Below are 72,089 nucleotides of genomic sequence, written 5' to 3'. Positions count from 1 at the left end.
GAGAGGGGGAGGATAACATAACCAATCTTAACCCCTCAAGTGGAGGAGGAACATATCCAATCTCAACCTCATAAAGTGAGGGAAGCAATCATAGTTTGTCATGCCAACTGTGGTGTTAAAAAAATTTTAAAACAATTTCCATTCAAATAAACGAACATTTCAAATCATCACAAATCATCATATATGGTTGGCAATACATCAATTTCACAAACACTTCTAAATCACATACATCCGGCCACCCTCGTGCTACAATAGAATAAATGGCCAAACATTCGCCTTTTCATCACAATAATAAATTCTTTTCAACATTAAAAATATTCTCAAAATAATATAAATAATTCTCAAGGACAAAGGAAATTCATATTTGAGGTTGAAGAAAATCTATTCTTTTCATTTGCAAATTTAAAATACAAGAAAATCAGAGTTGTGCACAAACCGTATCTTAGTATCCTTTCTTTAACCTATTTCTCCTTTTACTTCAAACTTCTTTTCTCCACTGAAACACATAATTTCAAAAGATTCAATACTGATTCTAACTTCCACCAACAACTAACCAAATAAATTCCTAAAATAACTACTTATTCTAACTATTTTATATTACAGGGCAGAATTTGAACATGTCCTCAGAACTCAATTTCAGTCTAGTTCCAGTTATAATTTATCAAATTGGTCTTCAGGAAAGTTGTTCCTCTATGTCTTAGCTTTAATTATCATTTCAAATCACTCAATTTGGAGGTATAGGTCATTAGTTATAGCCAAAATACCAGGTACTATTCCTGGGTGCCTTATCTTGAGATTTCCAGGTTTCCAGATTTCCACTTCAGATTTGCACTCAATATTCAAGTACTTTAATCCCAGAATTTGTACTAGGTCTTTAAAGAAAAGTTTTAGGCCTTTGTCTTAAGTTTCCAAATCATTTTGTCACACCTCAATTGGAGATGTACAAAGGAAGATATGCCTTGTTTACTACACGGAGGTCACAAGGCTGAATTACTGAATTGCAGGAATTTCAGTTTTGCAATTTTAACTTACTCAAAAATTTCAAACATTTTGTCCTAAGAATTTGAAGGCTTGGAAGCATGGATTTAAGGGTATTAGAGCATTGAATTTTAAAATTATTTCTAGGGTTACATTGAACATTTCAAATGAGTTATGTACCTAACCAATTTCTAATGCCCATAAGCATACCAAAACACATTTTAGCATGCTTTAAAGGTTCATTTGCCATTAAGAATTAAAGTTTAAAATTTGATTTCATTAAACCCTAACTAAAAGAGGGATTATTGATTTCTAACCTCCAAGGCGTAGAATCAATCAATCTTACTCCCTTAGGGTGCTCCTAGGACTCCAAATATTGTCCCTCTAGCTTGTCCACCACAAGCTTACCAATGGCAACCCAAATGTGTCTTTAAAGCCTTACCAACCACTTGACCTTTGGGGTTTATACTTTAATGAGGGTATGTGAATGTATATGGGACTAGAAACTTTTTCTAGTAATTTTAATTCAAAGGAAATCAAGGTTTTCCTTTTGAATTAATGAAGAACACAAGAAGAGGGAGATATGGCCATTATTGCCATCCAAGAAGGTGAGAAGAGGAAGATGATTGTTTTCTTCTTCTTTCTTCATTTATATACATAAGACAAATTTACTTAAATGCTTGCCACATGTTAATCCTACTTTTAGAAGACTTAATCACATTAAGCAACTTGTCAAAGCTAGGTTTAATCTTCATTTATTCATCTTTTATGAATGGAAGACAAGTGGCAAGCTTGTAAAGTGCCATGTGTCACCATCTCATGGTGCTATGTGTCACCATGTGAAAAGTCCAATTTGCCCTTATGTATATCCTTGAGTTCTCAACCCAAAATTATTATTTCTCTCCCAAATTAATTTATATCAAATATAAATTAATTAATTAATTAATTTTCATTAATTAATCTCACAATTAAATTCATATTTAAACCTTTTAAATATAAATTTATTTTATATTGTACATCCAATAACCTAGGTATGGTTTCAAGTCATGTTAGGGACTTTACAATTTAATGCAAACCAAACCTATTTAATTAATTAATTAAACTCTTTAATTAATCAATTAAATCATTGAATACTTGGTGAATTCTTGTGTAGATGTGTGACTTACTAGGCTCATTACTAATTGACAATGAGAAATGATGTTAACTTTTAATATCATTAGAACTATTTCTTACCGCAAATGATTTCTCTAAATTATCTTAGGCATTGAAGGAGTAAAAGCATGGATTAAAGGGCATTAGGAGCTTGAATTTCAAAAATCAATCTAGGGTTACATGCCACATGCTTGATGAGTTATGTGTCTAATCAATTTCTAATGCCCAATTGCATACCAAAACACATTTTAGCATGCTTTAAACTTTCATTTGTCATCATAGATTGTGAATTAACATTTAATTCAATTAAACCCTAACTAAAAGAGGGGTTTTTGAATACTAACCTCATGATGCACAATTGATGCAATTCGTCTTGCTTTTGATGCCTCTAGGACTCCAATTGTAGTCCCTCTAGCTTGTCCACCACAAGCACACCAAGAAGCAACTATGGGAGCCCCAAATTGACTTCCCAAGCCTATTCAACCACTTGAAAATGGGGTTTAGTGATTTAGTAAAGGTTAATGGGTGTTTAGGACACTAGAAACATTTTCTAGCAATTTTAATTCAAAAAAGATCAAGGATTTCTTCTTGAATTAAAATGAACAAATGAAGAGAGGAGGAGAACACCAAGTTGCCATCCACTTTGAAGAAGAAGAAGAGAAATAATTCTCTTTCTTCCTTTTCTCCTTTTATAGTAAAGTCAAACTTCACTAACTCCTTGCCACATGTCACCACAAGATCCCATCTTGCTTTTGGTTGATTTAATCCTTTGGAGCCAAGTGTCAAGCTCCATTTAAATGATGAAAAGTGGTCTTCCATCATAGGAAGACAAGTGGCAAGATCATATGGTGCTATGTGTCAACATCTCATGGTGCCACATGTCACCATATGATTTAATCTTATTTTTATATTTTAATTTGAGTTCTCAACTCAAAATAATAATTTCTCTTCTTCAAATTAATTTATATCAAATATAAATTAATTGATTAATTAATCTCCATTAATTAATTTCGTACAATTAAATTCATATTTAAACAATTAAATATAAATTTAATTTATGCTATACATCCAATAACCTAGATTTGGTTTCAAGTCATGCTAAAGACCTTGCAATCTTATTACAAACAAACATATTTAATTAATCAATTAAACTCTTTAATTAATCAATTAAATCATATTTTACTTGGTGATTAACTTGTGTAAATGTATGACTTACTAGGCTCATTACTTATTGGCAATGAGAAATAATATTATCCCATAATATCATTAGAACTCTTTCTTACCTTAAATGATTTCTCTAAATCATTTCAGGCATATTATAGACCATGTTTGACACCTAGCATAGCATGCCATGGCCACCCAATCAGTAATAAGGAATATCTTAAATGAACATTTAATCATATGTTGCCATGCACTAGAATCTCTCCGTTACAGAATCCCAATTCCAGTTGGAGTCATGGTTAATGTCAAACTCTATTTGCTATGAATATTATGTTCTCCTTTAATTCCAATTCTTGATTAATTAGATTTTCTTGCCATGAACTCTTTTCTGACTAAATCTATCTATACTAGCCAGGAACTTAAATCATCAAGAATAATTAAATGAATATAGGATTTTTTCCCTATTTACTTAGGGTAACGGATTCCATCTTGATCAACACCTATCTCCATATATAACTAGTAGGAGCCAACACATGCCCATATACCCATACATAGTACAAGTATGAAAGCAGTATCAAACTCAAACCACCTATATACAAGATAATTATATTATCTCAGATCTAAAGATTATATGCACGGCTATGATTTATGACAATGTATTGACAAGAGTAAACTCTATGTGCTTGTCATAAGTGTCACTGGTTCGGCCTACTTATCATGTATAAGTGCCCATCATGTTTGTTATGTGGCATGAGACTCACCACTCCATCTTATTTATATCTCATATAAATACCATGGAAACAAACATGATTACAATCTTTCTAGATAAGTCATGTCCTTTGTGAAGTATCCTCGATTGTGAACCAATTTATGATACTTTATACTAGAAATACTGTCACTCATATTCTTAACAACTTAAAAATAGAATTTCTAACAAAATATCAATGGACCTTTTCAATTACACATAAATAAATTATGTAAACAGAAAAGTGAAATTGCCTTTTTATTAATAAAATATGTACAAGATACATACAAAATAATATGCTCTAGGGCATACTACTAACAGGCATCTTATAGACCATGGTTGACACCTAGCATAGCATGCCATGGCCACTCAATCAGTAATAAGGAATACCTTAAATGAACCTTTAATAATATGTCACCATGTACTAAGATCTCTCCGTTACAAAATCCCAATTCTAGCTAGAGTCATGGTTAATATCAAACTCCATATGCAAGGAATATTATGTTTTATTTTAATTCTAATTCTTGATTAATCAGACTTTCTTGTCAGAAACTCTTTTCCGATAAAGTCTATCTATCCTGGCTAGGAACTTGAATCATTAAGAACAATTAAATGAACGTAGGATCTTATCCCTATTTACTTAGGGTAACGAATCCCATCTTGATCAACACCTATCCCTATATATAACTAGTAAGAGCTAACACATGCCCATATACCCGCACACAGTATGAGTATGAAAGAAGTATCAAACTCAAACCACCTATATACAAGATAACTGTGTTATCTCAGGTCTAAAGATTATAGGCACTGATATGATATATGACAAAGCATTGACAAGAGTAAACTCCACGTGCTTGTCACAAGTGTCACTGGTTTAGCCTACTTATCATATATAAGTGCCTATCATGTCTGTTATGTGGCATGAGACTCACCACTACAACTTATTTATATCTCATTTTAATACTTTGAGAACAAGCATGATTATAATCTTTTTGGATAAGTCATGTCCTTTTGTGAAGTATCCTCGATTGTGAACCAATTTATGATCATTTATACTAGAAATACTGTCACTCATATTCTGAATAACTTAAGAATAGAATTTCTAACAAAATATCAATGGACCTTTTCAATTACACATAAATAGATTATGTAAATAGAAAAGTGTAATTGCCTTTTATTAATAAAAATATGTACAAGATACATACAAAATGATATGCTCTGGGGCATACTACTAACAATCTCCCACTATCACTAGAGCTATTCATTACAGTATCTTAGACCCATCTTCTCAATATATCAGTCTAACTGAGTTTGTGACATAGCCTTCATGAATGGATCAGGAGGATTTTCAGCTGATGCTATTTTCTGCATGGCTACATCGCCTCGCCCAACTATCTTTTTAATAATGTGGTAGCGCCTTTCTATGTGTTTGGATTTCTAGTGAGACCGGGGTTCCTTAGCCTGAATGACCACTCCATTGTTATCACAATAAAGAGAAACTGCTGATTCAATGGAAGGAACTAATGCAAGTTCTATCACGACTTCTTTATCCAAACAGCCTCTTTTGCAACATCTGATGCAGTAATATACTCGGCCTCTATAGTGGAGTCAGCAGTTTCACTCAGTTTGGAACTCTTCCAACTAACTGTTCCTCCATTACAAATGAATACAAGACCAGAAATAGACTTTCTATCATCGATATCTGATTGAAAATTAGAATTAATATAACCATCCAATTGTAGGTCGCCTCCTCCATAAATCAAGAATAAATCCTTAGTTCTTCTCAAGTACTTAAGAATATTCTTGACAGCTATCTAGTGTTTCAAACCTGGATTGGATTGAAATCTGCTAGTCAAACTAACAGCATATGCTATATCTAGCCTAGTACATAACATTGCATACATTAAACTTTCAATAGCCGAAGCATATGGAATCCTGGCCATTTTGTCTCTTTCTTCAGGTGTCTTTAGAAACATCTCCTTAGAAAGATGGATACCATGTCTTACTGGCAACAATCCTCTCTTAGAATCAAGCATGTTAAACCTTTTTAACACTTTTTCCAAGTATAGACTTTAGGATAAACCAATTATTCTTTTTGCTCTATCTCTATAGATGCAAATTCCAAGAATATAGGTTGTTTCCCCTAAGTCTTTCATAGAGAATGTATTTGATAACCACACATTGACAGTTGTTAACATACCTATGTCATTGCCTATTAATAATATGTCATCTACATATAAGACAAGGAAAGTGACAGCACTCCACTAATCTTCTTATAAACACATGGCTCATCTACATTTTTTTATAAAATCAAATGATTTAATGGATTCATCAAAACAAATATTCCAACTCCTCGAAGCTTATTTTAACCCATAAATAGATCATTTCAGCTTGCACACTTTGGAATGATTTTGGGATTCAAAACCCCTAAGTTGTTCCATGAAAATGTTTTCTTCAATATTTCCATTGAGAAAAGCCATTTTAACATCCATCTGCCAAATTTCATAATCATAGTATGCAGCTATTTCTAACAAAATTCTAATGTATTTAAGCATAGCAACAAGCGAGAAAGTCTCCTCATAGTTGATTCCTTGCCTTTGGCGAAACCCTTTCACAACCAACCTTGCTTTATAAGTCTCTACCTTTCCATCAGAATCGATTTTCTTCTTGAAAACCCATTTATTACCCATAAGTATAAGACCTTCAAGTGGGTCAATAAGATCTCAAACTTGGTTCTTATACAAGGAATCCATTTCAAATTTCATAGCTTTAATCCATTTAGAAGAATCTATATCTGATATAGCTTCTTCATAGGTTAAAGGATCATCTCCATGATGTGTTTCTTCATGAGCAAACAACTCTTGTTCATCTTTATGAAGAAAACCATATCTCTCTGGTGGGTGAAATATTCTGGTTGATCTGTGAGGAATTATTGTAGATGTTTCATTAATAGGCATAGGTTGATTAGATGGATCTATATCCATCTGATTTGTTAGTTGGTCAGAATTGTCTAATTCTAACTCTATTTGCCTTCCTTTGCCACCTTCTTGAATAAACTGTTGTTCAAGAAATATGGCATCTCTGCTTACCACAACCTTTTGTGATGTAGGCAAATAAAAATAATATCCAAAACTTTCTTTTGGATATCCAATAAATCGACCTTTTTCTAATTTGGTTTCCAATTTATCAGTCTTCAGCTTTTTAATGCAAGCTGGACAATCCCAAATCTTAACATGCTTAAGACTTGGTTTTCTTTCATGCCATATCTCATAAGGTGTGGAAGAGACCGACTTTGTAACGCCCTCACTTTGCGTAGTCCGTACATTCAACTACTCCGGTGACCTAATGTCAGTCCGAATAAGTCAGGATGTCTGGAACTATACTTCAGTGATAATAAATAGGCATAAAATGATGAAATAAATAAAAAGAAAATACAAGAAAAATTAAGGAAAAAAAAAGAGACGAAATGAAAGTAAGTTAAACGAGCCGGCACCGTAGCAATGGGTGACCACACCGGGAAGTTACGGCGAAGATCGTTAACTAGCCCTAGACTGCAGGAAACCCTGGGAAATATTTTTAAGACTTAAATAAACATCTATTGAGATATAATTGACTTAGAAAATGTCAAAGAAAATTTAATTAATTAGTACAAAGAAAAACAAATATTAAAAAAATCGGCGAGTCAAGGAATTAATCGGTAGTACAAAAAATCTGAAATACAATCTGAAGAGGGGCATTTTAGTCAATTAATACCTAGAGTTGACTTTTAACCTAAATCTTCATGAAAAATTAGTAATATCATAAAAATAGAAAATTTGACATAAAATGTAAATAGTGAGGAATTTGGGGCATAATTACAATTAAGAAAAAATTTTGATTATTAAACATTTAATCCACCATAGTGGAGCACTATGGATTTGTAAATTGATTAAGTGGACAGCATATCCCACTTCAGCCACTTCTTCTTCTTTATTTCATCTTCAAGCAGAATCTAATCCTCCCAAAAACTCCATGGATGGCCAAAGCTTCAAGCTCTCATCCACCAACATCAAGCCATGAAATCTTCAAGGTCCTTTTATTAAACTTTATCCTCATACCTTGGGCAGCATATTAGGAGCAAAAAGAAGGAGTTTTTTCAATGTTTGAGCAAGCTCCAAAAAGAGGTAAGGGTCCAATTCACTTCCTTTCTTAAGTAAAGTTTATGTTTAGCTTGAGATGAGTTGATTGGTGATGAAAATTGATGGAATTGTTGAGTTATTGGACTGCCCAATTTTAGGTAGCCATGGGAGCCTATATTACTTGAGTATTCTGCCTAATTTACTTTGCTAGAATTTTTTTGAATAAATATAGAGTGCCAAGAATAAATATTGAGGTATTGGGAGGAGGAGGATTGCCAAATTGGGAGTGTAAATTCTCTTATGCAGGTTGTGATTGTTGGCAGTGTATAAATTAGGTTATAAGTGTAAAGTTGTGACTCTAATTAGTATGAGGCCAATTAGAGGTGAAATTAGACATAAAATAGGCCAACTTTTATGTAGAAGTGTTGCCCAAATTCTGCCTAGAAGTGACCTAAAAAGATTGACCAAATTCGGATTGGTGACTTTGCAAACCTGAAAATTGACCATTTGAATAGCAGTCAGTATTTTGGCCATAACTCACTCAAAACAGGTCCAAATGACCTGAAATTTATACCATGGAAAGCTTAGACATAGAGCTACAACTCTTATGAAGACACCAAAGCCCAAAAATTACCAAAACCAAGTCAAAATTCTTGCACAAGTTGGGTTACAAAAACTAGCCGAATTGACTTTGACCTAAAAATGACCTAAACTTTGCAATATAAGTGCAACTTGACTAGCATTAGTAAAATGACCATAACTTGGTCCATAGAACTCCAAATGACATGAAATCAGTCCCAAAATTTCAATAAGACATAGATCTACAATATTGGTAATTTGACCAAAACCCAAAAATCAAGAGAACTAGGTCAATTAACTTGATTAATTTGGCACATAAAATCTGGAATTGGCACATTTGACCATAAAATCCAGAAAATTCAAATAAGCATATCTCCCACAAGAAGTGTCCAATTTAAATGAGCCATACCAATCTGGAAAGCTAAGAAAGAAAGCTAAAACATTGTTTTAGACAACTTTCTCAAATTATAAATATATAAGGTTAGAATTTAAGGTCAAAGCCATTGACCTAATTGAGTACCATGCCAATATAGGACCTTTGAGTCCAAGTTAACAATTTGTCTATGAAGAATTCTATAAGACATGAAAAATGGTAAGCAAAGTTTTTGGTTGTCCCTAAGACATATGGCAACAATACTTATGAAGAATGCTAGACCTCAATATGATTACAAACAATCCAAATAAATTAGTAAAATCATAACCGAAAATGCCTAAAAAGGAAACTAAAATTTAGATTTGACCTAGTTATGGTTAATTGACCATAACTAGAGCTATACAACTCCAAATGGAGTGATTCAAAAAGAAAATTAAAGAAGATACAATGAGAAACAATTTAATGAAGAGACATCTGTTAAATTTACACTGTAGCTTCATCCAATAGACAGTAAACATTAGCCATAAAATCTGAATAATTACAGTAAAATGCAATAAGCTTTGAAATGAAATTAGCAACATATATCAACATGCAAGGAATGAAAAATGGAACATATTAGTGACATTAAAACTAATTCACCAAGTGTGTATTAAAGGTCAACATTATAGGTTGACTAATGAAAGGAATAGTATCAATAAAATTTAATTATTGAACCTTATTACTAGAAACAATTTAAATGAGTACTGAAACACTTTAAATTGTGTGTTTCAGTTAGAAAAGACATTGGGAAAGGAAAAGACCCACTGAGTCAAGGCCAAGAGGTGACTCATCAGAGGTTTGTGCACAACTAGTTTTTAATTGATTTTGTTCTGAAAATTTCATATGACTAAATGACGTATTTTCCTTTTGTATTATTTTTATCAAGTAGTGGATTTAATTCAATGATTATTGAAATTATTATAGTACGTATAAATTAAGCTTTGTGAAATGGTATTTCAACAAGTATTAAGCAGTGTTGTGGATTGAATAAGTTATGTTTTGGAAAATTATAATAGAATATGTTTTGAATTGTGATGAGCATAAAAATTATTGGATATTGGAATTGACATTGAATTGAATTGTGTTGTGATTTATGCTCACAAAAAGGACAAAAGGATTCACGATATTGTTTTATATCTCACTATAGATGTGACACCCCTTACCTGTCTATAATATAGCCGAGTAAGATATGTCACACAGTGTACCGGAACACCCTATTTTATTTCAATTATTTTTTTTCCTTATTTATTTTTTTCATAGTTATGAAGTATAATTCGTGAAATATCATTCATTTAAGTCATTTATTGAAATCATAAATTTATTTGAGGTTCCACAAATTTTATAGAAAATCCGGCAGAGTACCGGCTAAAAATGGAGAAAACTGTTCTTCGAAACCTGTGAAAAACACTTCCAAAATTTTCAATCAATCCCAAACTCCATTTCATCAACAAAATCTCAATATTTTTCAATAACATTTCCATTTCTTAATCATTCATCTCATATGATATTCATGTAAAAGTCATAAATAAATATTCACTTTTTCATTCATAAACACAATTTCCACTATTTACATTAATACCAAAATACATTACATAAGTTTCAATTACATATGAGAAAATAAAAAGTAATTACAAAATACCCAAAATGAAACCTAGTGTCCTACCAATGCACTGATGTCGGTGAGGTGACATGGACACTATACAGAGCTACAAATGATCTCACCCAGTCTGTGGTCTACTGGGCTCTCTATCGGTCTCTCCAGAACCTACGCGTGGCAAAAGCAACGCGTTAAGCAATAATGCTTAGTGATGCCAATAATAGAATAAAAAGAAATAACAGAAAATAAATATGCAGTGCATATTTTAATGTCTTATGCAGATAATTTTTCGATCATTATTGGTAATCTTATTTATTTTGTACTTGTTATACTCATAATTTCATTAAATTTATCCACTTCTATTTTTAATTGCCCAAGTAACCTATACTGGATGACTAGACTGGATAAACAGGTAAACTAGCACTGGGTATCAAGTACCTCAGGCCGTCACACCATTGGTCACATATGTATCTCCCGGTGTACAACAGAATAGCTAATGAGCTGTAATAAATATTAGGCACAATGCCAAGTATCATCACAATGTCAAAATGGCTAAAAGCCATAAAATCACAAAATGGCATAATGCCATGCACAATACTGCTAACTGAACCCTATTGGCATGCCAACCTATCCAAACCAATCTTGCTAGGTGTATTAGGGCATGTTACACTTTTAAATTTCACAATTCTTAAAATTGAAGTTTAAGTGTTACTATTCATTTCATTAGTCAACTAAAATATTGACTTTTGCATAGACAATAGGTACATTGGTTCTAATACTCTCAACATACCACATTTTGCATTCTAAAACTGTTGGTATTGGTTGCCAATACCATTTCTAAGCTTAGTGTTAATTATTCAAAATTTTTAGATTTCAAGCCTCATATTTACTATTCCATTGATCATCTATACAGTAAGAATTTGATAAATTGTCTTCATGAAAGTTGTTTCTTATTTTGTCTAGTTACATTTCTTTTTTTGAATCACTCCATTTGGAGTTTTGTAGCTCAAGTTATGGCTTAAATACCATCACTGGCCGAATTGGATAGAATCCAAAATTCTGGGCAAAACTGGTTCTGCCAGATTTGGTAACCTAAGTTTGGTTGGCAATTTGGCTAGGTTATGGTCAGAATTTGGATTTGTGTTCTTATGAAAGTTGTAGGTATATGTCTCGTATTTATGCTGGTAAAATTTTAGATCAATTGGACCTTTCTACACTTAGTTATGACCAAATGAATAAATACTGTTCATTTGGTCATTTTGCCCAGGCAGAATGCAAGTCACCCAGATTAGGGCAATTTTTAGGCCAACTTGGTTTAGTTTTTTAGGTAGGGTTCTTCACCAAAGTGGTGCCATTATGTGTCTAGTTTCATGTCCAATTGGCCTTACACCAATTGAACCTCTACAACTCCATTTATAACTGCCCAAACCTGCTGGACTCATGCTCAGTCCTGCAGGTCAGCCAAGGTAGTTCACCCATACATAAATGCCAAGCCTCAACTCACTTCATTTCCTCATCACACACATTCAAATGGTCACTAATTGACCAACCATTACAAGGTTAATGAACTATCACATGAGCAAACCCTAATGTTGTTCAAGTGTCCACATTTTCAAGGTTCATTCATGCATCACACTTGCATTTCACTTACTCTTAAATGTTCAATCACTCATCTCATGCTATGGGCAGCTCATAAACACTTTACTTCAAGTAAATTCATCAAACCTAGCCATCCCTAGGCTGCCCAAATTGTAAGGATGAATATACATAAGTTTTATTTTATTTTTCTTACACTTTTCCACTTATCTCATGCCAATAAACATGAATTAAGTAAAAGAGATAGGAGATTGGACTCTAACCTCTTTGAGCAGAATTTCTAGGTAACAAAACTTTAATCCTTTCTCTTCTTTTTACTATAAATAGCTTCTCCAAGATGTGGGAATGATTTTTAGTGAAGTGAGTTTAGGGTTTTGTGGAGAGGAAGCTTAGGAAAATCAAGCTTTAAAAGAGAAAATGGAGAGAAAGCTTCTTGGCTATGGTGGACAGGAAATGAGGAAGAAGAGTGCAGTTTTTTCATTTCAATTTTCTGCCCATTTGACTCATTTTAAGTGGTTTATGGACATGTGTCACGGTGTGATTGGGTGAGAGTGCTTAGTGATATAAGCATGAGGTCAAAATTACAATTTTAATTCATTTTCTTTTCTTTTCTTTGTTACTCATTTTCAATTCAATTTTTAGCAATATTTATTCACATTTTATGTCATAATAATTATTTACTTAACTGGACAAGTCGGCAAAAATCACCTCTGAAGGTGACCAAAATGCCTTCCGTTTGGCTTAATAGACTAAAATTGTCTGTACCGATTGAAAAATTTTTCTAAGCATTTTCTTGGTATTCTAATACCATAGAATCCTCAATGACTCTTCTCTGGGGTCCCAAAAATTATTTTATGAATTTTCCCCCGGGTCTAGGGCTCTTAGTTGCAAGAACCGCAACTTCCCACTGGGTTACCTGTCGCTAGGGCACTGGCTTATTTAACTTGGTTGTATTTTATTTCTAAAATTTTTCCTAAATTTTTCTTATTAATATTTGAGTTAATTATGGTTTCTCACTTTAGTTTAAATATTTTTCCGGACGTTCTAGCTGTCCGAACTAACACTAGTCACCGAAACAGTAGAATGTACGGAGTTGCTACAAGGAGGGTGTTACAACTATTTCTCTCTAATTTAAATTTCGTCCTCGAAATTTACCTGATGCAAACAGTTGAGGGAACTATTGTCTCATCATCTCTTCACTTTCCCAAGTTGCCTCCTCGATGATGTGGTGCCTCCAAAGCACTTTCACCAGTGGAATCTGCTTATTCCTCAACTCTTTTACTTCTCGAGCCAGGATCCGTATGGGTTCTTCTTCATATGTCAAATCCGGTTGTACTTCAATTTCTTGCATGGAGATGACATGTGAAGAATCTGAGTAGTATCTTCTTAGCATAGATACATGGAACACATTGTGGATCTTGTCCAGCTCAAGTAGTAGAGCTAGCCTGTAGGCCACTGGACCCACACATTCAATGACTTCATATGGGCCAATGAACCTAGGGCTTAACTTACCTTTTCTTCCAAACCTCAGTACCTTCTTCCACAGTGACACCTTGAGAAACACTTTGTCACCAACCGCATATTCTATTTCTTTTCTCTTCAAGTCGACATAAGATTTTTGTCTATCTGAGGCAACCTTCAGATTGGCTTTGATTAGCTTTACCTTCTCCTCAGTCTGTTTCACCAGGTCTGGCCCTACCAGTTTATCTTCACCCAATTCAGTCCAACACACTGGAGTTCTACATTTCCTCCCATACAGTGCTTCATACGGGGCCATTTGGATGCTAGCTTGGTAGCTATTGTTGTATGCAAATTCTGCCAGTGGGAGGTATCTATCCTAACTTTCCTTAAACTCAATGACACAACTCCTCAGCCTGTCCTCAAGGACCTGACATATATTTCATGTTATTATTATCATTTCAGTTCAATATTCGTATTAGTTCAATTGGTTTCAATTATTTACTTGGATTACTCTTTCTGATTGCCCATCCGTCTGAGGATGGAAAGTTGTGCTGAAATGGAGTTGTGTACCCAAGGATTCATGAAACTTCTTCCAAAATCTCGATCTAAACCTTGGGTCTCGATTAGATATAATGGAAAGTGGAATTCCATACAGTCTAATTATCTCACTGATATACAATTCTACTAACTTCTCCAGTGAGTAGTCAGTCCTAACTAGCAAAAAGTGTGCTGACTTCGTCAATCTATCTACTATCACCCATACTGCATCATGCTTCTTCTGGGTGAGAGGTAGACCACTTACAAAATCCATGATGACCCGATCCCATTTCCATTCAAGTATGCGTATAGGCTGTAGCAAACCCGATGGAACTTGATGTTCTGCCTTGACTTGCTAACATGTCAAGCATTTAGTCACATAGTCAGCTATGTCTCTCTTCATACCAGGCCACCAATACTGAAGCTTCAGATCATGATACATTTTTATACTTCCTAGTTGCATAGCATAAACACTAGTATGTGCCTCTTTCAAAATATTGGCTTTCAATTCCCTATCATCTGGTACACATACTCTTCCTTTATAGTACAGACACCCATCTGCTTTCACCTCATAGTCAGTTGCTTTCCCTTCTGAGATTCTACTCACAATAGCCTTTAGCTTCTCATCTGCCTTTTGCCCATCTAAAATCTACTGTAGCAGGTTTGGCCTCACTTGCAACTCAGCCAAAATAGCTCCATCTCGAGCCAAGGATAGACGGGCATTCAATGATCTCAAAGCTATGATGGATTTTCTGCTCAAAACGTCAGCAACTACATCTGCCTTCCTAGGATGGTAATTAATCACATAAAGTCCTTCAAGAACTTAAACCATCGCCTCTGTCTAGGGTTGAGCTCCTTCTGGGTTGGCAAGTATTTTAGACTTTTATGGTCTGTGTAAATGTGACACTTTTCACCATACAAGTAGTGCCTCCATATCTTCAGTGCGAAGATAATTGCTGCAAGTTCTAGATCATGGGTAGGGTAATTCTGTTCATGCGACCTTAGCTGCCTGGAAGCATAAGCGACCACCTTCCCCTCTTGCATCAATACACACCCTAACCCATTATGAGAGGCATCACTGTAGACCACAAAATCCTTTCTCGACACTGGCTGTGTTAACACTGGTGCCTCTATCAATATAGCCTTTAACTTCTCAAAACTGGCCTAACACTTATCATTCCAGTCAAATTTGACATTCTTGTGTAACAACTTGGTCATTGGAGCAGCTATTAATGAAAATCCCTTCACAAATCTTCTATAATACCCAGCTAGCCCCAAGAAACTTCTAACCTCAGTTGTATTTCTGGGAGGCTTCCATTCCATCACTGCTTCTATTTTCTTGGGATCCACACTAATCTCATCAACTGACACTATGTGTCCAAGGAATGCAATTTCATTCATCTAGAAATCACACTTGGACAACTTAGCGTACAACTTCTTTTCTCTTAGGGTTTACAGAACAATCCTCAAATGATCATCATGTTCTTCCCTGGTCTTGGAATACACCAAAATATCATCAATAAAGACCACTACGAACTGATCTAGGTATGGATGAAAGATACGGTTCATAAGGTCCATGAATGTCGCTGGTGCATTTGTTAGGCCAAAGGGCATCACCAGAAACTCATAATGCCCATACCGAGTCTTGAATGCAGTCTTTGGCACATCTGTATCCTTCACCATCAACTGATGATACCCTGATCTAAGATCAATTTTGGAAAATACCTCTGCTCCCTTTAACTGATCAAACAGATCATCAATTCTAGGCAATGGATATTTGTTATTCACAGTCACTTTATTTAACTGCCGGTAATCGATGCATAACCTCAAAGTCCCATCTTTCTTCTTTACAAATAGCACTGGAGCTCCCCATGGTGACACACTGGGGCGTATGAACCCCTTATCCAGTAACTCCTGTAACTGGATTTTCAGTTCCTTCAATTCTATGGGCGCCATCCTATAAGGAGCAATAGAGATTGGTGCTATACCCGGCAGTATCTCAATATCAAACTCGACTTTCCTTTCTGGTGGCAAGCCAGGAAATTCTTCGGGAAATACATCTGGGAAGTCTCTTACTATGGGTATGTCACATAGATCTGGCTTAGCCTGCCTAGTATCCACCACATGTGCTAGGTAAGCTTCACAGCCTTTTCTCATCAGTTTTCTTGCAACTATGGCTGAGATGACATTGGACAAGAAATATGTCCTTCCCCCACAACTGTAATCTAATTACCCTCAGGAGTTTTCAATGAGATCCTCTTCAGTTTACAATCAAACATTGCTTGATGACGTGACAACCAGTCCATTCCCAAAATCATGTCAAACTCATGGAAAGGCAACTCAATCAGGTCTGCCAAGAATTCATACCCCTGAATCCTTAACGGGCAACCCTTGTACACTTTGTTTACCACTACACTGTGGCCCAATGGATTAGTGACCAGGATGCCTTGGTCACTCTCCCCTACTAATATCCCCCTTTCTACGGGTAGGTTGATGCAGATGTATGAATAAGTGGATCCTGGATCCACCAATGCATGCACAGATGTATTATAGAGGGAGAACGTACCCCTGATGACGTCCGGGGCATCTTGCTCCTCCTAAGCTCTTGTAGCATAGGCTCTAGCAGGTGGTCTGCCCTCAGGCCTCTCTGCTGGCTCAGATGCAGGCCTCTGTGATGGTCCCACTGCCTCAGATTTGCCAGTTTTCCTACCCCTTTGTGGTGCAGGAGGAGGTATGTCTGCTTGTGTTGGTGCAGCTGTAGTAGTTCTGCATGGACAGTTCCTCAGCTGATGCTCTATCAACCCACACCTTAAGCAGGCACCAGTCACTCTCCAACACTCCCCCTTATGCCACTTCAGGCAATGTGGACTTGCAGAAGATGTTGGGATTGGTCCCCTGAACCCCGTCCCTGGAGAGCTGCCCACTGATGGTGTGGACTAACCTCTCCTAGGGGTGAACTGTGGCCTGGGCCCCTGGGACTGACCCTGACCTTGTGGTTGACCTGAACTCTGTGTAGGTGGACCTTTGAACTTCTTTAGAGGTGCAAGAAATGAACTAGACTGACCCGAGCCCCTCTTCTGATCTGCTCACTTATTCTTACTTTTTTAACTTTTATTGCAGCTTCCACTAACTTGGTGAAGTCTGTGATTTCCAAGGTAGTGATCATGATCTTTATGTTATCATTTAATCCCTCTTCAAATCTTTTACACCTCTCGGCTTCATTAGGGACTATCTCCTTTCCACAGCGGCTTAGTCTGACAAATTCTTTTTCATACTCCGCCTCAGATTAATGAACTCTCTTCTTCTCTCTTCCAAGTATACACTATCCACATATTTCTTCTTGAATTCTGAGAGGAAGAAGTCCCAAGTTATTAATTCTGACTGCACTTCACTAGACATTGTATCCCACCATTAGTAAGCATCATCTTGCAACAGAGATACAACAGCTTCTAGATTTTGCTCTGGAGTGCAGTGGAGTTGTTTTAAAACTCTACCGATTCTGTTCAACCAATTTTTGGCTACATTAGAATCATCTTCTCTCTTGTCAAAAAAATCCACTGCTCCAAATTTTCTCAATTTTTCCAGGTGTAATTTCTGTTGTGGAGGTGGTGGTGGCATTACCCCAGCCATTTATCTAAAGAATTTGGCCATTTGTTGGAACATGGCCTGTAGAGGCTGAGCAAGCTCTGCTGGAACTAGTGGAGTAGGTTCTCCCCTACCCCCAGTCTCAGCTACTGTAGGTGGAGCATGACTCTCCACTTCCTCCTCAACTGCCTCTGAGAGGTGGAGTCTATATCTTATTCAAAATAAAAAAAGACAAACAGATCTGTATTAGTGTCACCTCGACTCTTACAAATGCAATGCATGGTATGAACTCGATCTAGGCCCAGAAACGCCTAAACCGTGCTTTGATACCACTAAATGTGACACTCCTTACCCATCTACAATATAGCCGAGTAAGATTTGTCACACAGTGTACCGGAACACCCTATTTTATTTCAATTATTTTTTTTCTTATTTATTTTTTTCATAGTTATGAAGTATAATTCGTGAAATATCATTCATTTAAGTCTTTTATTGAAATCATAAATTTATTTGAGATTCCGCAAATTTTATAGAAAATCCGGCAGAGTACCAGCTAAAAATTGAGAAAACACTTTCAAAATTTTCAATCAATCCCAAACTCCATTTCATCAACAAAATCTCAATATTTTTCAACAACATTTCCATTTCTCAATCATTCATCTCATATCATATTCATGTAAAAGTTATAAATAAATATTCATTTTTTCATTCATAAACAAAATTTCTACTATTTATATTAATACCAAAATACATTACATAAGTTTCAATTACATATGAGAAAATAAAAAGTAATTACAAAATACCCAAAATGAAACCTAGTATCCTACCAATGCACTGATGTCAGTGACGTGACACGGACACTATGCAGAGCTACAGATGATCTCACCCAGTCTGTGGTCTACTGGGCTCTCTATCGGTCTCTCCAGAACCTACGCGTGGCAAAAGCAATGTGCTAAGCAATAATGCTTAGTGGTGCCAATAATAGAATAAAAAGAAATAACAAAAAATAAATATGCAGTGCATGTTCTGATGTCTTATGCAAATAATTTTTCGATCATTATTGGTAATCTTATTTATTTTGTACTTGTTATACTCATAATTTCATTAAATTTATCCACTTCCATTTTTAGTTGCCCAAGTAACCTATACTGGATGATTGGACTGGATAAACGGGTAAACTAGCACTGAGTATCAAGTACCTCAGGCCGTCATACCATCGGTAACATATGTATCTCTCGGCGTGCAACAGAATAGCTAATGAGCTGTAATAAATATTAGGCACAAGGCCAAGTATCATCACAATGTCAGAATGGCTAAAAGCCATAAAATCACAGAATGGCATAATGCCATGTGCAGTACTGCTAACTGAACCTTATTAGCATGCCAACCTATCCAAACCAATCTTTCTAGGTGTACTAGGGCATGTTACACTTTTAAATTTCACAATTCTTAAAATTGAAGTTTAAGTGTTACTATTCATTTCATTAGTCAACTAAAATGTTGACTTTTGCATAGACAATAGGTACATTGGTTCTAATACTCTCAACATACCACATTTTGCATTCTAAAATTGTTGGTATTGGTTGCCAATACCATTTCTAAGTTTAGTGTTAATTATTCAAAATTTTCATATTTTAAGCCTTATATTTACTATTCTATTAGTCATTTATACAGTAAGAATTTGGCAAAATTGTCTTCATGAAAGTTGTTCCTTATTTTGTATAGTTACATTTTCATTTTTGAATCACTCTATTTGGAGTTTTGTAGCTCAAGTTATGGCCTAAACCATAACTGGCCGGATTAGATAGAATCTAAAATTCTGGGCAAAACTAGTTCTGCCAGATTTGATAACCTAAGTTTGGTTGGTAATTTGACTAGGTTATGGTCAGAATTTGGATTTGTGTTCTTATGAAAGTTGTAGATCTATGTCTCAGATTTATGTTGGTAAAATTTTAGGTCAATTGGACCTTTCTACACTAAGTTATGACCAAATGAATAAACACTGTTCATTTGGTCATTTTGCCCAGGCAGAATACAAGTCACCCGGATTAGGGCAATTTTTAGGCTAACTTGGTTTGGTTTTCTGGGCAGGGTTTCTTCACCAAAGTGGTGCCATTACGTGTCTAGTTTCATGTCCAATTAGCCTTACACCAATTGAACCTCTACAACTCTATTTATAACTGCCCAAACCTGCTGGACTCTTGCTCTGTCCTGTAGGTCAGCCAAGGCAGCTCAACCATACACAAATGCCAAGCCTCAACTCACTTCATTTCCTCATCATACACATTCAAATGGTCACTAATTGACCATTACAAGGTTAATGAACTATCACATGAGCAAACCCTAATGTTGTTCAAGTGTCCACATTTTCAAGGTTCATTCATGCATCGCACTTGCATTTCACTTACTCTTACATGTTCAATCACTCATCTCATGCTATGGGCAGCTCATAAACACTTTACTTCAAGTAAATTCATCAAAACCTAGCCATCCCTAGGCTGCCCAAATTGTAGGGATGAATATACATAAGTTTTATTTTATTTTTCTTACACTTTTCCACTTATCTCATGCCAATAAACATGAATTAAGTAAAAGAGATAGGAGATTGGACTCTAACCTCTTTGAGCAGAATTTCTAGGTAACAAAACTTCAATCCTTTCTCTTATTTTTGCTACAAATAGCTTCTCCAAGATGTGGGAATGATTTTTAATGAAGAGAGTTTAGGGTTTTTTGGAGAGGAAGCTTAGGAAAATCAAGCTTTAAAAGAGAAAATGGAGAGAAAGCTTCTTGGCTATGGTGGACGGGAAATGAGGAAGAAGAGTGCAGTTTTTTCATTTCAATTTTCTGCCCATTTGACTCATTTTAAGTGGTTTATGGACATGTGTCACAGTGTGATTGGGTGAGAGTGCTTAGTGACATAAGCATGAGGCCAAAATTGCAATTTTAATTCATTTTCTTTTATTTTCTTTGCTACTCATTTTCAATTCAATTTTAGCAATATTTATTCACATTTTATGTCATAATAATTATTTACTTAACTGGAGAAGTCAGCCAAAAATTACCTCTGAAGGTGAAATGATCAAAATGCCCTCCGTTTGGCTTAACAGACTAAAATTGTCTGTACCAATTGAAAATTTTTTCTAAGCATTTCTTGGCATTCTAATGCCATAGAATCCTCAATGACTCTTCTCTGGAGTCCCAAAAATTATTTTATGAATTTTCCCCTGGGTCTAGGGCTCCTAGTTGCGAAAACCGTAACTTTCCACTTGGTTACCTATCGCTAGGGCACCGGCTTATTTAACTTGGTTGTATTTTATTTCTAAAATTTTTCCTAAATTTTTCTTATTAATATTTGAGTTAATTATGGTTTCTCACTTTAGTTTAAATATTTTTCTGGACGTTCTAGCTATCCAGACCGACACTGTTCACCGGAACAGTAGGATGTACGGAGTTGATACAAGGAGGGTGTTACAATAGATGCTTGACTAGGTTATTACCCGTCTCTCTCATTAGTTGAGAAGACAATGGAGTTAGCTTTGTTTTGATTACCATGGTATGTACACAGGCTTAGATTCTCCTCTTATTAGAGGTTAGATCTAATTTTATATGTTATGGCTCTTTCGGAAGTTTCATTATTGTGATGTGTACTATGCACGATGATTCGACCTCCCCGACCATAGGGAGTTAGAATCCGATTCGACCTCACCGACCATAGGGAGTTAGAATCACCCTGAAGATGGCCCTTGCGGATTAGTCTTGCATAGTTAGTGAGATAAAGAATGGTTTTTGAATAGTAAAGAATTGTGATTTCAATTATGATTTATGTATAATTGATTTTGTTGGAATTAATCTTTATTTCTATGATTGCTAGAATTACTTTAAATGTTCAGTTGTGATTTGATAAATTGAATTTCTTACTCAAAGTTATTTTAACTAATGATTTATATTATTGGAAATGAAGATTTTGACTTTTAGAATTTTGTTGAATTTTGAGACTTTCAAATTAATTGTTATAATTTTGTCAATGTATATTGTACTATGTTTTAAATTATAGTTGTGCACCACTGAGTTCACCACTCAGCGATAACTTTGTATGCTGTCGCAGGTAAAAAGAGCATAGAGCAGTTGAGTAAGCTTCTTTGAAGACACATTCAGATCAGCTCTAGGTATATCATAGGTATACCCATGTACATAAGTTTGATGTATGCATGTAATAATATGTATGTAAATTATTTGAGCAGTTGTATAAAAACTCTTGTAAAATATTTTGGTATATAATTAAGTGTAAATTATTGTAATATAAATTTGAGATTTCATTTACCTGTATAGTTTTGTAATATTAATTTTTGAATCTTGTAATCAATGAAATGTTTCTTTTATGATGAGGTTGGTTTGAAAATGAAATGATTTGATTATTGAGATTTGAATTGTGAGATGAAATGAAGTTTATTGGGGTTGTATTTGAGAAATCATATTGGGAGTGTTTTCCTTTTCAGTTTTGAAGAACTGTGTTCTCAAAATAAAGCTGGCACTCTGCCGAAATTTTAAAAAAATTTTATAACACCAGATTTTAATTGATGATTTAAATTTCACGAAAATTATTTTAAAATCCCTTATAGCATATTTAATTGGTTACCGGTAGGTGAAGTACAGTAATTTATTAGGTGTACTACGGGATCATGTTATATCTTACGGAGGGGTAGGGTGTGATAGACTTTGATGGAATCCTATTCAAAATATGCAAAGCTAATTCTAGTGCAAATCCCCAAAAGGAGATTGGCATGTTAGTATAGCTCATCATGCTACGTACCATATCTAATAGGGTACAATTTCTTCTCTCATATACAACATTTAATTGTGGCGTTCCTGGAGGAGTTAGCTGGAAAATAATGCCATGCTCTTTCAAGTATTCATCAAGTTCAATACTTAAGTATTCACCTCCACGATCTGATCGAAAAGTTTTAATATTTTTTCCCGTTTGATTTTCTACTTCAGATTTAAATTCTTTGAACTTTTCAAATGATTTATGTTTGTATTTCATTAAATACAAATATCCAAACATTGATTTGTCATTAGTAAAGGTAATAAAGTAATGAAAACTACCTCTATCTATTTCCTTAAATGGACCACATACATCACTATATATTAGTTCCAAATATTTTCAACTTTTAACCCTTGTCCAACAAAAGGTGATCTAGTCATTTTGCCTTGAAGACAAGATTCACAAGTTGGAGTAGGTTCAGAATCCAATGAAGATAAAATCCATATTTTCTTCAGCATTATAATCCTATCTTCTGCAATGTGACCTAATCTCAAGTGCCAAAGATGTTTTGTACTAGAGTTTATTTTCATTATGGCATTACATTCATTTAGATTACTTGCATTCAATTTGCATTTATCATTATTATCCAAATAATAAAGTCTATCATGCATATATGAAGAAGAAAGAAGAAGATAAAGATAATGATGGTGATAAGGATGTGCTTTAAATAATATATTTACTTCATTAATTAATTTTGTCTTATTTATAAAACATCCAAATATTTATAATTATCATTTTAATTATAATTATTACAATTCAATAATTCCTCCTATAACCCCATTAAATTTTCATACTCCTTTCAATTAGTTAAATCCTATTATGATAAATCAATCTCACTTAATTTAATTGACATTTCGGTCAAAAGTCAACTCTTTAAGTGAATTAATCAAAATGCCCTTCATCGAGTGATAATCCATCTTTTTCAATAATACCGATTAAGTCCATAACTCAATGATCACTTCGGATTTTATTCTGCTTATCTTAATTAATTTCCATCTAATTTTTAGTCTTCGAATTGACTTTGAATAATATTATTCACATACTGAAAATAATACTATTCAGAGCTCGAAATTCTCGGGACATTACATAACCAAATTAAAATTTTAAATAAAATTGAAAAAAGTGCTTAGTGTTTTTTCAATTAATTAGTCCTATTTTTATATGAATTTTAATTTTTTTTGCACAAAATAAACTAAAACAAATTTTACAATCTTTATTAAATTAACCAAATTAAAAATTTAAATAAAATTGAAAAAGGTGCTTAGTGTTTTTTTCATTAATAAGTCCTATTTTCATATAATTTTTAATTTTTTGTGGCAATAAAATATTCTAATTATAAACTTATTAAAAGATAAAAAAAACTATCCATAAAAATATTTAAACTTTATTTAGATAATTGATCATTTAAAATAAATATAAATTTTATTTTAATTAAAATATAATAAAATATCATAATATCAAATTTAAATATTCGTTCATTTTAAATTTTTATCTATTTAAATAATTTTTATTATTATTTAATTATTTAAATATATAAGTATTTAATGTTTTATTAAAGAATAAATTAATAATAATTATAATAATATATATTTAAACTATATAATTTAAGTTTTCATTAAAATATTTACTGTATGCAATTTTTTGTTATAAATGTTTCAATTTATTAAATTTTTTTTATATTATATAAAATTATAAATTCAAAATAATAAAAAAAATATAAAATCAATTCAATTATTAACCGAACTTTACGGGCATAAACTTTTATATACCAAAAATAAGCTACCCTCTCCCATTGCTTTCCCACAAGTCAACTAGTAAATCATCCATTTTGCATTCAAGCACATACAAAAACAGGTTTAAAAAATTTGATATAAGCAAAAGTGCAAAACCGTTCTCTTGGAAGTAACCATAAACAAAAAATGGTTGACATATCAAAGCAAGAAAGGGACGAGTAGTTATATAAAACACACAAAAGGCTCTAAAAAAAAAACCCATCCTACGTAGATAATGGACACCCGCACCAACAACCGTAGCATTTTTTATCTTTTACAAAAAAAATCCCTAATCCCCATTAACAAAAACAGTAAACAAACATGTATGATTGTATGCATATTCCATTAAGCACGCAATTGCTAGCAAGCATACCTCGATCTATTGCATGAATCCTGAAATGGCTGTAGAAGAAATAAAATCGAGACTTCACAAATCAATATAGAATCACCGTTACCAGATCTTGAAGAAGAAGCCCCTCTCTCTCATGCTCACAATATAAAATGGATTTGGGGTTTCCTTTCTTCAGTATCAGATGATCAGTTAATCAAATATTTATACAGAGTTATCCCAAAGATCGTTGTAATTAGGTGACAATTTTCTTGCTTACCAGTCATCAGTTCCTTAATCACAGGATGCGGTGTCGTTTATGCAAGGCCTTATATACTAGTCATTAGCTGTTTAACCCATAAATCTGATTTGAGTTTAAATTACATGTTAAATTTGAGAAGTGAGGAACGTAACTGGAGAATTTATATGCTAAAGCCTAAAATCATGACTGCATGTAAGAAAATAGTAAGTTAACAGGATGCGGATATGCATATATAAGTGAATTTCATTGAATAATAATTATCTAATATTCAATTTTAAAAAATAATAACTATTCAGAAGTTTCTTTTTTTCTTTCGAACAATTCAAATAATTATAATGATAAATTGGTCTGTTTTATATTAGTTAGTTATTTCATGTATATTTCTTGTATGAAATCAGCATTTTAATATATAATTTCCTACCTAATTGACTGCAATTGAAAATGAAAGGCGTAAATAACTTTGACCCATAATTTTATGGACATATTTTAGGCCTCAGCCTTTATTTTATTGCATATTCTGTTTCTTTAAAGGAGAAGTTGAGAACATGAACACCAACTTGAACCTTTTCACATCAACTTTTATGAATAAGCAATTAGGCATGCTTCTTATCCACATTACCAAAACACAATAGAAAATTGCTTGACTAATCGATTGGTAAATATGATATTATCAACAAGTTTAGTGGAACCTGTAATTATTTTCATTCAAACTGCATTTTCAAAGTCAACCTTTAAATAAAACCAACTACTTTTGCCGTATAACTCAATCAATAAACAAATACATAATGACTGTCAATCAAAGCATAATTTGGTTAGTCTGCTCACACCTTAATGGAAGCCAAGTTTTAATGGTTTTTCAAGTTCAAAACCCTTTTATATAAGTCATGTAGTAATAGATGTCGGGGTATAAATCTCACAAATATCATTCTCTTCCCAAAAAAAATAAAATAAAATAAATTTCACATATACCCCAAGTTACACACAACCCACGAAGTCATAATCTCCTGGATTATGATTTCAACACCTAGGAAAATCATAGAAAATTTCTGTAGATTGAGTTTAGATTTATAAATTTAAATTTAAAATAATAACTTTGAAAATTAGAATTTAAAATTTATAAATTTAAAAATATTTTGTTTAGATAATAAAAATAATTTTAAGAATATTATATTTATCTAAAATTTAATTGAAATTTAATTTTTTTTTTTTTTTTTTACACCTTCCAGACAAGATATTTAATCCAAATTCAATTTCAAATTCATAAGTCAAATCCATGAATTCAAACACAACATTAGATTAATATATTATAGAGTAAATGCCAAACTTTGGACAAATCACAGGCTATATATTTTCCTTGAATATTAAGATAGAATAATCTTTGAGCAGATTCAGTTAGTGAGGAAACATGAATCTAACATATATTTTCTATTGAAGATATGAACATGTATAGTATACGCATTCATCTTTACACACAAGGTTACGGTGATCTTTCACATGTGCTCGAGGATCATGCCAATGTTCACATTAAAAAGTCATAATATCAGACTCAACAATGTCCTGTCTAGACCTTCCATTTTACACTGATAATCGGATTTTGGAGGACAAAAAATCAAAACATTAACAATGAAAAAAAAAATACTGTCAACAATTCTGTATCTCTGACTATGCTATCGAGGTCTCGTATTCGAAGTACGAATTGTCACACCATGTAAAAATTTGGTGTATCCAAGAAAACTCAGTTTTCCATCAGAACTTCTAATCCAATCATTGACTATAGAATGGGCCGTGGGACCCAAATTCATTTCCTGCACAGATTATTTGTATGGCAAGGTTGTTGGAAAATGTACGCAACCTTAAGTTTAATTTCCAAACAGTAGATGAACATACCAGAGCCAATTCCTGTACTGAAATGACCCGGTTTCCTTCTTCTTCGAAGTAATCAAACGCCGTCCTCGCAATGTCTTCCCAATTTTCAAGGACCTCAAGTTGATATGTACTTATTGCAGCAGCACAGAATTCCTCAAACCCAATTTTTTTATAGGAGAGTGGTTCCATCTGAAAATGTTAGCATCAACATTTAAGGGCTAAAGTATCACAATGCCTCGTGCAAATCATATCACTTAGAGCTCAAGTTATTTACAATCTGGGATTAAAGCTATAGGCAGAGAAAACAACAGTGTAAAGGTAAGATTTATAGTCCTCCCAAACAGAGAAAGATATGGTCTCCAATAACTCATCCCATGCAATTTCAAGCATAAGCACAGAAATTGAAGCAACCATTAAGTGAAGGTGCAAAGCACTGGGACAAAATTTAGATGTCATGAGACTACACCACAAGCAAACTTCCTATGTTTCTTGGACTTGGATCAAATAATTGCAATATTATCAAGGCGAAAAGTGACACTAAGGCGACAGTGTACCTTTATGGCCTTAGGCGAGAGGTAAGGCGATAGCCTTTTTGAAGCAAGGCGTCATAGCCTAAATTACCTAAATTATATATATATATATATATATATATATATATATATATATATATATATATATACTTCTAACATAAAAATTCATACTTTTAACTAGTTTAATAAATAAAAAAGCATATTAAAAAGAAAAAAAAATTGGATGATAAATATAAAAATTCATACTAAAAAAACATGGTATATTTAAAAAGTATCAATGTTATCCTAGTTCAAGCAAATAAGAAATTAAAGTATTAAATAATTGATCTTTTCAATAATTTACACAATTACACAACATAGCAACAACTATCAATGTTGTCTTCAATTCAAGCACATGAGAAATTAAAGTACTAAACAATTAATTTTTTCAATGATTTGCACAATTACACATCACAGCAAGAGCATCAATACCCATCTAACAAAAACATTTCACAATTCACAATACCCATTTAATAAAAAAGCATATCACAACAATACCCATTTAATAAAAAGGCATATCACACTACCAATTGAACAAATTTAACAAAAAATTAAAAAGAAACAAAAAAAAAGTAAAGGAACTGCTGGATCGCAAATGAGAGATTGAGAGGAGAAGAAAATAGCAGGTGTTGGATCTAATATAAAGAAGATGGGAAGGAGTAATGAAAAGAAGAAAAAAATTAAAAAAGAAAATAAAACACCCTGGGTTGCAGGTGCTGGACCTGCTGGCAGGTTGCGCAGGTGAAAAACTAAGGAGAAGAAAATAGAAGAAAAGAAGAGGTGAGAGAGAGAGACAGGAAAGAATGTGAAGACAAGAGAAAGAGAGAGAAAGGAAGGAAGAAAATACCCTGTTTCTCTCGTCTGCTTTGTGTTCTCTTTGCATTCTGCTCATGTTGGTGGCATAAAGTGGAGCTATTTTTAGAGTTTTCTTTTGTTTTATGCTGTTACAAAAAATTAAAAAAAATAAAAGGGAGAAAGTGTCCTTTAGCTTGAAGAGGCGTCGCCTCACCACCCCATCGCCTCTCACCTCCAAGGTCTCGAGCGCTCGCCTGTTATTACTTGCCTTACCTCAGCCAGGCAAGGCATCAAGGCCTCGCCCAATGCCTTTCTTTGCCTTTAACAACACTGAGTAATTGTACAAGGACACATGTCTAGGGGTCAAACTTGAAAACTTTCCAGTATTTTCATTAATACTCTCACCAAATGTTGAAGTTTCGTATCCATGTCCAGGCATCCTTATCTAAAATGGGCAGTTAAAGTAAAGTGAAGAGTTAAAGAAACTACTAATAGGCCTTGGTCAAGTGGTGGAAAGGATTCTAGGGCTAGGATATTGAGACTATTTGGTTACTTTGCATTCTAACATAGCGCAGCATTGCAATAGATTATAATGTACATCTTCTATTTGCACCTTTTATTCCTATATTCGCAACTAAAAAGTAATAATTAACAAATTAACTACTTGAAAGGAAACAGGTAGGTTAAATGCTCCCTTCAAGTTATACTTAAACTCACAGGTTTCACACCATAGAAAACAGGATAAAGTCAAAAGAGCATAATAATGAAAGGGTTATGTACTAAAGAAAAACCAAGCTAAAATGCTGAATTATGGAATTATCACTTTTTTGTCATTGCAATGATTGAATATCAAAGTACGTTGCCGAAGAGATCCATCAGATAGATAAAGCAACCTCACCATATTAAAAATGTCAAGAACCCTCGACTCCTTCATGGCATCAGTAACATGTCTCATTAATGCCTGCACTTGTTCACCATACGTTTAAAGGTCATGAAATGACTACATTTAAAATCAGGTTCATTAATCAAATTGCATTATCCTACTTTATAGGTAGTTCCTTAGCTTGAGGGTGCAAAGCTTCTTGTAGAGAAAAATAAATGTTATAAAAAAAAAAAAAAGGAGTATTTACCAAGTACTAACCACTTTAAAATTATTAAGGGAAATAAATCCATCTTTTGGTTCCAAGAGATTAAACTGTGCCTTGAGATAGAAAAGCTCATCTTCCGGAACAGCTTTCGAAAGAGCCTGCAACCATAATAAAAACATTAAAGAATAATACTATAGAGGACTCTATCCTCAGTCCTAAAAAATTAAGTGTAAGGCTATCTTGTCTCAAACAGTGGACCATATGCATCATTTTGCTCAACGATGCCCAAAAAAGGCATGCCAACCCACATCTATCACTTAATGTTTCACACATATCAATCATTTAAGTAGATTATCACGTTGATGTCCATTATTTTTTCTTTCTAATTTGGGCAGGTGGAAAAAGACACCTATTGATACAAGAATCTTTGTGAATTACCTTCAGTGCTGCACGCTTGAATGATGTGGCACGAACGTAGGACTTAACCAACTTGTAGATCAAAATATCCAAAGGCACAGGTCGGTTTTCATCTCGTAACCAAGGATGAGCTGCACATATAAATGTATTCATTAGCACCACAAATAGCTAGTGTCATAATCAGCAAAAAGCATATATAATTATATGTCGAGAGAGAGAGAGAGAGAGAGAGAGAGAGAGAGAGAGAGAGAGAGCATTCAAACTTTCAATACTTGATTGTTATGAAATATTTACAAAATACTTACTCAGAGCTTGGGCAGCAGTCATTCTCTTTCTGTGGTCCTTGTTCATAAGCCTTTTCACAAAATCCTTAGCTTCAGGTGATACCACAGGCCAAGGTGAGTCATCAAAATTAGGATCAGCTCTCAAAACAGAACGGAAAATTCCCGATTCAGTACGAGCCCAGAACGGTCTACTTCCACATAACAATATATAAGTTATGACGCCAATACTCCACATATCAGCTTCAACACTGTAAGATCTATGGAGAACTTCAGGTGCAACATAATATGCACTGCCAACAATATCATTGAGACGTTGATCTGCATATGTAAAGTAGATGAATATTTTGTTGTCAAACTAACAGTTGAATATAACACAACATGAATTAAAGGGGACTGACTGACAAGGAATACATAAACTCCGCCTAAGTAGTTTGTGTTTAGTCAGTCCCAAGCCCGAATAAAGAAGGAAAGTTGCAGTAGGTGACAACCAGCGTAAAATTTCATCATATCTCATGATATGGATTCAAATGATATAAACGTTGGGGCGTCCTCCACTTAAGACGCACTACATCGGAGCTCGGGTGTAATGAGAAATATGCAAGGGTGTAGAGCGTTCACAGAAAGCGACGCACCATGCCATGCCGACGCCCGGATGTGGTGTTAAATGAGCAAGGGTTTCCATATCATGGACGGACGTGGGCAAAGAAGTTAGTCCATAGGACAGATGATAGAACAGATAGTGGAACAGAACACAAGATAAACATAGAGAACAATAGAAGATATCATAGAAGGAGATCAATTAGGAATGAACAGGATATGAGGATAATCAAGGTTGGTACTTGAAATGTTGGATAACTTACAGGAAAATTAATGGAGCTTGTGGATACCTTGGAAAGGAGAAGGGTGAATATTGCTTGTATTCAAGAGACTAAATGGGTAGGAGAGAAAAGTAAGAAAGTGGGTAATTCAGAATACAAAACTGTGGTTTACCGGAAAGGAAAGGAACAAGAACGGAGTGGGTATAATCATATATAGGACATTGAAAGATGCTGTAATAGTTGTGAAAAGAGTAGGAGATAAAATTATACTAGTAAAGCTAGTACTAGAAAGAGAAACAATAAATGTAATTAGTGCTTATGCCTCACAAATAGGACTAGACAGTAAATAAAAAAAGTTTTGGGAAGATATGGATGATCTAATGCAAAGCATACCAAATGAAGAGAATGTTTTCATCGGTGGAGATTTGAATGGACATGTAGGAAGTGATAGGCAAGGTTATAAGAATGTCCATTGAGGTTTTGGTTTTGACAGCCGAAATGAGGAGGGAAAAAGTATCATGGATTTTGCTATGGCATACGACCTAATACTAGCAAATACCTACTTTATAAAAAGAGAATCACATTTAGTGACTTTTAAAAGTGGGCAACATAGAAGCCAAATTGACTTCCTCTTAACCAGGAAGACAAATAAAGCACTATGCAAGGATTGCAAGGTCATTCTAGGAGAGGCTTTAACAAGTCAACATCCGTTAGTGGTCTTGGATGTCAAGTTTAGGAACAATTCAAGTAAGATTAAAAGAAATAGTATAGCTCGAACAAAGTAATGGGAGTTTAAAGGAGTAAAGCAAGTGAAGTTAAAAAAAGAACTTTTCGAGTCTGAAGCATGGAAGCTGGATGTGAAGGCCAATGATATGTGGATGCAAATGACATCAAAGATTAGAGAAGTAACTAGAAAAGTACTTGGAAAGTCTAGAGGACATAAACCACCCTCCAAAGAGAGATGGTGGTGGAATGAGGAAGTACAAAAGGCAGTGAAGAGAGAGGGAATGGTATAAGAAATCACCTAAGTGTGATAATAATGAGGCATATGAACAGTACAAGATAGCAAAGAAAGAGGCAAAAAAGGCAGTTAGTCAAGCAAGAGCGCAGGCCTTTGAAAAGTTATATGAAAAACTTGAAACTAAAGAAGGGGAGAAAGATATTTATAGATTAGCAAGGAGGAGAGAAAAAAAATGTCAAGATCTCAATCAAGTTATGTGCATTAAGGATAAAGAAGGAAAAGTGTTGGTGAAAGATGAGGACATTAAAGAAAGATGGAGAAATTATTTTGATGATCTCTTTAACAATAGTAAAAGTGATAATAGCGTAAATATAGACTACAGAGCAGTAGAAAAGAATGTAAATTATACTAGAAGGATTAAATCTTTAAAAGTAAAGGAAGCACTTAAGAGAATGAAAGTGAGTAAAGCCTGTGGACCCGATGGAATACCAATTAAAGTGTGGAAGTGTTTAGGAGATATGAGAGTGGCATGGTTAACTAAATTATTTAGTAAGATTCTAAACTCAAAGAAATGTCTGATGAATGGAGGAGGAGTATTTTAATACCTATTTTTAAAAATAAGGGAAACAAACAAAGTTGCTCAAACTATAGGGGAATTAAACTCATGAGCCATACTGTAAAGTTGTGGGAGAGAGTTGTGGAACATCGACTACATCATTACACTTCTATCTCTCTCAATCAATTTGGCTTCATGCCCGGTCGTTCAACTACGGAAGCGATCTTTCTCATTAGAAGCTTGATGGAGAAATATAAAGATGTGAAGAAAGATCTACACATAGTTTTTATCGATTTTGAGAAGGCTTATGATAGTGTTCCAAGAGATATCTTATGGAAAGTGTTAGAACAAATGAGGGTGTATATTAGGTACATACAAGTGTTGAAAGATATGTATGAAAGAGCAACTATTATTGTGCGCACAGTGGGAGGGGACACGAGAGATTTTCCTATCTCAATTGGATTACACCAAGGTTCAGCTATAAGCCTTTACCTTTTTACATTAGTTTTAGATGAATTGACGAAACATATACAAGAGAGTATCCCTTGGTGCATGATGTTTGCAGATGATATAGTTCAGATGATATAGTTCTGATAGATGAAATGCGAAAAGGAGTCAATAGAAAGCTAAAACTTTGGAGAAGTACTCTAGAGTTAAAGGGTTTTAAGTTAAGTAAAAAGAAGATAGAATACATGCATTGCAAGTTCAGTGAAGGCCGAACTGGTGATAGGGAAAGAGTTAGTTTTGATGAAGTGGTACTGCCCCAAAGTAATCACTTTAAATATCTCGACTCAATCCTTCAAATAGATGGGGGATGTGAAGAGAATGTTAGTCATAGGATTAAAACCGGATGATTGAAGTGGAGAAGTGTCACGGAAGTTTTATGTGATCACAATATTCCCAATAAATTGAAAGAAAAATTTTACAGTACAGTCATACAACTGGCCATGTTATATGGTAGTGAGTGTTGGACACTGAAGGAGTCGTATGTGTCTAAAATAAGAGTTGCGGAGATGAGAATGTTAAGGTTGATGAGTGGTCATACTAAACTAGATAAAGTCTGTAATGAAAATATTAGAGAAAAGATAGAAGTGGTGCCAATTGAGGATAAGTTGAGATAAGGAAGATTGAGGTAGTTTAGTCATGTGAAGCATAGACATGCGTAGGTTCCAGTTAGACAAGTAGAGCAAATTAGGTTAGGGGATAAAAAGAAAAGAAGGGGTAGGCCTAAACTGACTTGGAGGAGAGTAATACAACATGACCTAGAAGCATTACACATTTCCAAGGATTTAACCCAAAATTGCTTAGAATGGAGAAAGAGAATCCATATAGCCGACCCCAAATTCTTGAGATAAAAGCTTAGTTGAGTTGAGTTGAGTTGACTTGACTTGACTGACAAGGAATACATGATTGAAAATGGAATTGTAGCAAGCATTGCTGAAAGAATAGAGAATTTTTTATTATGTTTGCAGCAACTAAATTCCATAAATTTAAGAAATTTAATACAATTCCATGCATGTCATGTTTGAGAGATAAATTTTGACAACTGTCCCTGAACTTATCTAGTTGTAACATTACAGTCGCTCATTTTAAAAATGTAACATAAAACCCCATCAACTCTCAAATTTTGCACAGCAAAATCACTCTAACCTCCAATTACTAGTTTTTCAGTTAGACGCTGACTTGGACACTTCTAGCATGGAGCTTAGTCAGTATTTCTCTTTTCTCTCTCAAGCCATGTGTAAATTGAGTTCTTTTTCTCTCTATAGACAAAATAATTTTTCATGTGTAAAGAGAATAATTTTAAACTTTGCATAAGAGAGAATAGAGAAATGTTGACTATGTGCCATGCAGGAGCTATTCACATCAGTTTCTAACTGAAAAATCAGTAATTCAAAGTCAGAGGAATTTTACTGTGCAAAATTTGAAAGTTTAGGGGGTTTTATGTTACATTTTAAAGTTAAAGGACTGTAGTGTTACAACTATATAAATTCAGGAACAGTTGTTGAAATTTATCCCAGGTTTGAGTAATCAAAAAAGTTATCATTTCAATTCCACAATTTTAATTTCAAGAAAGTAGAAAAAAAAAATTACTAAGGAAAATTTTAGTATCATTAATGGAATTTTCAATGAATTCCACACCGGCTAAATTATGAAATAAAATGGACTTAAAGAAACCCTCCATTCTTCAATTCACTAAAGAAAACCAAACCTTTTGTGTGTGAGTATGCATGATAGGTTGTTTAGCGTTGACCATTAACCAAATGAAAGCCATATTGTTATGATCTCTCGCACAAGATCTAGTCACGGGCCTATTAATAATGAAATATGATTCAAAAGCTGAAGCTTTTGTTTTACCTCAATTCCTTACTCGACTTATTGTTGCTGAAAACATGAGCTCATTAAAAGGGAGTTCTAACCTTAGACTCAATGGAGAAGAGAGAGTCTAATAATTCTGCTTCATTTTATTCATTCAAGTGACCATTTTTAAAGAGAGGTTTACACAAGATTTTTTCGAATTCTACTAGAATTAGAAGTCCAAGTAATAATAGCAATCCCTATATAAGAGGAATTGCAATTCTGAAAAAGAAATAACTCTTAATTAAAACAAGAATTAATATCTAATAATAATAGGAAGTAAATCCTGAAAAATCAATCAGCTTTGCCGAGGGGTCCCACAATGCGTCCATAACACATATCTATAAAGAGAGAGAGAGAGAGAGAGAGAGAGAGAGAGAGAGAGAGAAGGTAATAAAACTAATGTCAAAACATTTTGGCCCATGAGTTCTAAAACCAACTTTTTAAAAATATTTCAGTTAGCAAATTATATATGAGAAGTCAAAATCCATGTTTTAACAAATATATGTACAAATGTGTGCCCAATGCAAGTGCATACTTAGTGTATATGATACCACATCTCTAGAAATGTGATTTCTAAAGCACAATATAGGACAATAATTTTCCATCAAAAATTGAACCTCGTAATCCAATGATCAAAATTCAACATAAGTTTGAACGTCATAATAATAATCAAAAGTAAAACCTCATTTGATATTGTGGTATTGAAGTATAACTTGATTAAACCCACATAAAGGATGAAAATTAAAATAATTTGTTGCTTTTTCCTGATATTATAGTATTTATCATCTGTTCATCACTCAACACTAGAACCAAAAGTAAGTTTTAGTTTTAGAAGAAACAGGTCACCTGGCCTAATAAAATCCGATAAACCAAAATCAATGATCTTCATTGGAGCATCCTCATCTCTTGTGGTAAAAAGAAAATTCTGCAAGTGGGCACAATTTACATTAAAAGTTGGAAATGAAGTTGGAGACACAGTCATGACACCTTGAAGATGACATACGTCTGGCTTCATCATTCCACAACATATGATTTCCAAATGAACAGTGTATGGACATATGTATGTACAAGCATACACATGAGTGGATGTGTTTGTTCTGCTATACCTCTGGCTTAAGATCCCGGTGCACGACACCTTGAAGATGACAAAAGGCAACTGCACTTAAAATTTGCATGATAATAGATTTAGCATCTTCCTCAGTGTATCTTCCGCCTCTACAACAATAAGTCACTAGCATCAATTGGATTACTCAACAGTAAACTATTAATCACCTCAAATATTTAAGAACAAAAGTATCCTATTCTCAGAGAGGTCATGCAACATATTCCTGTATTACCTCGATAAAATTCTGTCCAGTAGTTCTCCACCTTCACACAATCTGCCAATAACAAGATCAGAATATATTTTTAAGTTTTCAAATGATGTAGAAAGTAAAAATATGTTAATCCTCATTTGCTCACTATTTTCCTCAAAATTTGGCTTACAACGGGGAGTTCATTGTCACTATCAACTTTACGTGCACAAAATATAAAATAAAAAAAAATAATATAAACAAATTAACATTAGTAAGATAGATATTAAAAAAAGGAAAAGAATATAACAAAGGTACTAGTAAAAAAATAATTGCAATAAAAATATACATACTCCATGACTATGTAAAAATAATTGCAATAAAAATATACATACTCCATGACTATGTAGACATTATTGGCGTCTTCAAAAGCATCATGAAATTTGATCATATGCTTATGCCCAGATAGAGCTTTCATTATTTTTACCTCCCGACGAACATCTTCAATGGATATTGCTGTAGTCATCTGCATTTGACACTCATTTAGTTACCAAAACACCTTGAAATGAAACTAAAGCCTGTCAACTTATTGAGATTGCCAATTACTGGTATTAATGAGCTAAGAAAGAAGGGGAAAAAGAAAAGAAAAGAAAAAGCAGCTCACTCTAACAAAGTTAAAAATTACTTGGAAGCTTTATCATGGTATGATCCAAAGTTCAACAGTGTAATAACATGTATTGCATGCCAAATGACATTTTGCATGAATTCGCCAATCCATGCTTGTAGGCACACTGCACCATTTCTGGCAAGCAGATATGATGTAAATTAATGCCTTCTATTCAACAAACATTGAATTTCCCTTAACATCTTAGGAATGAAATTACAAGTTTATGTTTATCTTTAAATTAAAGAGTAATATGTTTTAAGTAACATCATTAAAACTTTTGGACCACAATACAGTAAGTGTTAAAATTGTTCAACAGAAATAGAAAGAAGTTTTAATAACAGAAAGTCACTTTTGGCCTAGGGCACATTCAAAGAAAACAAAAATGATAAAGATGAAAAGGAAAGGAACCATGAGAACTGCAAAAGTAACAATTACTAATCCACTGACCACCACCAATTGTCATAGTTTGCCACAGATTGAAACCAAATGCACAAACATAAAATTTTCATAGGTTCATACATTTTCATGATCTTCTTCAATGAGGGAAAATTATTTTTTTATTATAATATAAATGCCAAAAATTATTTCCAATTATTTTCAATATTACAATCAAACAACAAAATATAATTCATTTTGTCAAAAAAAAATACACGTTATTAAAAAAAAAACTGAGAAATGTTGTTTCCATAAAATAAATGGAGACTAAAGGTTCCATTTGTTCCACGGAAAATAACTTGCATATGAGAAATATTTTTCGTTATTTGATTGCAATATTAAATTAATGGTATATATTTATTTCATGTATGTATAAGTGTTTTCATATTTTTATTAATATTATTAAAGTCTAGAAAATGGAAAATGACTTCCTCTTCATTTTCCTTAAAAATGACTTAGTTTTCCTATTGACTACGAAAATATTTTCCATTATGAAAAATATTTTTTAGGAAGGAGCCTAAAGTATTACCATAACAATTGTCTAATTCAAAACAATCTCACCAATCAATATGAAAGCATGTAAGAGCTCAAAAATTATTTCCAATTGATTTTCAATAATACAATCTAACAACAAAATATAATTCATTTGTTAAAAAAAAATCCTGAGACATGTTGTTCCATAAAATAAATCGAGCCAAAAGTATGGCCATAACAATTGTCTCACTCAAAACAATCTCCCCAATCAACATAGAAGTATCTAAGAGCTCAACATGATCCGTTATTTTTAATCTTTATTTAAAAACTAATATTAGTTTTAAGGAGTTAAATATATTGTTATTCCTGTCCAAACTTTAAATTATAAAAAACAACATCATCTTGTTTTGTCATTCTCTTCCACAATCTGCTAAGATGACTTGAATATACAATTTCAGCAAAATTTGCATTTGGTTAGTGCACATTATATTCAGCAGAAATGTTACATTTACACTTCCAACTATTACGGAAAGTTCTACCACAAGCCTTGTACTTAATACTCTACAAGACAACCTCTTTCAAAAAAAAAAAATTTACTCTACAAGACGACCCTTTAATGCTTTGTCACCAACTTCAATTTCAAATAAGTTACATCAAGTGAAACTTCTCAATATTCTCCAGAATTTAACTAAACCAGGAATTTAGTGGTAGTGTTAAAAAATAAATCTCAATGTAAGGTCAATAATTTAGGCTAGAAATAATTGAAATTCACTGGAAACTTTATCAAACTCCATTGACTAGCTCATTCAATTCCACAAACTAGGGAGAAAAAGTCTATTAGTGGTGAATAATAGCATATGCACCTTAGCTTTGGAAATGATCTTGACAGCGACGGGCTGTCCCTTGAGCTCTCCTCTCTTTCCTTTCGCCCAGCAAGTATGACCAAAATGCCCTCGCCCAACCTCTTTCCCCAACTCGAACTTCACTGGAAAATTCTTCGCGTAGCCGAAACTCTTATCCAGCTGCCTCTCGCCCTCCCCTCCCTCTGCGTTCTCTGGTATTGGCACCTCCTTGGGCGGCTTAGTCTGCCCCCGCCGCCTCATAATCGCCATGATCGGCTTAGCTGGAGAAGGAGGGGGCAACGGCCACCTGAACTTTCTCCCTGGAGTACCCGCAGGAGAAGGAGACGGCGGCACTCCAGCTGGAAGAGGGCTCTGAAATGGACTGGCCGCGAAGTTGTTAAAATCAGTGGACGACGGTGTCTCCGCCCGTCGTACAGCTGGAGATGGCGATGAAGCCGAATTAAAATGGTTACCCGGTGTGATTCCATCATTCTCGACCGCGGATACGTCTTTACTACAGCAATGGCCCATCGTCGGATATGGAGGTGGTGCTAATAGTCTTTGCTTGATCAAGTGAATAAAGAAAAAAAAAGTCAGATCATCGAACGGCAGAGAATCTAGCTTAGACAATTTTACAATCGAAGTATTTCTACCAGCGAAAAGATCAATAGCCAGTAGAAAGAAGAATAAGAAGAAGGCAAAGAGAAGATACGAAAGAAATATCGAAATTGCGGGCTGCTTCGCTATAAATTTAAAAGTTTGAGAGAAATAAAGCTAGCGTGGCATATGACAGCACGCATTTATGGTAAAAGCAGTACTTCTGGCCGTTGATCAGAAAAAATACCGAGATGTAAAAAATTAGGCCCACACTTATTATTATTATTATTTTGATAGTTGCTGTGAGTGATTGATTACATGACGACACACAGATATACCAATTTTGTACTTGAGAGAAGAAAACGCGTTTTTCGCTGTTCCATTTTTTTTTTCCCCTAAAAAAACTCTCTGTTGAAAAGAAGGTGAATATACCAATTCGCACGTTGACTCGCCAAAGGGAAATAAACCCAAGCGATTGGGAATAGGGATATTTTAAACGATAAACGAGACAGAGGTTTGCCGTTGAGGATATAGTAGAGGTCTGCCTCTTTGATGGCATCGCTGCTCGTTGATAGAGAGCCTCGGCTTTTGTTGAGATATTATAGAAAGTTAACTACTGAGAATATGATTGACTGCTTAATTGGATGTAGGCATATTGACTGGCTTCATCACTTATTCAGATTCAATACTTATAACTACAAAGTTTACAAGGAAAATTCATTTATATATTTTAATTTTCTCAATTTGAACACTATTTATTAACATTAATAATAATTCTAATTCATCTTTTATATTTAAAGGAGTTGAAAAAATCGAGTAATAAGTGATAAATTACGAAATAGAAAATAATTATCATTTTTAATAATTTTTATCATAAAAATAACAAATTTCATAGTTGATAAATGTATGGGCTTAAAAATTAATCAAATCACTCTTAACTGAGAACAATTAAAATCCATTTAATTAAAAAATAAAATTGTATATAGAAATTTTATATAATTATATCAATTACCAAACTCATTAGATGGATGTATGATTTTGGGATTAGTCATTTAAATAATGGCAAAAAAATTGTTATAAAAAAATAGTGTGAAATTGAGACAATTTATCAAATAGCGTTGCAAGATTTAAAGTATAGGTTTACTCTTACAAATGTCATTTTAAGTAGTATTTTATATGCATATAATTTATATCTTTCTCTGAAAATATTAGGTCGAATATCATTTTTAAGAGAAAAAAAAAAAGTGTAAAAGTTAACACCGTTTAGTTGCTAGAAATAAAAAAAATACTAGTCATTTTGTTTGCATATTGCGTAATTTATTTATTTTTTATTTTATTATATAATTTAATATTTATTATTATAAAATTTTATATTTCAAAATCATACTGTAAATTTTTTTTTAGTTAATTATTTTAAACAAATTAAAATTTTTATTAAAATTTTGAATAATTATATTTCTATTAAAATTAAAATTAATTTTTATTTCTAAAATAATTATCAATTATTTTCTTCTAAATATTCCTTCATAAAAATATAATAATATAATATTTATATAGTATAATTACATTTAAAAAAATCATATATTATTAGAAATAGTTTATTTATAATAATTATAATAATAAATATGCTAAAAATAAAATCTTAAATATTACGGTAATATTCAGAAAATAATAATAATAATAATAATTTCTTAATTTATGATTTACATTTTTTTTTTGAAATCTTAAGTTGGTTCTTTTAATTTTGAATTTTTTATACTTATCAACAATTACAAATCTTTATTATTTAATTTTTCTTTAAAATATTTTATATTTTTTTAAAATAATATTTATTTTTTTTATATAAATCACTGAAAAATTATATAGTTAATGACATATCTTTTCATTCTAGTATTTTAATTTTCAAACTCTATATTTTTTATAAGAATGTTTATTTTTTAAGTATAGTCTATAATTATGTACATAACAAAAAAATTTGAAAACCAATTTATTATTATAAACATAATGAATTTGAAAAATAAAACATAATAAATAATTAAAATATAATTATGTAAATTTAAAAAATATCAAACAATTAAATTATTATTGCTATGAGCAGATAAAAAAGTGAGATATTTTAATAAGTCATATACTCAATATTTAAAAGAAATGAGAAATAAATTTATTTTTTTAGTATTAATAAATAAATTATTTAATAAGTAACTGATATAAATATAATTTAATTTTAACTTTTAAATTTTGATAAATAATTTGCATTATATTTTAAATTAGTTCATGTATATTAATCAAAGGATAAAATAAAAGTAAAAATGAAAATATTACAACTTTGAAAGAAGTAAAATGAATAAAAACAAAAAAGGAAAATGAAAATTTAAATTTTGAAATTAAAGGATATAAATTAAATTAAGGTAATCGATATTTATGCCAAGTGGATATTATTTAATAAATTATTAATCTATGTGAATTATAAAATATGACATATGTTAAATTTTTAAGTGCATTAATAAGTTAAATGACTTAATTTTATGGGACCATTTTTATACTTTAACTTTAATATATATAATCATTCTCCACTCTTGAGATAGTGGAATGAAAATTTAAAAGAAGAAGAAGTATACGAAAAAATTATTGCTCTCACTTATTCAGTTAAGTTTTCTCTTGCTTAAATTGGATTACAATTTTTAAAAGTGTGTTCTTAACAAACTTTTTTTTTTTTTAAATATCATATGCAGAAAGCTAAAAGCATTTAAAGGTTATTAAATTTGAATATAAGGAGAAGAAGAAATAAAAAAAAATAAACTTATTTGTTTATAATGCAAATATTTATTATGATTGCTATGATTTATTGCGTTAATATTTTGTTTTTTTATAATTTTATTAGTTTTTTTTTTATAATGTGCATTGTATGTTGTTCTTATTGTTCATATTCATGATTTAATTTTTTAAATGCAATTTTAGAAAAGTTTTATACTAATTAACTAATAAATCATAAAATATTTTATAAATTTATTTCTTTATTTTCTAAAGAATTACTTGCTCCCCCAATTTAAGAAGTTTTTTCTCTATTTTCTTAAAAATTAGTTTCTCCTTAATTTGAGAATTGATTTTTTTTTTATTATCCTAGCTTGTTTCATAAATTTTATAGTTTTACATTAAATATATAATATAAGAAATTTATTAAGTTTCGTTTGAAAAAAATTATTTGTAAAAAAAGAATTCAATTTAATTTTCACACAATCATGTTATTTTTTACATGATTTTTTATTTCTTTTAAAATGAAATTTTTTTAAAGTTAAAATGAATTAATTTTTTTCATCCGTTATATTTAATTGACTAAAAAAATAATTAAATTGAATTATTGTAATATTCTAGTTTCCAAACAAAGTAAAAAAATAAAATTGACTCTAACATGATTTGTCTATAGTGCATTAAGGACAATTATTTTTAGTTTCTATCTAATCATAACAATCAAGTACTTTCCGATAAAAACAAAGAAATAATTTAGATATAATTTATTTTAATATTAAAATATATATGATTAAGGTGCATAAATTAAAGAGAAGGTGTTATATAAAATGTAAAAATCACTCAAAGTGGGTGCAAATTTGCACAAATTAAATAAAATATCACAAGACTAAGTATTATAAACAATAAATAACTTAGTAATGCATTATTCTATCTTTCTACAGGTTGACATAGGATCACCTGAACAACATAGGTGGGTACCGCACAAGCATTTCATACAGAACAGCACAAAGTGATAACCCGTGATTTCATAATAAATAACTATTAATGGCATAAGTATAAAATTTTTTTTAAAAAAATTAGAAATTTATAAGCATCTAATAAACATTGGCAACTAAATGAATCTCTATATTGACATTTGCATGTTTATTTGTTTCATCTATATATATATATATATATATAACTTTTTTTTCTTTAAGTTTCAGTTTCAATTAGAAATCTAAAGAAAAAAAGTTTCAATAGGAAAAAAATTAATAAATTTCCTATTGAAACTTTTTTTCTTTAGATTTCTAATTGAAACTTAAAGAAAAAAAAAAGTATATATATATATATATATATATATATATATATATATATATATATATATATATTTCTTAAAAAAATTAATAAATTTCCTATTGAAACTTTTTTTCTTTAGATTTCTAATTGAAACTTAAAGGAAAAAAAGTTAAATATAAATATAGTTAAGAATTTTAAATTTAAATATAATATTTATTTTCTATAATTTATTATTTTTTAAAAAATATAATTTATCTATAAAGAGATAAAAGTATTTAAATTAATTTTATAATAAATTAATTTAAAAAAATTATTAATAAATTTAAAATGAATTTAGTACAACAAGAGTTTTTTTATTTTCAATGATTTCATCTTCAGCAAAAAAAGAACTTTTTTGTTCAATGATTTTATAGTTTAATTAAGTTTTTTAATTTCTTTAATATAATAAATAATATAAAGAGAATCCTACCCATTTTAAAATTAATTTTAGTTTTCAATAGCTAATTAAATTTAATTAATTAATTAATTATTAATTTTAAATTATATAATCAATTAAATTTAGTTATTTATTATTATAATTAATTTTAAATTACATAACAAATTAAATTTAGTCCTTATTGTCACAACACTAAATTATTATGGGTATTTTTAAAAATTTCAATGTTCCCGTTTGTTCTTCATACATTTATATATACTAGTTTTTTGAACGTGTTATACATGTTATTTATACCTGTTACACGTGATTTAATTTATTTTCATATAATTTTCTATTAATTTTTCTTATATGATTATAAGATTAAAAAATTATTGCTTCAATCTAAATAGTAATAAAATCAAATAAATTAAAAAGAAATAAGTAATAATTGAATTTAAATAATAAAAATAAAAATATTAGAATAATAATTACCTTTTATAATAATTAATGATGTCCATTTTACTTTCACCTTTTGTTTTCTATATTGATTTTATATGAATAATATTCAAAAAATTTATATTAAAAATATTAAATCAATATAATATAAGCAAATTTACAATTTAAAAAAGAAAAAACTATAATTTTATTTTATTTAGCATATTCATTTTCATTATCAAAAGTCTTGAAATTGTATTTTAGTATTTCTTAAAGAATTAGTATAATATATACCACTACAAGAAATTAAAAAAATAGCTACTAAATTTACCGACTAAATATCATCATATTTAGTAGGTAATTTCAATTACCGACTAATTACCGACTAACTTTTAGATTAACAGTAATTGATTGTCGCTAGCAATTACCGACTAATTATTGTTGTCGGTAATTACCTACTAACTATATTGTCGGTAATATGAAACATTTAGTCGGTAATTTTGTCGCCAAGCCATAAGGTCGGAAAGGAATTAGCTACTTTTTGCCTACTAACATTTAGTCGGTAATTACCTACTAAAATTTAGTCGGTAATTACCTACTAAATATATAGTCGGTAACATATAGAGTTTAGTCGGTAATTTTGTCGCCAAACCTTATTATAGAAAGAGAGTTAGCTACTTTTTGCCTACAATTATTTAGTCGATAATTACCTACTAAAATTATAGTCAGTAATACGCAAGATGTAGTCGGTAATTTTATTGCCAAACTTTATAGTATAATTAAAGTTAACTACTATTTACCAACTAAAATGTAGTCGATAATTACCTACTAAAATTATAGTCGGTAATATGTAAATATGAGTCGGCTTTTACCTATGAATTATATAGTCGATACTATGCAAAATTTGGTCAGTAAGGAATGAGAATTACCTACTATTTGCTAACTTAAATTTAGTCAGTAATATTTTTAATTATTTAAATTTTATTTACCTATAAAAGGGACAATGGCTTAATTTTATACATTATTTTTATGCATATTAATTACTTATTATTTTTTATACTTTTTCTAACTTTTAAATTTTAAAATTTTTTATAATTAATTTGAAAGTTAATAATAATAATAATAATAATAATAATAATAATAATAATAATAATAATAATAATAATATTCAACAATAAAAATAATTACTAAATGTATCAAATTAAATATAAAATCTATATATGTAAATAAAACATACTAAAATCCAAATAAGTCAAATATAAAATTTAAAATCCACAATTTTATGGAGATGAAGGTGTTGGTAGACCTCGTACTAGTCTCATCACCTCTTCCATCATAGAGCTTCTCATACGTTCTATATTTGTCTCCATTTGCAACTCCATTTGCAATTTCAGTTGGTCCATACGATCTGTCATAGCTTGCCTCTCATTCTCAAGTTGTTTCTCCAACTGTTTTATTTGTTGTTGTAAGGCAGCATTTTGACTAGAGCTTGATGAAAACGCCTGACTCGAAGATGCTCCAATTGAAGGGTAAAAGGTAGATGATTCAGATCCAAGACCATACATTTTTCGTCTCTTCTCGCCGCCTCCGACAACATCTAAGTAAAGTTGGTTCTCATCGATGTTGTCGGGTGTGATTTGTGTTAGCTCCTCCCTCCTAGCTACTATAGCATCCTGTGTAATAAAAAAAAAATTAAAACCAATTATAATTCATTCATCATATAGTATAATAAAAAAATAATTGAGGTGAAATAAATAAAAGTATATTGTACATGTATCTCCTTAGATTTTTGATCCACAAAAGTCTCCTTGTCATGCTTTCGGGTGTGAGTATGGACAAACAACTCAGTCGGAGTTGGCTTTCGACCCAATTCTTTTCCCTAAACAACAGATAAATAGTTTTCATAAACTATTATTGTATGTATATATATATATATATATATATATATAATAAATTATTGAAATTTATTATGAAATTAAAATAAAAACGGATAGAATTTTCTCTATATTTTGACATTTTACCTTGATATAAATTAATAAAATTATCATAATTCAATCACACAGTAATTATTATGAATTAAAATAAAAACGGACAGAGTTTCCCCTATATTTTGACATCTTACCCTGTCAAAAATCAACAAAAATCTCATAATTCAATCACACAACAACCCACAAAATTTTTCATGACAATTTCATGACAATTTCATCATATTTCTATCAACAATCATATATGCCTATGTCCTCATAATTAATGTGTGTGTGTGTGTGTATATATATATATATATTTTTCAACTAAGTTTAAATTGTGATATAATAATAAACTTGTGATCTGTTTCTATGAAAATTACCAATTTATCTGACCATTCAATATATGTTATGGATCCCCCTGTGTGAGTAGATGGTCCAGGAGCATTTATAGCACCGCGGCGATTTCTAGAATATAGTTCTGACCGCCGAATGACTTTGGGTTCATTCCAATAATAATAATAATAATAATAATAATAATAATAATATTCAACAATAAAAATAATTACTAAATGTATCAAATTAAATATAAAATCTATATATGTAAATAAAACATACGAAAATCCAAATAAGTCAAATATATAATTTAAAATCCACAATTTTATGGAGATGAAGGTGTTGGTAGACCTCGTACTAGTCTCATCACCTCTTCCATCATAGAGCTTCTCATACGTTCCATATTTGTCTCCATTTGCAACTCCATTTGCAATTTCAGTTGGTCCATACGATCTGTCATAGCTTGCCTCTCATTCTCAAGTTGTTTCTCCAACTCTTTTATTCATTGTTGTAGGGCAGCATTTTGACTAGAGCTTGATGAAAACGCCCGACTCAAAGATGCTCCAATTGAAGGGTAAAAGGTAGATGATTCAGATCCAAGACCATACATTTTTCGTCTCTTCTCGCTGCCTCCAACAACATCTAAGTAAAGTTGGTTCTCATCGATGTTGTCGGATGTGATTTGTGTTAGCTCCTCCCTCCTAGCTACTATAGCATCCTGTGTAATAAAAAAAAAAATTAAAACCAATTATAATTCATTCATCATATAGTATAATAAAAAAATAATTGAGGTAAAATAAATAAAAGTATATTGTACATGTATCTCCTTAGATTTTTGATCCACAAAAGTCTCCTTGTCATGCTTTCGGGTGTGATTATGGACAAACAACTCAGTCGGAGTTGGCTTTCGACCCAATTCTTTTCCCTAAACAACAGATAAATAGTTTTCATAAACTATTATTGTATGTATATATATATATATATATATATATATATATATATATATATATATATATATATATAAAATTATTGAAATTTATTATGAAATTAAAATAAAAACGGATAGAATTTTCTCTATATTTTGACATTTTACCTTGATATAAATTAATAAAATTATCATAATTCAATCACACAGTAATTATTATGAATTAAAATAAAAACAGACAGAGTTTCCCCTATATTTTGACATCTTACCCTGTAAAAAATTAACAAAAATCTCATAATTCAATCACACAACAACCCACAAAATTTTTCATGACAATTTCATCACAATTTCATCATATTTCTATCAACAATCATATATGCCTATGTCCTCATAATTAATGTGTGTGTGTGTGTGTGTATATATATATATTTTTCAACTAAGTTTAAATTGTGATATAATAATAAACTTGTGATCTGTTTCTATGAAAATTACCAATTTATCTGACCATTCAATATATGTTATGGATCCCCCTGTGTGAGTAGATGGTCTAGGAGCATTTACAGCACCGCAGCGATTTCTAGAATATAGTTCTGACCGCCGAATGACTTTGGGTTCATTCCAATAATAATAATAATAATAATAATAATAATAATAATAATAATAATAATAATAATAATAATAATAATAATAATAATAATATTCAACAATAAAAATAATTACTAAATGTATCAAATTAAATATAAAATCTATATATGTAAATAAAACAAACTAAAATCCAAATAAGTCAAATATAAAATTTAAAATCCACAATTTTATGGAGATGAAGGTGTTGGTAGACCTCGTACTAGTCTCATCACCTCTTCCATCATAGAGCTTCTCATACGTTCCATATTTGTCTCCATTTGCAACTCCATTTGCAATTTCAGTTGGTCCATACGATCTGTCATAGCTTGCCTCTCATTCTCAAGTTGTTTCTCCAACTCTTTTATTCGTTGTTGTAAGGCAGCATTTTGACTAGAGCTTGATGAAAACGCCCGACTCGAAGATGCTCCAATTGAAGGGTAAAAGGTAGATGATTCAGATCCAAGACCATACATTTTTCATCTCTTCTCGCCGCCTCTGACAACATCTAAGTAAAGTTGGTTCTCATCGATGTTGTCGGGTGTGATTTGTGTTAGCTCCTCCCTCCTAGCTACTATAGCATCCTGTGTAATAAAAAAAAAATTAAAACCAATTATAATTCATTCATCATATAGTATAATAAAAAAATAATTGAGGTGAAATAAATAAAAGTTTATTGTACATGTATCTCCTTAGATTTTTGATCCACAAAAGTCTCCTTGTCATGCTTTTGGGTGTGAGTATGGACAAACAACTCAGTCGGAGTTGGCTTTCGACCCAATTCTTTTCCCTAAACAACAGATAAATAGTTTTCATAAACTATTATTGTATGTATATATATATATATATATATATATATATATATATATAAAATAAATTATTGAAATTTATTATGAAATTAAAATAAAAACGGATAGAATTTTCTCTATATTTTGACATTTTACCTTGATATAAATTAATAAAATTATCATAATTCAATCACACAGTAATTATTATGAATTAAAATAAAAACGGACAGAGTTTCCCCTTTATTTTGACATCTTACCCTGTCAAAAATCAACAAAAATCTCATAATTCAATCACACAACAACCCACAAAATTTTTCATGACAATTTCATCATATTTCTATCAACAATCATATATGCCTATGTCCTCATAATTAATGTGTGTGTGTGTGTGTATATATATATATTTTTTTCAACTAAGTTTAAATTGTGATATAATAATAAACTTGTGATCTATTTCTATGAAAATTACCAATTTATCTGACCATTCAATATATGTTATGGATCCCCCTGTGTGAGTAGATGGTCCAGGAGCATTTACAGCACCGCGGCGATTTCTAGAATATAGTTCTGACCGCCGAATGACTTTGGGTTCATTCCAATAATAATAATAATAATAATAATAATAATATTCAACAATAAAAATAATTACTAAATGTATCAAATTAAATATAAAATCTATATATGTAAATAAAACATACTAAAATCCAAATAAGTCAAATATAAAATTTAAAATCCACAATTTTATGGAGATGAAGGTGTTGGTAGACCTCGTACTAGTCTCATCACCTCTTCCATCATAGAGCTTCTCATACGTTCTATATTTGTCTCCATTTGCAACTCCATTTGCAATTTCAGTTGGTCCATACGATCTGTCATAGCTTGCCTCTCATTCTCAAGTTGTTTCTCCAACTGTTTTATTTGTTGTTGTAAGGCAGCATTTTGACTAGAGCTTGATGAAAACGCCTGACTCGAAGATGCTCCAATTGAAGGGTAAAAGGTAGATGATTCAGATCCAAGACCATACATTTTTCGTCTCTTCTCGCCGCCTCCGACAACATCTAAGTAAAGTTGGTTCTCATCGATGTTGTCGGGTGTGATTTGTGTTAGCTCCTCCCTCCTAGCTACTATAGCATCCTGTGTAATAAAAAAAAAAATTAAAACCAATTATAATTCATTCATCATATAGTATAATAAAAAAATAATTGAGGTGAAATAAATAAAAGTATATTGTACATGTATCTCCTTAGATTTTTGATCCACAAAAGTCTCCTTGTCATGCTTTCGGGTGTGAGTATGGACAAACAACTCAGTCGGAGTTGGCTTTCGACCCAATTCTTTTCCCTAAACAACAGATAAATAGTTTTCATAAACTATTATTGTATGTATATATATATATATATATATATATATAATAAATTATTGAAATTTATTATGAAATTAAAATAAAAACGGATAGAATTTTCTCTATATTTTGACATTTTACCTTGATATAAATTAATAAAATTATCATAATTCAATCACACAGTAATTATTATGAATTAAAATAAAAACGAATAGAGTTTCCCCTATATTTTGACATCTTACCCTGTCAAAAATCAACAAAAATCTCATAATTCAATCACACAACAACCCACAAAATTTTTCATGACAATTTCATGACAATTTCATCATATTTCTATCAACAATCATATATGCCTATGTCCTCATAATTAATGTGTGTGTGTGTGTATATATATATATATTTTTCAACTAAGTTTAAATTGTGATATAATAATAAACTTGTGATCTGTTTCTATGAAAATTACCAATTTATCTGACCATTCAATATATGTTATGGATCCCCCTGTGTGAGTAGATGGTCCAAGAGCATTTACAGCACCGCGGCGATTTCTAGAATATAGTTCTGACCGCCGAATGACTTTGGGTTCATTCCAATACTGCTCAAAATTTTCCCAAGTTTCTGTAGAAATATATGAGGGCTTTTTCCTAGAATTTTTCAAATCTGTCATCATGTCCTTATAGCGTTCAGCTGCCTTTAATCTCCAAGCATCCTTTATCACTGCTTCATTAGAAGAATCCCAAAAATATTTTTTCTGAAAAAAAAAAGAATATATATTTTTAATGATTCAAGTATATTGAAATATGAAACAACATAAGAGAAAAAATGATGTCACCTTAAATTCTTCCCAATAAAAATCTTTTGTCTCTTGCGATATAGCCTTCCAGTTGACACCATTAGAGTCAATACGCTGCTTAAAAGTATTTGTGATCACACGAGCACACCTAGAACCATCTGATAACCTGAACAAATAGAATATGCTTTTAGTAAATAGTACATTTGCATTGCATATCCTTAATAAAATAAATAAAATAATTATTTAACGCACTTTCCACTACGAAGTTCTAGTCGCCTTCGCCCTAAAGAATCAATCTCTATTTCAATTGATGGACGAGAGTCTTGTGAGCTAACAGCTGCAGACTCCTGTAATGTTTCTGGTGCAATCTCTTGGCTGGCCACTGGTGTAGGCTCCTGACCAGCCATTCGCACATTAAACTGCACCGAATGCTGTGATTGAGGTGTCGAAGGCTCACCTCCTTCAGATGGCACAAGTGTTCCTGTGTTAACATCATGAGAAGCATATGCTTTGTGTCTGCTCCAAACCATATCTATGAATTAAATAAACATGATAACAAAAGTTAATTTGCAATAAAAATTAAATTATTTCTATCGAAAATCTAATAGAACTTCCCCAAAATTGTACTTTTCCAAAATTTCAACAACACAACCTACAAAAAAAAAAAAGGCATCCTGGCCTACACATTTACTATACACATCTCCTTTTCACAGGTAATTCATAAAGTTAAATTGTAACATAATAGACATCAACGGTATTATAATATAAAGATCTACATTAAAGTGCATTGAATAATAATATAACAAATATAAGTTACAATTAAATTGAACATTACTTTTCAAATGTTTGTAATTCAACAAAATGACAAATGATATCTGCAAAAAGTAACATATTTCATAAATTTGTACATCTACAATTTCACTATCTGTTACAATATAATTTATTCAATATCATCATCATATTCATGAAGTTCTTCTTCATCTTCTTCATCACTTTCTGTTGTAAAATCTAGATTTGTCTCATCCAGTAGTTCCTCTTCTTCAGCAGCTATAAGCTCTAGTGGTTCACCACTTGGATCATTTAGGGGTCCAATTTGTTCACCTTCTACTTGTGTATCAATTTGAAACACCTCAACTGCCTCATCTTGAAATGCTTGATCAGACATTTGCTCCGTTAAGTTTGTCTGAGGCATGATAACAATGGACCTAGGCTTGACTTTACACACTGCATGCCAGTCAGCCTTGTCTCGTCTCAAGCTAGGATAAGGGAGGTAAACCACTTGTTCAGCTTGCGAAGCAAGTATGAACGGTTCATATTTATTTAATCTTTTTCGAAGATTGATATCCACAATGTTATACTGTTTGTGAACCTTAATACCGACATCCGGAGTTAGATCAAACCATTCACACTTGAAAAGAATAGTTCTCTTTATTGGTAATGCAGGATACTCTATTTGAACTACTTCTTTCAAGATTCCATAGTAATCATTAGAGTTGTCATCGTATGTTGAACCCCTAATGCAAAATCCGCTATTCATCGTAGATCGATTAGCACCATGACTGCTTGTGTGAAATCTATAACCATTTATGAAATACATAGGATATGATTTCACACTTCTCAATGGCCCCTCCGCTAAATCCTTAATGAATTTGTTCTCAATGTTTGAATGCCTTGCCTGATAAGTTGAAGAGAATTGAAATCATTATTATTACATACTACACTATTTGAAACTTGGAAATTAAATTAGTTAGATAAATCGATACTTACATAAGATTTGAACCAATATGCAAATTTGTTTTCTAATGCTTCATTAATTTCTGCATCACTAATATTGTGGGATGTCTGTCGCAACTCAGTCAAGAACAAACTACAAATACAATTAAGTTAGGTGAATCTTGCAAAGGGAAAGGAAAATTCACAATGATTTCAGTAGATTTAACTTAAATTTTAGGTATTCGATAAACTTACTTGACATATGTGTCAATTTCAGGGCAATTTAGGAGGACATATATTTGAGCAGCCTTATATTCATCATCAGCCAACACTTTCGTTTTTGCTCTGCCATATGGTCGACCGGGATAGTTGAAGATTAATAAATTACCTTCGATATTAGCATCATCCCCACCATCATCATTACGGGGTACTTGTTGATCCCGTGTTAATACATGAGGTTCAAAATAATGAGCACAAAAATTAGATGCTTCTTCAACTAAGTATGCATTACATATTGAACCTTCTACTTTTGCTTTATTCTTTACATTTTGCTTCAAATGGCGTAGAAATCTGAAAATTGAAAACATATTATGGAAGTGGCTTATAAAAAGTCTTCGATGCATTTCACAACATTGAAAGAAAAATAAAAAGTATCTATTACCTCTCAAAAGGATACATCCATCGATATTGTACTGGGCCTGCAATTTTTGCTTCATATGGCAAATGGATGGGAAGATGCTCCATTGAGTCAAAGAAGGCAGGAGGAAATATGCGCTCTAATTTGCAAATAATAATGGGAATTTCTAATTCCAGACGCTTCATATCTTGAACCTTAATATTTGTAGAAGTAAGATGTTTGAAAAAAAAGCTCAACTCAGTCAATGCTTGCCAAACTGTATTTGGAAGGAGCTCACGAAATGCAATGGGTAATAACCTCTGCATAAATACATGACAATCATGACTTTTCATGCCAAAAAGCTTGTACTTATGCATATCAACACACCTTCCCATGTTAGACACATAACCATCTGGAAACTTAAGGTTTTTCACCCACTCACATAAAACCTGCTTCTGCTGTTTATCAAGAACATAACATGCCTTTGGATATTTACCCGTTTGCAAATTTCTCTCCAATTCTTTTCTACGACATAAATGTGCCACATCTTCCCTGGCTTTTGCATTATCCTTCGTTTTTCCTTCTATATTCATCACTGTATTGAATGTATTCTCAAAGACATTTTTCTCAATATGCATGACATCTAAATTATGACGTATGAGATTAGAAGACCAATATGGTAAATCCCAAAATATGCTCTTTTTTCGCCAACCAGTGTTTCTAGCTATGATTGAATTAACCGCTTCACCATCACTGTCTATTACTCTCCTCAGTCCTAAATCTTCTATTTGCAAAAAAGTGTCTTCACTACTTAAAATTGGAGGAGACTCAGATATGCATACTTTTCCTTTAAGGAAATTTACCCTGTTCCGTCTAAATGGATGGTTATCTGGAAGAAACTTACGATGATTGTCAAACCAACTAATTTTCCCTCCATGACTAAGTGAAAATGCATCTAAGTGATCCATGCAGTATGGACATGCTAATCTCCCTGCAGTGCTCCACCCGGAGAGCATTGAATATGCAGGAAAATCACTAATTGTCCACATCAAAGCAACCCTCATTTGGAAATTTTGCTTCTTAGATACATCATATGTCTGCACCCCCACTTCCCACAATTGAGTTAATTCAGCAATTAGTGGTTGCAAATAAACATCTAATCATTGCTTGGGATTTTGCGATCCAGGTATTATTACTGATAAAAACAAATAAGGCTCTTTCATACACATACCAGGAGGCAAGTTGTAAGGTGTAATTATTACTGGCCAACACGAGTATTGTTGTCCTAACTGTCCAAATGGTTGAAAACCATCAGTACACAGACCCAGTCTAACATTTCGACTTTCACTTGCAAGCAGTGAATGGGTACGGTTAAAGTGCTTCCATGCCTCAGAATCAGATGGATGACACATGACATCATCTTCCATGTTATGCTCATCATGCCATCGCATGTGTGCAGCTGTTGCCTCAGAAGCATAAAGTCTTTGAAGCCTTGGTGTCAGAGGAAAATAATACATTTTCTTACATGGTACTCTTTCCTTCTCTGTCCCACATTGAGACTTGTATCTTGTCTGCCCACAAAATTTGCATTCTGTTAAATTGATATCTTCCCCCCAATAAATCATGCAACCAAGCTTGCAACAATCAATTTTCTCAACTGGTTGACCTAACCCACGTATAAGCTTCTTTGTCTTATAGAAACTGTCAATAAATTGATTATCATCGGGTAATATTTCACTAATGAAATTCACAATTGCATCGTAGCATTTCTCAGACAAATGATGCTCTGACTTAATATTTAACATACGAGCTACAGCTGATAATTGTGAATGTCTTTCACAACCAGGCCACAATTCCTCTTCAGCTGCATTTAGCATGTCATAAAATTTTTGTGCATTTAGATTGGGTGGTTCTTCCATATTCTCAAATGCAATATCTGGAGAAGGAGCATCTGAACCCATATTTTGAAATTGGGGACCGGCAGCATCAAACACTAAATTATGGTACATATTATTATCACTCTGAAAAAGTTCTGCACTTGGAAGTGTCACTTCAGCGGCAATCATTGATGGAATTGGTGATTCACCATGTGTAGTCCATTCATGATAATTTGGTCTAAACCCCCACCTCATAAGATGTAATGTGACATCATCCACATTTAGATATTTTCGATTTATGCACTTTTTACATGGACATCTGATTTTACTCGCATCCATAAATTCTGGCTTACTACAAGCAAATTTGATAAATGCTTCCAATCCTTTAACAAACTCTGGGTTCAGTTGTCCATCTTGTAGCTTCCTAGCATACATCCAACTCCTTGCCGGATCCATGTTCTGTGCATATTAAAATATGGTCACAAAAATTTAAGGGTTTGTAAAAGTGCTTATATGTAGAATTTTTTAATTGAAAAGGTACGAACCTAGCCCATTCAGATGTGCATTTACTCTATCAAATATAACAAATAATGTTTATCAATTTATTTGTACAAAATCCGGCAGCATCTCCCTATAGTTCTTCAAGTGCAAAATATGAAATATGCACCCGAAGAACAAAGGGAGACATTGTACCGAATTCACACAAATATATAGAGAAATAAACCAAGGAAATTCAGCCTATCCTTTTAGCATAAGATTTTCTTGCAACAAATTATAATAAGATAGTAGCAATGTCTAGTTATATTATTTAGCAAAAGTCATAGAGGATTTGTTAACAATGTTTAGTTATATATAGAAACATCTAAGAAAATAGTAGCAATTATAATAAGATAGAATAAATTCAGAAGGCTTGCTCAAGATTAAAAAGAGTAAGACAATAAATTAAAAAGATTAAAAAGACAATAATTCTTTCTTTTATTTTAATTATAGGAAAACTATATATATATGTGTGTGTGTGTGTGTGGAAAAACAAAATATATATTAGCTGACATTCATTTTGTTTTTTTTTCTTTTTATTTTCTTAATGTTTAATCCAATATAATTTGGATTTGTGTTCAATGGCCCTGGTTTTCCTTCTAGTTCCCAATATTCCATTGGCTAAAAGATGGGTTTTATTTATGCATTGTATTGGGGTATTGGTTTTTTTTTTTTTGGTTAATATTGCTCTTTTTTACACAAATGGGTGCCATTTTCAGCTTAGTTTTTTTTTTTAATTAATATTAAGTCTAATAGAGTGAAATGTAAAACAATAAAGTTTTCTATTGTGGCAGTAGCACTGCACATCTTTGGAATATTTAGACTTTATTTTTTTTTAAGCCTAATGTAATTGTATGTGCCAATGAACCTAACTTTTGTTTAGTTGACAAATATATATTTTCTAGGAATTTTGTTTGGGTAATTAAGAATAATCAATGAAGAAGATAGAAAAAAAAAATATATTTTTAAATAATAATAAATCAGTTTACTTGATTAATACATTAAAACAGTATAAATTCACTTAATGAGTGCTTTGATGCCTACTTAACATGTACTTTATCTAACAAGTCATCTCAAGCCAACTGGAGATTAAACATTTGATTGCACATATTTAATGCTCCAAAACTTAGGAGCCCCCAAACCTGAAGTGGGCTTCCCCATTACAACTGTCACTATAAAATCAGAATCTAACATCATCTACACAAGTCTAATGAGAAGATATTTTGGCAAAACTTGAGCCATTCATTAATTGCCAATTTGTACTGACCAAATACATTGGCATGACCTTATAGGTTATGAAAAGCATATATATATATATATATATATATATATATATACTTCCGTGCAGAAAAATTGCATAGGCTCTTGGTGTATGAGTTCATGTGTAATGGGTCACTGGACAAATGGATTTTTCATAAAGGGCCCGAGAGACCTCCTCTAGATTGGCAAACAAGAAGGACCATTGTTCTAGACATAGCAAAAGGGCTGGCCTATCTCCATGAAGATTGCAGACAGAGAATAGTTCATTTGGATATTAAACCCCAAAACATAATACTGGATGCTGGCCTTCATGCAAAGATATCCGATTTTGGCTTGTCTAAGTTGATTGATAGGGATCAAAGCCATGTAGTGACCACAATGAGAGGAACTCCTGGGTATTTGGCTCCTGAGTGGTTCAAATTTCAAGAATCACGGAGAAGGTAGATGTTTATAGCTTTGGCATTGTAGTCATGGAAGTAATATGTGGTAGGAAAAATTTAGATAGGTCACGGTGAGGAATTCAAGCATTTACTTCCAATTTTCATGAAAAAGCGAGGAGGATCAATTGGAGGATATGGTTGTGAAGTGAGGATATGCAATTGCACAAGTCGGAAGTGGAGATGATGAGGGTTGCAATTTGGTGTCTGCATAGTGATTACACAAGGAGGCCTTCCATGTCGGTTGTGGTTAAAGTCTTAGAAGGCACCGTGGATGTGGAAGGCGACCTAGACTACGCCATCCATAATCCAATAGCAATGGCAATAAGAAGAGAGGTAGAGTTGGGAACAACAACTCAGATTGCCATCTTTTCTATCAGGACCAAGGTGAAGAATGATGATTTTGTAAGAAATCGGGGTTTTTCTATTTCTTATTACTTTTTTCTTTCTTGTTGTTGTGCTTTATATGTTCCTTTAATCTACATCGCTTATATTTTTCTGTCCATTGATTATATTTGGACAATATGGCATTTGGGTTCATCACATTTATAACTTTTAATAACACTATATCTGATGCTAAAATAGATATAGAAGAAGTGTTTTTAGTCAAATTGATGTCAGTAGATATCATCTAAGCACCATCATGAATACTACTTGTGTTCAGTTAATCTTTATTAAAAATATAATGGTGACTCTCTCTTCTAGTTTTATTAAAATACTAGAATATATTTACAACAGTTTGATTTGGTTAATGTCTAATCTTTGAGCTACAAAGAAGTTGGCAAATTTCTTTATCAATTCTGTTAACAAATTCAACACATATTAGATTTCCATTGAATGTGTGCTATATGATTAGAACTTCAAAATGGTCTGTTGATTTTTTTTTTTATTTTTTTAATTCAAAGATTTTATTTGTCTTATGAATTGGAGATCCAAAATTAGTATTTTTGCCCCATAACAATAATGGAATTTGTTTTAGCAATCTAGACACAAACTAAGGACATGTTTGTATCCATTTTATTTTATTTTATTAAAAATATTATACAAATAAGATAATTTTACTTTCATTTTTTGGTACTTAAAAATAGAAAGACAGATTGTTGCAACATAAGAAAATTTTTTCGTGAGAAAATTTTTTAACTTCTATTTTTTTTTTCAACAAAATGAACAACAAAAACCAAACAGAATTTGATAAAACAAGAACAAGTTGTACATTATACTGATTCAGATGAAAAAATATAGAAGACATCAGATTGAATTCTGCAGACTTGGCAGGGAAAAGCAGGAAAAAAAAGAGTAAGAACCTTGAAGTGTTGTAGAATAAATCCTAAAAACTACTCTTTTAAAGAAAAAAGAAAGAACCAATGCAAATCTTCTGTTTGGACTTTTCTGTTACTGTATTATACACCATAATCAGGGACTTTGTCTATTCTTTTGACCTTGTGATATCGTCAAAACATCAAAGCCTAGAATTAGAAAGTTTTTTTATTCCAATTGTGTATTTATACTTTCATTTGATCAATGAAAATACAGAGCCATTCATACATTTTATCAATAATTTTACAAGGACTAGGTGGCAATTGCAGATCATCAATGCTCCAATTAACAGCCTGACTTTCACTAACATTGTCAAGCTCTAAATCCAAGGTTTTTTTATATCAAATCAGGAGCAATGTACCATATAGTTCCTCTTGTAACAGACAGTCATATTCTGTGGAATAAAGTTATAACAAAAATGCTGTTATTTTTTAGGACAAATATATATTTTTTAGGACTTGGCTCTCACTTTCAGAAATTTTGTTCAGGGTAAGTTCATGTACATCAACTCCTTATGAAGGTACTGTTATGGGTGATGTGGATGAATCATTGTTTGGGTTTGATGGTATGAAGACAGATGGAACACCAACAAGATTTCAAGATGGGGAAGGGGGCAAGAGGATGAATTCAAGGAGTCATCGGCAGTGGTAGTAGACAGAGAAATGCAAGGAAGCAAATGTCCACACCAATCATGATAACATAAATAGAGGGTTACATTTCAATGGAGTTCAAAAACTTCACAAGTCAATAACAATGGAGTACTGCAGTGTACATAAATTTTCAAATAATAACCAATATTACACATAAACTCAATCCTTCTTTCAACCACCTAATTATACGCAATAAAACACAACATAAACTCAAGGAAAACCAAATTAAAGTATGAGTATCTCAAAGCATTCTCAAAATAACCAAGAAAAATAAAACAACCAAAAAGCTTATGTAATGGTAGTCAGTATCATCACAAACTCAGACCCATTAAACCAAATCATAGAATCAAATCTGTTCAGTGCGTGAGAGATAGCAAAATTAAAAGCAAAACAAAAGGGAATGGCAAATAAAACTGAGATTAATTAACTAATCTGCTATTTTGTCATTCCAAGAATAAGGAAAATGAAGATTGAAAATCACAATTGCCCAATTTCACCAAATTTAGTGATTAAAAAGGGAAACAACAGACAAGGAACAAACCTGAGGTAGTCGATTTTGCCTAATTAACTTCAAATTCGAGAGGCAAGAGAGAGAAAAATGGCTGACGAACCTTCAAGGAATAGAACTCAAGCTAAATGGTGAGCGGCTGAAATAAAGGGAAGGGATCTGTCGAAGGAAAGGGGAGGCGGTGTGTTGCTGCGGCAGTGGAAAAGGATGTGAAATATTAGGTTTTATTTTTAAAATCCCCAAAACTTTGTAATTTTTATCCCAAATTTGTCCCAAATTTTACTTTAATAATATTTATTTTTATGTAATGGAAACATTATATATTTATCATCAGAATATCAAATGAATAAAAGTGGTAGTAGAAAATTTCTTAAACTAATTAATAAACTAACTAAGTGGTTTAAAATTAAAATAAATAAATAAAAATTTGAGATTTTAATTAATAAATTAAAATCCTTAAATAAAATTTAAAAATAGACTCAAGTGTTTTCTTTCAAATTTTAAAAATTTAGCTAATTGAAAAAAGAAAAGTGAGATGGTACGCCTAAAAATTTCAATGCAAAAATATTATAAGACTATTATTAAAATACTAAATGACTATAATATCAAACTTTATTATAAATAAAATTATTTTAATAAAAATTAAAATGAAAAAAAAAAAAATATATATATATATATATATACACACACACACACACACAAACACATGCACAAAGCTTCCAATGGGTAAAGAGGAACAGTGAAAAATTTAAAAAAACTATAATAATATTTATATTTTTTTATGTTAAAATATTATAATATTTATTAAAATAGCTACTAACATCATTTTAGTCGGTAAATCACATACTACGACCAACCATAGTAGCTAATTATTTTGATTAATTTATATTTTCTTATGTTAAAATATAATATTATTTATTAAAATAGCTACTAAAATAAGTTTAGTCGGTAATTTACCTACTACCAACCACCATAGTCGCTAATTATTTTGATCAATTTATATTTTCTTTTACTAAAATAAAATAATATTTATAAAAATAGCTACTAACGTAATTTTAGTCGGTAAATCACCTACTACGAACCACCATAGTAGCTAATTATTTTGATCAATTTATATTTTCTTTTACTAAAATAAAATAATATTTATTAAAATAGCTACTAACATCAGTTTAGTCGATAAATTACCTACTACGAACTACCATAGTAGCTAATTATTTTGATCAATTTATATTTTCTTTTCCTAAAATAAAATAATATTTATTAAAATAGCTACTAACACATGTTAGTCGGTAAATTACCTACTACGACTTGTAATAGTAGCTACATATTTTAATCAATTTATATTTTCTTTTGCTAAAATATAGTAATATTTATTACAGTAGCTACTAATTTAATATTAGTCGGTAAATTACCTACTAGGCCTTGCAATAGTAGCTAATTATTTTGATCAATTTATATTATCTTTTACTAAAATATAATAATATTTATTTTAATAGCTACTAATCATATATTAGTTGGTAAATTACCCACTACGCCTTGCTATAGTAGCTAATTATTTTGATCAATTTGTATTTTCTTTTGCTAAAATACTTAATTCTTCCAAATCTTACCTACTAAAATCATTTAGTCGGTAAAATAGCCACTAATAATGAAAATGGTCGCTAAACTTTTTCTTGAAATTATATTTATGTTTATTAAAATAAAACGTCCTTTATAAATTTTCCTACTAACATGGTATTATTCGGTAAATTACCAACTAAGCATGGAAATAATCGTGAATACTTATTTTATTTATATTTACTTTTATTAAAACTCAATTTTTTTTTAACATTACCTACTACAACTTTCATAGTCGGTAAATTACCTACTATGAGTATAAATAGTCGGTAAAGCAGTATTTACATTGTAAAAACACCTACTAAATGCTATGTGGTTTGTAAATTACTAACTAAATTTTTTCATATTACCGACCAAATGTTTTATAGTCACTAAAAAATTATTTATATAATATTTATTTTTGTCACACCCTACCCCTCTGTAAGGCATAACATGATCCCGTAGTATACCTAATGAATTACCAACTCCGTCTACTGATAACCCATTAAATATACTACAAGGGATTTTCAAAACTTTTCTTACTTCTTTTACAGTGGTGAGCACTATTTACAGGTGTTAAAACCTTTTTGAACTGAAGTGATAGAATTGACACATTTGAATTATTTGGAATTTCTGTAAAAATTTTGGCAGAGTGCCCTCTGTATTTTGGATAAAACAGTTCTTGTAAAACTCAGAAAAAGCACTTCAATATGTATTTGCAAATCTCAACTCCAACATATTTCTCAACACAATATTTTTCTCAACTCAAATCCGCAGTGATTTTTCAAAGACTGAGATACAAGAAATATAATACAAAACTATTCAAGTAAATGAAATCTCAAATTTACATTTACAATAATTTACATTTAATTACATAGCAAAATATTTTACAAGAGTTTCTATACAACTGCTCAAATAATTTACATACATATTATTACATGCATACATCAAAACCTATGTATATGGGTATACCTATGATATACCGAGTCGATCGAATATATCTTCAAGGAAATTTACTTACTGCTCTATGCTCATCTTACCTGCGACAGCATACAAAGCTATCGCTGAGTGGTGAACTCAGTGGTGCACAACTATAATTTAAAACATAGTATAATATACATTGACAAAATTTACAGTAAATAAATTGGGAATCTGAACACTCATCAAATTTCAAAACTCAAAATATTCATTGCCAATAATGTAAATCATTTGTATAAATGACTTTGATCACAAAATTCAATTTATCAAATCATGACTAACCATTTAAGTAATTCAACAAAATCAATTATACATAAACCATAATTGAAATCACAATTTCTTACCATTCAAAAGCCATTCTGTATCTCAAAAATCAATCTTTATCTCACTAATATGCAAGACTAATCCGAAAGGGCCATATTCGATGTGATTCTAACTCCCTATAGTCGGGGAGGTCGAATCATCGTGCACAGTACCATCACAATAATGAATCTTCCGCAAGGGCCATAACGATAAAATAAACTTAGATCTAACCTCAAATCAGAGGAAAATCTAAGCCTGTGCACGTACCATGGTAATCAAAACACAACTAATTCCATTGTCTTCTCAACAAATGAGAGAGACGGGTAATAATCTAGTCAAGCATCTATAGTGAGATATAAAACAATATTACAATCCATTTAGTGAGCATAAATCACAATATAATTCGATTCAAAGTCAATTCTAATATCCAATAATTTTTATGCTCATCACAATTCAAATCATAAATTTGCATTTTTCCATGAAAATTACCTTCACAATTCAAAACATGTTCTATCACAATTTTCCAAAACATAATTTGTTCAATCCATAACAATGCTTAATACTTGTGGAAATACCATTTCATAAAGCTGAATTCATACATACTATAACAATTTTCAATAATCATTGAATTAAATCCAATGCTTGTTAAACATAATACATAAGAAAAATATGTCATTTAATCATATGAAATATTCAAAGTAAAATCAGTTAAAAACTAGTTGTGCACAAACCTCTGATAATTGTCTCCTGGTCTGGACTCAGTGTTTCCTTCCCTTTTCCTGAGTCTTTGGTAACTGAGAAACACAATTTGAAGTGTTTCAGTACTAAATTAAACTGTCTCTAACGATAATGTTCGATAAGTAATTCACTGAAGGCTTTTATTTGCTCAATTACCTAATATACCGACCCTCGATGCGTTTAAGGTAAATTAGGTTTTGGTGTCCTTAATATGTCACATTCGATAGGGTTTTAGGGTTGGTACATTTTACCAAACTCATTTCCTTGTTTAGTGCATTTTCTTGCAATTTGCTGGATTCCGGGATACTAGTTTGACCTAACCGGACGACCTAGTTCCCTCGGTTTTAGGGTTTCGGTCAAAACTAAAAACTTGTAGATCTATGTCTTATTGCACGTGGGGCAAAATTTTAGGTCAATCCGAGTTAAGTAGACCAAGTTATGGTCATTATACTATTGCTGGTCAATTAATATCAAATTAGGTCAATTTTAGGTCAATTTGGTCAACTTTGGTTCGGCCAGTTTTTGGACCCGAATTTGTGCAAGCTTTTTGACTTGCTTATGGTCATTTCTGGGCTTTGGTGTCTTCATAAGACTTGTAGGTATGGGTCTTAACTATTCATGGTTAAAATTTCAGGTCAATTGGACCTGTTTTGAGTGAGTTATGGCCTAAACACTCACTGCTGCCCAATTAGTCATTTTTCAGGTCCTAATTGCACCTAATCCGAATTGGTCATTTTCTTAGGTCACCTTGCAAGCAGAATTTTTGCATGTTTTCTCAATGAAAGTTGGCACATTTTGTGCCTAGTTCCACCTCCAATTGGTCTCATACCAATTGAGGTTACACATTTAAACTTATTGGCTAAAATGTACACTGCCCTTGGTTACTTTGCTTAACACACATCAATTACACACATTTACCTTGCAATATGTTTACTTCCCTACCAAATCTGTTTTGGTACATTACCAAAACTATATATTACTTTACATTAACATCACTGTGGGCAGATTACAGTTATCCTCAATATACCAAATATAACTCTAATTCCCAAAGTTCAAATACCATTACACATACACATAAACATCACTAGTTTTTACATACACTTTACACAACAATTTCATACACATATCCTTCAATCCTTAATGCCACAATTCTGCCCATATCTTCATGAACACATACACTTATCCAAGAGTTTCAAGGCTGCCGAAATTGTCCTTCAACACCAAAGTGTCCTACAATTCATTAAATCCCATTCCAAGTGCAAAATTCACCATATACATGTGAAGTAATTCACTAGGTTATTAAATCATCATGATCAACATCATTTCTCATCAAATATATGCACAATTATTTCATCAATTACATGACTCCATGGCTCTCCAAAATGAACACAACAATAACTCTTCAAACTAAAAAATTTTCTTCACAAATCCAACACCCATAACATGCACACAAAACTTAACAAAGCTATCTTCAAAAATACTAACTTACCTTATGGTTGAAACTTGCCAAACCTTGATTAAACTTCTTAAAATTGGTATCAAACTCTTCCTTGTGATGTGTAGACAATTTTTCATGAAGCTACTTAAGGGATTGGAGTTGAAATGAGAGAGTGGACCAAGCTTTAAGGAAACGTCAATGGAGGTTTCTCCTCCCCTTCAATTCGGCTAGGTTTAGTACAATGGAGAAGATGAAGTTTCTGCCTTGGATAATGGATGTACACCTGCCCCACTTAGTATATATTAATCCATTAATGGTCCACTAACTCCAAATAATCATACAATAAGCTAATTGTTCATTTATTCCACATTAACCCATGATTTTAGCTATTTACTTTAGGTACCACCAAATTAATTTTTCATTTTATTTTCTAAGTGTAATACTATTTATTTTTAATGGACATTTAGGTCAAAAGACAATTCGGGATGTCAAATGACCATAATGCCCCTGTTCGGGTTGCATTCCCGATTTTTCGGTAACACCGGGTTTTGTCTGTTTTTCGATTTCTCACTTTTCTTTGTACTGATTATTTAATTTTTCTTTGATCTTTCTAATGATATTTATTCTTCTATAAGGGTCTATTTAAGTCCTAAAAATGTTTTCCAGGGTTTCCGCAAATCCAGTATTAGTCAACGGTCCACGCCGTGACTTCCTAAGTGTCACCCATCGCTAGGTTTCCCGGCTCGCTTAACTTGATCACATTTCTTTGCTATTATTTTTCCTTTGTTTTTCTTGTATTTTCTTTTCTTGTATTTCATTATTTTATGTCTCCTCACTCATATTGAAGTGTAGTTCTAGGCATCCTAGCTGTCCGGACAGCACTAGTCACCGGAACAGCAGAATGCACTACCGAACTTAGGGGTGTTACAATTCTCCCCCCCTTAAATAAATTTCGTCCACGAAATTTTACCTGGCATTAGTCTCTAAACAGCTGTGGGTGTTGTCTCCTCATATCCTCTTCACGTTCCCAAGTAGCTTCTGGCACGAATGATGGTTCCACAAAGACTTTAACTGTGTGTGTATCTGCTTGTTCCTCACCGCTTCACCTCATAAGCCAGAATTTTTATGGGTTCTTCCTCTTATGAGAGGTCTGGGTTTACTTCAATCTCTTCAACTGATAGTACATGAGATGGGTCAGATCTGTACCTCCTTAACATGGACACATGGAAGACACTGTGTATCTTTGCTAGCTCTGGAGGTAATGCCAACCGATATGCCAAAGGACCCACTCTTTCCAGAACCTCATATGGTCCAATGAAACGAGGACTCAGTTTCCCCTTTCTGCCAAATCTCATAATTCTCTTCCAAGGAGAAACTTTGAGGAATACCTTATCACCCACTGCATACTCAATATCTCTTCTTTTCAAACCAACATAGGACTTCTGACGGTCTGATGCAGCCTTGAGTCTATCTCTAATCAATCTGATCTTTTCCTCTGTCTGTTGAACAATTTTTGGCCCAATCATCTTCCTTTCACCTACCTCATCCCAACATAGGGGAGTTCTGCACTTTCTACCATACAAAGCTTCATATGGAGGCATCTCAATACTTGATTGGTAGCTGTTGTTATAACCAAACTCAATCAAAGGCAAGTGTGTATCCCAACTACCTTCAAATTCAATCACACAAGCCCGTAGCATATCCTCTAATATCTGAATAACCCTCTCAGACTGGCCATCTGTCTATGGGTGGAATGCTGTGCTGAAGTTCAATCTAGTTCCTAGGGCTCTCTGAAGACTACCCCAGAATCTAGAAGTGAACCTAGGATCTCTGTCAGACACAATTGATACTGGCACTCCATGCAGTTTTACAATCTCATATATGTACAATCTGGCCAATCTTTCCAGGCTATAGTCCATCCGAACTGGCAAAAAGTGAGCAGACTTGGTTAGCCTGTCAATTATAACCTATAATGCATCATGACTATTCTGTGTCCTCAGAAATCTCATCACAAAATCCATAGTTATCTGTTCCCTTACAATATTTCATAGGGTGCCACTTGTATGCTAGCTTGACACTTATTAATGTATACAAATTCTGTTAGTGGGATGTATCATCCCCATCTCCTCCTGATTCAATGACACAAGTTCTCGATATATTCTTGAGGGCTTATCACATTTCTGAGTTATTTTTATCATTTCATTTCATTATTTATAGGAACTCAATGAGTTTCCGAATTTACTGAATTACTTGTTTCAATTGTCCATCCGTCTCGAGGATGATACGTTGTCTCGATATCTCTAAGCTTATAGCAATTCGTGGTAATCTTGGTAGTTCACATTATTGTAATCGAGTTATCGACTCTAGCTACCTTACAAGTGTAGTCTTTCGTGCTAGTTCTGAAGTTTTAAATTTCTGACTAAAATTTTCACATTTATTTCCAGTAATAGTACCCTATTCGGGTGCAACTGTATCAATTTATAGATTACTTACAAATATTCTTACTTATTGTACCACGAGGAAACATGTAGCTCTACACAATAATCCAGTGTTGGTACTGTAATCTGCAGCTTATTATACAAACATCGAGAACATTATATAGTCACTACGTTATAACCTCATGGACTAGGTTTTCTAACATCTTATCTTTCTCGAATCCACTAATATCCCAAACCGATTCTGATTACAATTTCCTTTGACAATTACTAACAGTAACATCTTTGCCCTTATCTAGAGTAATTCTATTACTGTAACTTACTTTTAGGTCCTCTTGCCTTACATTAAGTAGGCTCGCCATTTAGCTTTATAATTTATGGTATGTTAGAAAATACTTTTAGCTAACAATTCTTCCAAAAGTAATGTCAATCATACTTGTTATTATAGTTATTATCCTAAAGGACTAGTCACTAATACATCAAAATTCATTCCCATGTAAAGGAATGACAACAGAACATATAGTTCTGACACTAACACACAACTAAGTAGTGCTGGGATCAAATAATAACTAAAATTAAGAACTTACCAAAGACTACATCCAAGTTTCTGCTCCTTTTACTTGGCGCATAGTGGACACTCCGACTGGTGCGCTACTATATTCGGGTTGATTCACTGTGTTATAGTGGTGAGGAGCACCAACTCTATTTCTATCTTGACTCTGACTGACGGTCTATGAACTCCGGAGAGCAGATCGAGGTGGTTTAGCACAATCTTTAGCAAAGTGTCCAAGTTTTCCACAATTGTAACAGGCTCCAGAGGCCTTACGACAAATACCTCCATGATATCTTCTACAAGTTTCACATTGGCGGGAAGGGTAGGAACTTCTAGTTGTTCGACGACTAGATCTTAGTGGTCTCTGCCCTGATGATCCGCCTCTATCATATTTCTGAGTTCGGGGTTCCTTAAATTCTTTTCTCTTCCCCAAATTACTGTTCAAACTCTGACCCATAGGTTTCTCCCTCTTTTCCATTTCACACTGCCCTTGTGGGGTTGGAGTGCAGATTGGGCTTGGGACATGATTATCAGCCATTTGTTGAAAGAAAGTGGCAATTTGCTGGGCCATTTGTTGAGTAATTTGTACCGTAAACTGTACACAAAGCCTTCGACATTTTGTGGAGCTGGGCTTCAACTTGTTCTTCCGCCATCACTGCATCGTTTCTATTATCTCATTCTTCTCTTCCATTTTTCTCACAGAATTTTCTATTCCTGTACAACCAACACAAGGAGATTCCTCTCCATTAGTTCACGTTTATGATGTAAATGTACTATATGTATCAAACATTTGAGCAGTTGTAGTTACCGACAAAAAGATTTCAAATTCACAGTTCAAAATTTACTTTAAAACCATTGCTCTGATACCACTAAAACATGTCACACCCTACCCCTCTGTAAGGCATAACATGATCACGTAGTATACCTAATGAATTACCAACTCCGTCTACTGATAACCCATTAAATACACTACAAGGGATTTTCAAAACTTTTCTTACTTCTTTTATAGTGGTGAGCACTATTTACAGGTGTTAAAACCTTTTTGAACTGAAGTGATAGAATTGACACATTTGAATTATTTGGAATTTCAGAAAATTTTGGCAGAGTGCCCTCTGTATTTTGGATAAAATAGTTCTTGTAAAACTCGTAAAAAGCACTTCAATATGTATTTGCAAATCTCAACTCCAACATATTTCTCAACACAACATTTTTCTCAACTCAAATCCGCAGTGATTTTTCAAAGACTGAGATACAAGAAATATAATACAAAACTATTCAAGTAAATGAAATCTCAAATTTACATTTACAATAATTTAAATTTAATTACATACCAAAATATTTTACAAGAGTTTCTATACAACTGCTCAAATAATTTACATACATATTATTACATGCATACATCAAAACCTATGTACATGGGTATACCTATGATATACCCGAGTGATCTGAATATATCTTCAAGGAAATTTACTTATCGCTCTATGCTCTTCTTACTGCGATAAAGATACAAAGCTATCATTGAGTGGTGAACTGGTGGTGCACAACTATAATTTAAAACATAGTACAATATACATTGACAAAATTTACAGTAAATAAATTGGGAATCTAAATACTCATCAAATTTCAAAACTCAAAATATTCGTTGCCAATAATGTAAATCATTTGTATAAATGACTTTGATCACAAAATTCAATTTATCAAATCATGACTAACCATTTAAGTAATTCAACAAAATCAATTATACATAAACCATAATTGAAATCACAATTTCTTACCATTCAAAAGCCATTCTGTATCTCAAAAATCAATCTTTATCTCACTAATATGCAAGACTAATCCGAAAGGGCCATATTCGATGTGATTCTAACTCCCTATGGTCGGGGAGGTCGAATCATCGTGCACAGTACCATCACAATAATGAATCTTCCGCAAGGGCCATAACGATAAAATAAACTTAGATCTAACCTCAAATCAGAGGAAAATCTAAGCCTGTGCACGTACCATGGTAATCAAAACACAACTAACTCCATTGTCTTCTCAACAAATGAGAGAGACGGGTAATAACCTAGTCAAGCATCTATAGTGAGATATAAAACAATATTACAATCCATTTAGTGAGCATAAATCACAATATAATTCGATTCAAAGTCAATTCTAATATCCAATAATTTCTATGCTCATCACAATTCAAATCATAAATTTGCATTTTTCCATGAAAATTACCTTCACAATTCAAAACATGTTCTATCACAATTTTCCAAAACATAATTTGTTCAATCCATAACAATGCTTAATACTTGTGGAAATACCATTTCACAAAGCTGAATTCATACATACTATAACAATTTTCAATAATCATTGAATTAAATCCAATGCTTGTTAAACATAATACATAAGAAAAATATGTCATTTAATCATATGAAATATTCAAAGTAAAATCAGTTAAAAACTAGTTGTGCACAAACCTCTGATAATTGTCTCCTAGTCTGGACTCAGTGTTTCCTTCCATTTTCCTGAGTCTTTGATAACTGAGAAACACAATTTGAAGTGTTTCAGTACTAAATTAAACTGTCTCTAACGATAATGTTCTATAAGTAATTCACTGAAGGCTATTATTTGCTCAATTACCTAATATACCGACCCTCGATGCGTTTAAGGTAAATTAGGTTTTGGTGTCCTTAATATGTCACATTCGATAGGGTTTTAGGGTTGGTACGTTTTACCAAACTCATTTCCTTGTTTAGTGCATTTTCTTGCAATTTGCTGGATTCCGGGATACTAGTTTGACCTAACCGGACGACCTAGTTCCCTCGGTTTTCGGGTTTCGGTCAAAACTAAAAACTTGTAGATCTATATCTTATTGCACGCGGGGCAAAATTTTAGGTCAATCCAAGTTAAGTAGACCAAGTTATGGTCATTATACTATTGCTGGTCAATTAATATCAAATTAGGTCAATTTTAGGTCAATTTGGTCAACTTTGGTTCGGCCAGTTTTTGGACCCGAACTTGTGCAAGCTTTTTGACTTGCTTATGGTCATTTCTGGGCTTTGGTGTCTTCATAAGACTTGTAGGTATGGGTCTTAACTATTCATGGTTAAAATTTCAGGTCAATTAGACCTGTTTTGAGTGAGTTATGGCCTAAACACTCACTGCTGCCCAATTGGTCATTTTTCAGGTCCTAATTGCACCTAATCCGAATTGGTCATTTTCTTAGGTCACCTTGCAAGTAGAATTTTGGTATGTTTTCTCAATGAAAGTTGGCACATTTTGTGCCTAGTTCCACCTCCAATTGGTCTCATACCAATTGAGGTTACACATTTAAACTTATTGGCTAAAATGTACACTGCCCTTGGTTACTTTGCTTAACACACATCAATTACACACATTTACCTTGCAATATGTTTACTTCCCTACCAAATCTGTTTTGGTACATTACCAAATCTGTTTTGGTACATTACCAAAACTATATATTACTTTACATTAACATCACTTTGGGAAGATTAAAATTATCCTCAACATACCAAATATAACTCTAATTCCCAAAGTTCAAATGCCATTACACATACACATAAACATCACTAGTTTTTACATACACTTTACACAACAATTTCATACACATATCCTTCAATCCTTAATGCCACAATTCTGCCCATATCTTCATGAACACATACACTTATCCAAGAGTTTCAAGGCTGCCGAAATTGTCCTTCAACACCAAAGTGTCCTACAATTCATTAAATCCCATTCCAAGTGCAAAATTCACCATATACATGTGAAGTAATTCACTAGGTTATTAAATCATCATGATCAACATCATTTCTCATCAAATATATGCACAATTATTTCATCAATTACATGACTCCATGGCTGTCCAAAATGAACACAACAATAACTCTTCAAACTAAAAAATTTTCTTCACAAATCCAACACCCATAACATGCACACAAAACTTAACAAAGCTATCTTCAAAAATACAAACTTACCTTATGGTTGAAACTTGCCAAACCTTGATTAAACTTCTTAAAATTGGTATCAAACTCTTCCTTGTGATGTGTAGACAATTTTTCATGAAGCTACTTAAGGGATTGGAGTTGAAATGAGAGAGTGGACCAAGCTTTAAGGAAACGTCAATGGAGGTTTCTCCTCCCCTTCAATTCGGCTAGGTTTAGTACAATGGAGAAGATGAAGTTTCTGCCTTGGATAATGGATGTACACCTACCCCACTTAGTATATATTAATCCATTAATGGTCCACTAACTCCAAATAATCATATAATAAGCTAATTGTTCATTTATTCCACATTAACCCATGATTTTAGCTATTTACTTTAGGTACCACCAAATTAATTTTTCATTTTATTTTCT

The 72,089-nt window shown here is 32.2% G+C and overlaps 4 protein-coding genes and 1 pseudogene across 4 annotated transcripts; 1 reads left to right on the top strand and 4 right to left on the bottom strand.

Annotated features, from left to right (window-relative positions):
- Positions 1-26,511: 26,511 nt before the first annotated feature.
- Positions 26,512-39,328, bottom strand: LOC110650077 (CDPK-related kinase 4). The gene is made up of 11 exons (XM_021804880.2): positions 38,552-39,328; positions 36,508-36,638; positions 36,158-36,199; positions 35,927-36,035; positions 35,667-35,745; positions 30,146-30,442; positions 29,862-29,971; positions 29,477-29,581; positions 29,234-29,296; positions 26,993-27,160; positions 26,512-26,910 (listed from the first exon to the last, which is right to left on the bottom strand). The coding sequence occupies exons 1-11, from the start codon at positions 39,059-39,061 to the stop codon at positions 26,773-26,775; spliced, it is 1,752 nt and encodes a 583-aa protein (XP_021660572.2). The 5' UTR covers positions 39,062-39,328; the 3' UTR covers positions 26,512-26,772.
- A 5,952-nt stretch (positions 39,329-45,280) lies between these two features.
- On the bottom strand, positions 45,281-46,760 carry LOC110648240 (uncharacterized). Its single transcript, XM_058143080.1, has 3 exons — positions 46,671-46,760; positions 45,772-45,879; positions 45,281-45,673 (listed from the first exon to the last, which is right to left on the bottom strand). The coding sequence occupies exons 1-3, from the start codon at positions 46,758-46,760 to the stop codon at positions 45,281-45,283; spliced, it is 591 nt and encodes a 196-aa protein (XP_057999063.1).
- Positions 46,761-51,709: 4,949 nt separating this feature from the next.
- On the bottom strand, positions 51,710-54,162 carry LOC110665227 (uncharacterized). Its single transcript, XM_058143079.1, has 4 exons — positions 53,144-54,162; positions 52,738-53,052; positions 52,537-52,636; positions 51,710-52,444 (listed from the first exon to the last, which is right to left on the bottom strand). Exons 1-4 carry the CDS (start codon positions 54,160-54,162, stop codon positions 51,710-51,712), a joined length of 2,169 nt encoding a protein of 722 aa, XP_057999062.1.
- A 96-nt stretch (positions 54,163-54,258) lies between these two features.
- Positions 54,259-55,431, bottom strand: LOC131177905 (uncharacterized). The gene has a single exon (XM_058143078.1). The coding sequence runs from the start codon at positions 55,429-55,431 to the stop codon at positions 54,259-54,261; it is 1,173 nt and encodes a 390-aa protein (XP_057999061.1).
- Positions 55,432-56,140: 709 nt separating this feature from the next.
- Positions 56,141-59,177, top strand: LOC110665228 (G-type lectin S-receptor-like serine/threonine-protein kinase SD2-5; annotated as a pseudogene).
- Positions 59,178-72,089: the final 12,912 nt, after the last annotated feature.

Source organism: Hevea brasiliensis, chromosome 2 (genome assembly GCF_030052815.1).
Source record: "Hevea brasiliensis isolate MT/VB/25A 57/8 chromosome 2, ASM3005281v1, whole genome shotgun sequence".
NCBI classification, from domain to species: domain Eukaryota; kingdom Viridiplantae; phylum Streptophyta; class Magnoliopsida; order Malpighiales; family Euphorbiaceae; genus Hevea; species Hevea brasiliensis.
The sequence above is the reverse complement of the archived record's forward strand: the minus strand, read 5'-3'. Positions and strand labels throughout refer to the sequence as shown.

Coding starts and splice junctions, on each gene's coding strand:
- LOC110650077 (XM_021804880.2), bottom strand. CDS start 39,061: ATGGGCCATTGCTGTAGTAAAGACGTATCCGCGGTCGAGAATGATGGA. Junction 36,036..36,157: donor CTGGACAGAATTTTATCGAG/GTAATACAGGAA, acceptor TTATTGTTGTAG/AGGCGGAAGATACACTGAGG. Junction 29,972..30,145: donor GACTGCTGCCCAAGCTCTGA/GTAAGTATTTTG, acceptor TTATATGTGCAG/CTCATCCTTGGTTACGAGAT.
- LOC110648240 (XM_058143080.1), bottom strand. CDS start 46,760: ATGACAGATCGTATGGACCAACTGAAATTGCAAATGGAGTTGCAAATG. Junction 45,880..46,670: donor GAAGCTCTATGATGGAAGAG/GTGATGAGACTA, acceptor TCTGTTGTTTAG/GGAAAAGAATTGGGTCGAAA. Junction 45,674..45,771: donor AAAAATCTAAGGAGATACAT/GTACAATATACT, acceptor TTTATTACACAG/GATGCTATAGTAGCTAGGAG.
- LOC110665227 (XM_058143079.1), bottom strand. CDS start 54,162: ATGAGGGTTGCTTTGATGTGGACAATTAGTGATTTTCCTGCATATTCA. Junction 53,053..53,143: donor TGGATGTATCCTTTTGAGAG/GTAATAGATACT, acceptor TTCAATTTTCAG/ATTTCTACGCCATTTGAAGC. Junction 52,637..52,737: donor GAAATTGACACATATGTCAA/GTAAGTTTATCG, acceptor TTGTATTTGTAG/TTTGTTCTTGACTGAGTTGC.
- LOC131177905 (XM_058143078.1), bottom strand. CDS start 55,431: ATGGATCCGGCAAGGAGTTGGATGTATGCTAGGAAGCTACAAGATGGA.